Below are 72,089 nucleotides of genomic sequence, written 5' to 3'. Positions count from 1 at the left end.
AAAATATATCACTTAGACTTTACTTTCTCAAGTCGAGAGACAAACGAAATTATGAAACGCTTAATAATTTACTTGCCTCCTTTTGAATAAAATTTTCTCTTTTTTCATTACAATATTTGTTTGACTGAAATGAACTTACGGAAATAAATACCTATAATGTTAAAGAGATATTTTGTGATTACTTTTCCATTGTTTCATTTGTCATAAATACATATTGTCTTTTGTGCTAACGAGCTCCAGTCTCCTCTAAAAATTTAGTTAGATACAGATCTGAAAATAATTTTGTTGGACCACAGAATAATTTAGAATGCTCAAGCATGATGAGTATTTAATGTTGCAAAAGGTTTTGATATTCTCTAGCAATCAGCTCGACCGTCCTATGTACCTTTTTTTTTTCAGATCTGATATGTTTGTAAGCTGAATTTTTAAATACTTAGCAAAACCGTCTTTTCCGTATACACATACGTATGTGTAAATAATTCCGATAATATCTCTCGAAGATGTTGATATTACTTCCGACAACGTTAATCATCATGGATTAACCGAGTTCACGCTTGGCACAAAAGTTTCCGCGGCAAAATTGCATGACGATTTAGCGTCGCGCACCGGCGATTATTGCCGGATGGATGGTCGTGGACGCGTGTTTTGTTTAACCGCAACCACCCGTATGAGTTTCTCGATCTGTCCGACTATTTTCGTTCCAAGATACAGGGGGTAGTCGGCGTTTAAACGCCGCTCGCTCCCGCGCGCTTACCGCATCGAAAGTCTCCTCGCAAACAAAGTATCGAGTGTCATAATGCCTATGCAAACAGAAATGAAACGCTATATCTCGAGCGTTAATGGATTTAATTTATCTCGCCCTCCTGTCGCTTCTGTCTCTCCTCCTCGGGGACGAGGACGGACACCGCGAGAGATGCGTTATGCATACGATGGCAATGTTCGAATTTCGATATGGTCTAACAATTACACGTTCGCATTTGGCGATGTGTTAGGGAGAAATAAATTGTTGATAATCGAGAGAGAACGAGGAAACGTTTGACCTTCCGGAGCTGATGCTTGTTACACACTCCTGCTGGTTATGCATGAATGGGTTACATTTAATTTATCGTAATTAAAAAGGCTAATAATTGTTTGACAGAGATTTATAATTGAATGGATCCCCAATTCATCAGCTTTAGAGACTAAAAATGTAGCAATTGATACAAAAATAATAGACTGCACTGATTACTTAATTTATTCATGCAAGGAAACAGAGAGAAAAACGAAACTTGTATATAAAATTTTAATATATTAAAGTAAATACATTTTACTCAAAACATGTTTTAATAAAAACATTTCATCAAAATTTACAGATGTAAGTATAACATAAAGAAAGTTGAATTGTTTTATATTTATAACATAATTCAGAGTGGATCCAGTAAATCCACCGTCAGCACCGGAGGATTAAAATAATTAACAGTAAATGAAAATCACGATAAAATTAATCATCCCTGTTAAACGTTTAATTAAGAATTCCGATCTACAAAATTGTTATAAGAGAAACTCGAATTTTTTATTCTCTTCTTCTATCTATTATATCATTCTTCAAAATATATAATAAATATCGAATTTCAACTGTATACATTATCTCGCCGATTTCATATTATTTTTTCCGTTTTGTGAGAAAAAGAGAGAGAGAGACGCGATTCTCTTTTCATTAAAGGGATGCGGAACACGACGATAACGAGCTCCGATCGAGTGTGTCTTTTAAATACCGAAGGGTGAACCGTGCGAAATAAAATATCGGAAGCACGTTAATTACGCTTAACTGGGCGTACAGCGAATTGACATTTTTCTTTCACATTTTCCCTACACAATCCACTCAAAGCGCGGAGATAACATGCTCGCGCGTACTAAATTAGTGACGGCCGGCATGAACGGGGCGAGATCCGTGACATTTACATTCGCGAATGATCGCGCAGATTTGACATTTCGGATCGCGTCGTTCGTAGTTTTCTAATATTAAACAGCGAGGAGACTCGTAAAACGATACAAATAATGGCATTGTTGGTTGAAAGAACGTTATTTCATCCGTTATTTTGCCTGAATAATGTAACGAAAAAAAGAGAAATTCAGAGAGAGCGCGTGCTAAGAAATACGTATGATATCGGATAAAAAATTGAAAAGGAAGAGCAAATGATAAATTTATAGGGTTTCAGATTTTACAGGGAAAGAACGGTTTTGCTAAAGTATCTAAAAATTTAGCTAGATACAGATTTAATAATAATTTTAAAATATCTCGAATAATTATGTATATCGAAATAATTATGTATAGGACGTCTTCCTGGAATGTCAGAATTTTTTGTAGTACTGCTCATCATACTTGAGTTTCTTACATACTTATTTTGGCGGAGGGCATCTAAAAGTATAATTTAAAAGTTTTCAAATAAATTTTAGTTCATGATCACATAATGACCTATTTTCAGCAAGTTAAGATTGTTTGAATTTTAAACTTTTGCATTACACAGTTCAATGGAAAAAGTCACTTCTTTTCTCTTCGAAGTCCTATAATATATATCTCAAGGATTTTCTCGCGCTGAACACGACACCGTCGTCTTCTGACTTTGAATTTGTGCAGCACATATAGCAAAATTTCAAGAAAATTATTTTTAGATCTCTATATATGTAACTAAGTTTTTAGATACTTCAAAACGTTCTTTCTTATCCCTACTGTATTAATACTCCATACTATGATTTTTCAGTCCTTTATAGTATTGCGTACGATGGGCTATTCGTGTCTCGGGTTAATTTTCATTATTTTTATATAAATATGCAAAAAAAGTGATTCTTTTTTTACATCTTTAACATTTTTAGAAAGTATTTTTAACGTTGTATGTTTAAAAACGCCGTACGTAAATGTTGTAATTAATTACTTGATGTTTCTAGTATTTCAAAGAAAAGAAATGCGCCCGAATGACTCAATCGTGTGTCTTAAGAACTGAAAGACTAACTGATGCGTTAATACACTAAATATGCTCAATTACTCAATTGCTTTATTTTTTTTTTTTTAATAAATTGTTTTGGTTTATCGAAAAAAGAACTTAATAATAACTATTAAATGTTTAATGAAATAATGTCAATGAAATGTCTGGCTAATCTAACCAAACATGATTTTACCTCTACAAATATTTAGTATTACTCTTGGTAATATCGTTTGATAATATTTACTAAATATTTGTAAAGGTAAAATTATGTTTAGCTACATTAACCAAACATTTAATTGGCACTATTTTACTAACTACATTTGGCAGCTATTATATCAAACTCCTTTTTCAGCATGCAGTAGCTGCTAATAGTTCTCAGTCATCGAATAATCTTATTGAATTGCTGAGAGGAAGAATTTTTGTAAATGAAGATTTACACAAGTATTTTAAGTCCAGTATTTAAAACATTGTGTTCTAAAGTTGATCATAATGAGAATTCGATTAACTGATATAAATTTAAAAATTGACAAAAATTATTGTCAAATTGTACGTTGGCCGAAAACGATCGTCAGCCACTGAACATATTATTTATACATATACATATACAAAGAACTTATTTTTAGAATTAGTCAAAAAATATAATTTTGTAAAATTAAATTTTGCAATTTCCGGGTGCGACTTACCTGTGCAGCCATCACTCGTTGTCGTTCAGCGATCAGGGAACATTTCGGGCACAGGCATTCCCGGTAACGACATTCCCGCTTGTGACCCCGCAGCCACGAAATGAGGCCGTGATTCCTACAACGGGCGCACTTCGGTCTCCGCTGCTTTCCGGTCTCCGTTCCCTCGTTGTTTTCGTTGTTCTCCGACCTGCTCCTGCTCTTGCCGCGGAGCATGGTAGCGTTCCTCACCACAAGAAATCAGTCAATCGTTCCTCTTTTTCTATTTACTCGGCCGCTCACATTGCTCGGCGCGGATCTCGTAGAATCGTGTCGGAAAAAGACGATCCAGCAATTATTTTGTTTATTTACTCGCGCACGTCTTCGCGATCGAGGAGTACTCGAGCAGCAAACGTCCGCGTTGAGATTTTTAATCCTTTCCAAATATATACGTGCATACGATTTCTCTTGGTGAACCGATATTGAAAATTAAAAAATCAAATACCAATTTTATAAAATGTATATTTATTATTAGTAATGTAAAATATATTGATGATATAATTATTATGATATGCTATATGATGAAGCTGACGGTGTTTCTTTTTCAAAGAAATACTGTAAAGTTTCCGAGAGCGAGAATCACAAGACTAGAGATTAAGATTGGCAGTGGCGTGCGCGATTTCTCGGCGATTGTTAATATAGAACTGCGCGAAAAGAGAACCGGAGCAATCTAATCGCCGAAGAGATCTTGTCTCTTCTCTCTTCCGGGTTGACGACGGACCCCCGTTCGATTGGCCGCGGATGTGCGGGTGTACCAGGACGTTTAGGCTCTTCTACGCGATCTACCGTGGCATCTCTCCGGAGCGGAGGAAGGTCGAGAAGGCAAACAGCCGCTGGACCACCCTTCTTCAACGATTGGTTCCGTTGTGTTTACTTTTATCGCCACTCCTACTACGAGACGAGATTCTCGTATCGCATGGTATCACAGTATCCGAGTATCGTGGATACTCGCTGTTGTATGATTTTATCCCATTTTTCCGCGTTACTTCGCAACGAGGATACGCGACGCCGCGAATTAAAAGGGAAATTAATGGGTCGTGTGAATAAAAGCCAAACAAACGTTATCGTCGCAAATACAAGCAATTTTGAAAAAAGTTTCTCGTTTCTCGATATTTTTTTATATTAAGTTTCTCATTTTTTATACGAGATATTTTTATACGAGAGAGAGAGAGAGAGAGAGAGAGAGAGAGAGATTAAATTGGTTGGTTGAATTGTTTATGCGAGATAAATTTTATAAAAAATTAATTTGTTGAGAGAGTAATTTTTTATTACACCATAAGATATGTAATTTCTATTCTCCAAAATAAACTTATTGAGAAAATTAAAAAGTAATTATATATTTTTCGTCTTAAAAAAATAACGACATACAATATAAATGTTTAAAAAGTAAAAAAAATATTTCATTTCTTGATGTATTCTTTTATATAAAATTTCTTAGTCCATTTTTATGAAAAAGAGACCAAATCGATTGGTTGAGTTGTGTGAGATAAATAAAATATTGATTGTTACATAAAGATATTGACTACATCAAGATATTTAATTTTCATTTTTCCAAGAAAATTTTATTAAGCAGAAAATTAAAAACATGTATATATAAATAAATATAAATCTTTTCCTTCTTAAAAGAACATTAATAAGTTTTGAAAGAATACTATAAAAAATGTTTCTATTTCTTGATGTTCTTTTTATATTAAATCCAGCTTATTTTTATGAGAAACATCAAATCAGAGACTGAGATCGAGAAATAAAAATTAATAGGAATAAAGATTGATTAGATACATTAAGGTATTTGATTCTTACCTTTCCAAGCAAAATTTATGTTAAAAAAATTAAAAAAACAATTTCTCTCTTCCTGTTAAAAAAAAATGATAAAAAACTTTTAAAAGATTAGACAAAAAAACTCTTACAAGGGAAGACTTGCGAAAATGAAAACACACTTTTTAAATGCAGTTTATTGTTAAAAATGAGAGACATTGTATCGATTAATCTTAGCAAAATAGATCCCAGAAAAAGGAGGAAAAAGATTAAGTTTGCAATGTACTAGAATCGATTGACTTTTTTCCTGTACATAGGTAATATAAGTATAATCGGGATTAATGTATTTTCATCAGACTGTGTGCAGTAGACAGTACCGTTGTACTTATGGGATCGCATTAATCTGAACTACATTTATACCGTCTATAATATACATCAAATAAAAGTGACCCTGAAATATTGTAATACTTAACTTTCTTCTTCTTTTCCATGAGATCTATTATTCTATTCAAGTTAATCCGAAAGTATCAAAATTTTTATATTTATTATTTATTATATTTTTTTTAAACTAAGAGACGTCTAAAACTATAGTTTGGGGTTCTTAATACGAACATGAAAGATTACCTTTTGCAATAAACTTCATTTCAAAAATGCGTTTTCATTCTTTACTCTTTGTATAAAAACTCATGAAAAGTAATAATAATAAATTATTTAATTTGAATAACAATAAATTTTACTCGATATAGCATTAAAAACTGTAAAAGTGATAAGTTTTTCCATTATACGTATACATTGAAAAAAAAAATCATTATCATAATTTAAGTTTAATTTGAATTTTCGTTGCCATTTTGTATGTTTTGGTATAAATATAATTTTTATACCAAAACCGGGACGAAACACCAAAAATTACGTGATATTCTTCGCAATATATTAGAATAAATTATCAGAGTTATTTAAATTTTTAATTGTAATTTGACTCTTACTTCGCCCTTGTTTAACTTATTGATTATTATTAATAAATATAATTGAGAAGCAAACTTTTAGAATGCGTTTTGCCTAAATTTATTATTATTTATAATTTTCAGAATATGAGAAAAAAAACTACGCTTTACAAAAAATAACAATATGTCAATCAATAGGCCGTAAAATGTTAAACAAAATATCTAAACAACTGCTAAAAATATTAAATAAATGCGTTTTGCTTGTCTCTATTCAAAGGACATACTTAGTGCATAGATCTTTCCTCATACAAAATGAAGATAAAAAATACTTTCTGAACAACTGAGAGTAGCTTAAAGTATAAGTTTTTCAATACTCTAAACATTATGCCATCTCTCAAAAAATATTAATTTATTAATATTATAAAAATAAAATTCCTATAATTATTTTACTATGCAATTATGTAGTTATATAAATTTTAACTTTTCTTTCAAAAGTGTGTACAATATTGAACTTATGAATTTTTTACAGGAGTCAAGCGATAAGGAACGTGAACAGGTCATTTCAGAAAAATGAATAAATTGCCAAGAATCAAGATTATTTAATTCTCACGAGTACAGATTCGTAGCTGATTAACGATTCTTCGGTCGATAATGAATGAGCAAATTTGTCGCAATAACAAGCCTATTATTTACCTCAGCATGTATTGGTCACTTATTTAAATAGATAATTAGACACCCTTTACGCCATTCTCTACGTGCACTCTCGCAATAATTGTGTGAAACGTGTGTATTTAGCATGTATAGAGTGGAAACGCGCGTATTTCTCCTTCACTTTCATTCTCACGTGTCTTTAATGCCTGAAGGAACTTAGCACACCGCTATACCCGGTTTGCCCGTTTTCAGTTCAGTGGCTAAAAACCTTTCGAACTTTTAGATTCTGCTTTCAATGACGTCGCGAAATCGATAAGGATTAAGAGCCATCGGATGGTGAAACTTCCCTTTGGAATAAATCCGACATTTCGAATTTTATAATTAAACATTTCGATCGATAATTGAATACGTTCAAATCATAAATGTCATAAAGATACGAATGTAAACGAAATTTAGCTTCTCCTCATTTTGCGTTATTATACTATAAAAAGTAAAATGTGGACTTTTGAGACATGAGAAAAAATGTTAAAATTAATATTTTGTGTTGTTAACTTTAACTTTTTGACATGTTTCAGGAAGTCTTTATCCACTATACGACTCTCAGAAAGAACATGGACATGATTACAATTCCGGTAAATAAGAGCCTAAGTATTTTTATTTGTCAACGCGATAATTTCCACTTACTATTTATCTCTCACATTTCTCAGGCAGAGTTCAACGATGGAGATTTTCCAAGAAATCGTATACTTAATAAACTAAATTAGAAATTGTTAGCTTCATTTCATTCGCGTCACTCAGCTCAACAGCAGCTTCCAGGTTCGAAAGGCTTCGACTAATCTCTCTGCTAATCATTAAGATTCGTTCCACACGTGACTTTCCTCTCTATTCGCGTTTGTGTCTCCTTTTTATAGATACATCTTGTGTCTATTACTTTTATACATTTGTTCGCACTCGTTTCGGTTTTACATCGGGTTCACAGCAAGCAACTTGCAATAAAGCGTTGTATGCTATTTCGTCACGCGATTAATGAAGATTAAGAAAAGTTACTTTAACAAATCATTAATCACTTACAGCAAGCTTAAGCCTAAGCAAATATGCGTCGAGGCGAATTCGTATCTTTCAAATATCTCTAAACAGCTGTGCAAATTTATACCTTACTTATAAGAGAGACTATGTACTCCGCGATGAAAGTTCAATGTAAAAAAATGCACATATCCTAATTCAAAGATCTGTATCTCCATTGCCTTTATCGAATAATTCTTGAATACGATTTGTATTAAAAACGACAGTTTTGTTCAAAAAAGTTTTGGCGGTTATCTTATAACTATACGAAATATATAGTCGATCAAAATCTGTGAATAATACGAATTTTCCTCAACGAACGTAACGTAAGTTTAGCGGCAAGAACGACCGCTCAAAATCGATGATATTTTTGTACAGAAGGGCTCGTTGCATTTAACCCTTACTAGTCTAACGTTTTTTCGGCACCTTTAATGGTCTAACGTGGGCCATTCGTGTCTCGGCGTTTTTTAGACATGTTAAAGGGCTTTAAAAAATCTGCAAAAATTCATGGACCTTCATTAATTCTTCAATTTCAAGAAAAAAAAATTTGTATGTCGAAAATAATTATTTTTGTATATAATTTTGTATTAAAAATGGTGGTACCGCGTGTAAAATCACTCGATCACTTAAAAAATCATAACTTCAATCCAAATGAAGCTATCGACATAAATCAAAGTGGAAATTAAAGGTGAAGAGTGTACCTTTTAGGGGACTTGAACGACCCACGTTAGACCATTAAGGGTTAAAAGCACATGTCAAAAACTCACCGCTTCACTCGCCTCGGATACACAATCAACGGTATCTTTCTCTTTCCTTCCTATTTCTCTCGTCCTTTTTTTTTTTTTATTTGTTGATATGATTTATTGATATGGTCCGTCGTAAGTTACACTACTTTGTCGTTATTACTTGATTATTTGTGCGAAGAGAATTTAGGAGGAGTCGGCGCTTACAAACGGTGACAAGAAAACGCGCAACGCACTTGTGGAACGACGCTTCGGGCCGGATTTTCTTTTTTCTTTCATTTGGAAGTACGTATTTAACTATCACGTGATAAAATGGGGAGGGATCTTTTGCAATTCGTGGTTGGAATACGCTAAACGCTTGTGTGCCGCGTCAGATCACGATGGATCATACAAATAAAATTGGAGCAAACCTTTTTTTTTCCTTCGATAGATTTGCATTGTCTCTTACAAACAACTTTGAGACATAAAGCAAAATGTGTTTTTATACTAAAACAAAAATGAAAACTCTTCTGCTTTTACTTTCATCATTAGGAGTAATCACTCCGTTTTTATTAATATGAGACCCAATAAATAGTAATTAACATATATTTATATAATATTATTAATAAGTATACATACAACAATTAGAAATTATTATTTAGAAAACAATAATTTTTCATTTTTATTTTACAATAAGACGACGATGTAACGATAATAAAAAGTTGTTGCGAGAACCATAGTAGCTTCTTTCGGCGTTTACAGTATTCAAGCTATCGTACCGCAAAATTCCCCGATAACGCAGCATCAGATTCGATATCGTTAAGATCGCATTGCGTCAACGAATGCGTTTTAATATCACTCGAGATCCTTATACTCTTATACTTCGATTACTATCGCGATGCATTGTGTATTTTGTTTTATCACCTGATGTGTTTATGGAAAGTGTATGTATGTGTGAGTGATATAAAGTTACATCTGCTTTCGGTCACACTTCGTCGTTATTCTCGTCGTAAAAGAATTCCTAATCTCGATGTATGTTAAGTGGCATTTTATAGTGCCTCGATCTTTGATTGCTTCTTGCGTGAAAGAACTTGATTTTCGATTTGGTTACACATAGTTTTATCTTTTGTCTACGAAAAATCTTTCGTATACGAAAAATTGCGAGACGTTCTTTGCAAAAATACGAAAATTTCCAATAGATCGTTAAACGAATTGTCAGGATAAAATCGATTCCATTTCTTCCATGAGGATTTGAAAATGATATTTATATAAATATTAAAATATCTCCGATATTTTACACATATTACATATATATGTATATATATTGGTATATATCGAATACTATATACATATAATGTGGATATTTATATTTGAAAAACTCTTTACTTTAAAAAGTATAATCTAGAATTATAAGGTATACATGCCAAAGTTCTTATTGTTTCTGAAAAACTCAAAAATTTTTTAACAAAATTAAATAATTATCCAATTAACATGATTGATATTGTCAATAAAAGTTTATTCTGTAGCAAGTATAATAGTTGCTTCAGCCGTTATTAAAAAAACTATATAATATAATCTCATCATGTAATGCTGATCTGATGAAATAATAGATTATCAATATATTCACCGATAATAACAATGAAGCAAAAATCCTCCAAATTTGATACACAGCGTTGCTTTTATTTAGTTTAAATCGTTAGTTTCATGAAACTATATACAATAAATACATTATATCGGAACATATAACAATGCATAAATATCACGACATACATCAACGATATATATTTGACGTACATCATTGATATGTATCTTTCGAATCCTGATTTTTTTGTACGTGCTCATACAAATTGATAATTTCACTCGGTGATTCGATCATGAAATCCGCATGGTAGAAATGTAAATAACGATCGTACGTAAGAAAACAAAAAGTCTCGCGAAAAGCCACTCCCGACGTGGACACTATCGAGGACACTCACGTATACACGTTTTCTCCTTCGTAACACCAATTGGCCCCAGAAACTAAGAGGATATATCGTGTTCGTGTTTAAGTATACGTTCATTCGCTCCTCATAAACGTGCAATGCTCTTACCCTCCGTCACTTCTTCCTACCTTTCACCCGACAACTGTCTTCAAAAAGCTCGATTTTATGATATCTCTATTCCATTGTCGACAAGATTCGATTGGAGAGATCTGAATTTATTATAGGTTTGTTTTTTATCGCTGCACTGAAAACTGTACTAAAACAATTCTTTTCTCGCTTTCGCCAAAAAAATTTCAAGTATACATACTCAAAGTACAAAGAATGTAATTAATTCAGCTATAAAAAACAAACCTTATGTGTATCTATCACGCAGAGAGTGTCTCGGACGATTTACGCTGGACTGCGGATACTTCGGCGAGAGTTCGTCGGTCAATTTGTCTTTAAAGAAAGTTCTACCGGCAGCTGCGTCTTTTGGCAATGTTCCATTATCGAAAGTCAACAGCCTGTGTAATTTATTCGACGTATACATTATAGTCCTTTTCTATTCTTTTTTTTTTTTTTTTTTAATGAAATGTACACACCCGATTTTTTCAAGTACACTTTCTATTACTTTCGTCGATCTCGCGTAATTACGTTCAATATGCCGCAACATCTTCGTTGAAGAAGAATAGACCCTACATTAGTCGAGAGTCCAGGGAATCGCGAGAGAGAAAACACTCTACATACACATATATAATCTACCTACTTAGTCGCAAAAATCTACAACGGTCCATTCTATCCCGTTCTGCCCCTCTCCTTGTCTCTCCTTGTAATATTAAAATCGCAAAAAACTGCAAGAAAGTGTTGGAATCGATAAGACAAACGTTTCCCTCAGAGCTACGTACATCTCGAAACAGCGATTAGCCTACGTTTCTCCCCCTTTAAGTGTTCTTTCAGCCAGCAGATAAAACATTTTCAACAGCTAAGCGTAACCGTTAGAAAACGACATCGTTTCTGCACTTTTCCTATTTTAAAGACGATGGTACGTACGTAGACCTTTGTGACGAAGTCTGCGCGATATATGTTGCGTGATTCATGTCAACGTGTATTCCCGTTCGTGTATACGTGTGCGTGTGTGTGTGTGTGTTCCTATTTAATATGTAATATTAAATCCTATTCTACTAACTGGTACTCCCTATAGTTACGGGATAATACTACGTGTGGCTCGTAATCGACCAATCTGATAACAAGTGATTTAAAAAGTAGCGACGAATGCACTCTTCCCTTTTTTTTTTTTTTTCATTGCGCCTCGTGTCGTCGTCGTTGGAATCGAGAGAGCAAACGTCCGCAAAAAATCACCTCCGACTAATAATCCTCTAGTAATAATAATAATAATGATAATAATAATAATCATAATAAGTACGTAAGTGTACACTTTGGTATCGGGATATATCTCTGAATATAGAAAATCTTATATACAATTTACACTTAAGAATTTTCTCTCTCTCAGGCGGATTATTAATGATCATTATTAAACACGTTATACGCTACGTTTAAATATATATATATATATTTATTTATATGTATATACGGTATATTATGATTTAATAAACAAGGTCCTCGTAAAAAAGGGTTGCGCCGAGAGGATTTCGGCGCGAGGGACTGCCGTTCCTTTCTGTCGTCGGGAATGAGGAGATCAAATGCGCTCATATATCCCCCCATTTCCTCGTTGCTCGCACAATAAATTAGAGAGTATTTCGGCAATACCGCGCGTGCCTTCCGAATACGGCAAACGCCTGCAGGCGCCGCGCAATGATAAACGATAAGTGGCCGTTTCTGTCAATCTAGTTTAATTTCACAATCTTGATTTAACTAACTTTCTTCATCTTCGTCTGGTTCGAAGAATGAGAAAAAGCACGAAGAGCAAGTTAAACCGAGATCAAAGTCTAATCTACATTGATATAGAAATGGACCGTGATGATCCCGAGATGGAGGGAATTAACGTTGCTCGCGAGACCGCCAGAACGCGAAGTACCGTTTACCGTGTTCGGTTTAAACGGCGTCGCGCGGAAACATACTTGTCGTACGACAATGACGATAATTACCTAGATGAAGCGAAGTGAAGCACGCCTAACAATCGTAGCGTAGCGAGCGATACACAGCTACGTATATAAGTGGTATACAACGTATACACACGAGGACGACCTCGTTTCTCGCACTCTCTCTCTCTCTCTCTCTCTCTCTCTCTCTCTCTCTCTCTCTCTCAGCGCGTCGCAGTAATATCAATGAGACGTGACAATTCTGGTTTGGTTCGTTAAGCTATCGGTCGACAGAAGGGAATGGGATCCGTCCCTATTAAAGCTGTTTGTGGATTTCTTTTCCCCGGCAGAAAAATGCGGAGCCGGAGAGTCCGGAATGCCGAGCAGCCGGGGCGACAGGATCGGGGAATGAAAATTAAGCGAGTCAAAACGATTACGGCGAGTGTGGAGATTTCGCTTCCAGCTATATCGAGCAGTATGAACTTGAGGGCTCCATCGAGTGATCTTCTTCACGAAGGAATTCGTAATATCACGCGGAACAAATTCCGATTAATTTTGACCTTCGTTCTTACTTTTTTCTTCTTTCCTAGAAGTGAGAACGCAGGGGATGTGTGAATCATATAGGATAGTTTTACGTGTAATTCGTTGGATAATATCCCAAGTCTCTCTTCGACGGATATGTAGAGCAACGAGATGGTGACATTTTCCACTAGGTACGTGGCCGCCATTAGAAATGGCCAGCCAACTGTACTTCGACAGTAGTATCGATTCTTTGAACTTTTATCGGAGTCGACTGCAGTTTTTATTATTTTTCGATGTCATATCTTTTAAAAGTGACTCACAAATTCAGATGCTTTTTCTTGAGAGACAACCGTTCGATCAATTCAAACTTTCTGCAGTGACTACTAAATCATGTTTTCGCATCGCTTCTTTACTTCAAGAGACACAACTCAAACACAACAATATGATTCTGGAATTATTACTATAAGTTAAGTAAATATTACTCCATTATAAATCATCAAAAGAGTAAACTACTTTGAAACTACGGGATCCTAGTTTTTCCTAGTTATTTAGATTTGAAAATCCTTTCCCAGAATTAAAACACACGCATTAAGGGAGGATAAGAAACTTAAGGACGAGAATCTAAGGAAATAAAAGGATTTTAAAGATTAGCTCATACTAAAAATAGCTAACAATATTGTATAATCGTTACGTGCCATTGACACATCACTACATTAAATCTCACTCACTCACGCACGCCACAAATATAGATACATAAATTTTCGTATCGCAATTAGACATCTAAATAACGTCTAAATAATAGTAAATAAATTAAAACTATTAATAGTAAATAAATTAAAATTATTAAAATTATTAAAACAACAATAAGTTATAGTAATCGTAGGGTATTATAGTCGTAGAAAATTGACCAAGTCGAATATGTCGAATATGAGAAGAATACTCGATTATAATTGGTTAATTTTTGACGACTTAAAACCCCACGACTTGTATATTGTAGACTCCGTATGAAGGGATCCTAAAGTCACCTGTATTATCAATAAAACCATATAGTTTTCGTATCGCAAGTATTTCTTTGTTATTTAGTATACACGTGTCTATGAGATAGAATCTATGTTGAAAAACGACAGGAGTTTACATAGGTAAAGTAGTTTACATGAAGAACAGCGTGGAGTTCTTAAAATTGAATTTAGAATTCTCAAAATTGGGGGGGGATGTCTATAATTAAAACGTAATTACAATATGAAAATTGATGTATGTATGGCATGCGTGAATGAAATATTAATGTAGGGATGTATCATTCATATGTAATGGTTTATGTGTGTGCTATTTTCAATATGACTAATATCTTTATGATTCTTTTATTTCCTGATCATAGGTTCCCTATCCTCCTTTAATGCGTATATTTTAATTGTAAAAAAGAATTTTCAAAAAAGAATGACAAAGTACTTACGATACAAAAATTATGGCTTAGTCGGTATATACAGACGTCTTTAGCATCCCCAACTTTAGAAATTGTTAAAATAAAAAGAAGTTTTTTGCGAAACTGACATTTCATGTTAAGAATATCATATCAAAGAGATCACGTTAAGAATATATTCTTTGTGCTGATATTATTTGATTATCAATAATTTTCTGTTAAGTTAAAAAATAATTTTTCCTCTTTTTTGGAAAATTTGCATTTTAAAGTACATTTCAATGTACTTTCCATTTATGGAAATTGCGTAATATAAAGAATAAAATATGAATAAAATTTACATGTATTATATATTTAAATTTATTATTACATATTTTCACTAAAACTGGAAAATAAATTTATTCTTTTTTTAGATTTTTTTTCTTAAAACCTATAATCTCCTTAAGCTTTGATAACGAAAGCTAAATTTTTTTGATATGTTGCCGATAAATTTTTCAAGTGTCTCAATCAAATATTTGTATTGAATTTGTTAAATTTCTGCAGAAATATTCATTCTCTTATTGTTAGTAGCCATTATTACGGATATCGATATCTCTTTCAATCAATACATGATATTTGTCTATTTGCGAAATTTACTTAGAATTTCCCTTTATAATTGTTTTTCAGCCATTTACAACTTTATTGAATATATTTCATAACCGAAAATACGAGAATATATGTATATCTATATCATATCACAATTCCGTATCTCATATATGAAAAATAGAATTGTCAGACATAAAAGCGTACTGAAACTTTTGAATAATAGAGTAATTTTTCGAGTTGTATCATTTATAAAGTAAAGAAGCCATATGTCAAAAACATAATTACAGGAAGTATAACTTAATCTTTCTAATGTTCATGATGAACGACATTAATCAATATCTGTTATAGATAATAATATTCGTTGTTGAATGCCCTTCTCTAAACGGCCATTTCTAACCTCGGCTCGCCTCGATGATTCGCTGTAATTGATGGCATTCACATTGCTAACAACTGACGCTCCGGCCTGGCTACAGAGACGTATTGTCGACTTATTCAAAGGATAATCTTCAATTTCGAGTCAGATCGCTGATAGTTGCCTCGTGTCGCACTATGCGCGTCCGTCGGTTTCGCAGTATCTCTCATAACCGTATTTATAGTGAAATTGTGAGTATAAATTATTCAGACATAATAAGTAAAGCAAATGGAGCACCAATGAGGATTCAATAGGACCTTAATTTTAGTTATTAAAATTAAATGAGAGGAGAACGCGTTGAGAGAGTAACGACAGAAAGAAAGGAATGGGACACGAACACTGAGAATAAAAAATGACTGTAATTGTCATAATAATTCAAATTATTTGCTGTATCCCCAACTATATATTTTTTGACAAAAATAATAATATAATTATTATTTCATCAATTATTACATTATATAGCAGAAGTCCAATTTTGGCTATGAGAGCCAAAACGTAAAATCATAGACACAAAAAAAAAACAATACAGATAAGATTTCGGGGATTGTAAAATGCCGATACGCATCTAAGCGGCATTTATAGTAACATTTTACAGCATTTCACAATCCTCAAAATTTTATTTGAATTTGTTTTTACGTCGATAATTTTGCCTTTTGGCTTCGGAGCTAAAACTGGACACAGGCTTGTTACGTAGCAATAATAAAGCAATATAAAAATGGATCACTTAACCATGTAACAATTTACCATGTAATTATAATCACAAACACGTTTCTCTCAGTGCGATAAGGGGTATTTTTAATAACGAAATTTTTTTTCAACCCTCGAGTCCGGAATATTCCAACTCGAGGTGAGTTTTCGAAGGGATAATATTGCGAGGACGCGATATGTGTGTTAGCTTCGATGGAGCTCGATTTAGGTCCTTGATGAGCGTATGCACATCACTCGATACACACTCGAGACACTACCCATCTCGAGTGTCGACGGGCTATAAATACGGCCCTTCAACACGGAGCCTAGTAGTCGAGACGCGTTCAAGTGCAGGCGGCGGACCATCATCGTCATTATCAACATCATCGTTAGCGCGACGTGTTGTATCGATCGTGTGGACGTCCGGCGGACGCGACGGCGTCGCGACATGGTCCGAGGAACGTGTCGGGCGAGGAAGAAGAGGCTCCCCGGTCTTCTCTAATATATCCGTAAAACGGGATGATAAGGGAAGTTGCGGGAACACGCGTCACGAGGAACACTACGGATAACGTTCAATGATGTGCCCGTAAAAGAGATAGGTGGCAGATGGACAAGAAGGAGTGAGAGGAAGAAAACGGTATAATTACTCCGCTAATTGTCTATATTCGAGTTGTTTCCCGTGGATACGCCTAGAAAACGCCTCGGGACTAATCTTTCCCATTTGGAAAAAACATTAAAAATGCTGCGCCGATATGGAAAACGTGTATCATATGTACGTATAATATCTCGTAATATCTCGCGGTACGCTTGTCAACAAATCTGTGCCTACGTGTACGTGTGAGTGTGTGAGAATTTGCATATCTAATAATATAAATTAATACAACTTGCGTGCGCACGTGTGTGTGTGTGTGTGGCTTGCTGCTCGTTAGTAATCCTAATTAGCTAGCATAGTCATTACAAAATTCTTATAACTATTCAACAAAAACCAATCTCGTAACAACTCTTATCTACTTGTTATTCGTCATCGTTCGCACATACACTTTCACCCTTTGTCCGTCTTTCTTTCCCTCTCTCTTTTTCCCTTCCTTCCTTTCTCTCATTCGATCTCGCACTCTCCCTCTCTTTCGTCACATTCTCACAAAAAACTTTTACGCGCGCGCATTACACCAGTCCCTACAGTCGTCGTGCGGTAGTCTCCGATTGCGGAGCATTGCGGAATTTTCATGGAAGAGTACCAGTCGCGGCTATTATTGATTCAGCACGTTTAGCTAAATTGAGGCGGTCCGCGAAAAAAGGCCACGCTAAATAGCCCTGCGAGTGAATCTTTTTTTAAAGCCCTCGTCATTCAAACTCATATGGCTTTCAAACATATTTTACCGAGACTAGATAGATTCGTTATTGACGAGCTTTGTATTCGATATATTTCACTGGAACTTTTAATTATCATTATTTTTCCACGGATTTTTTTACTTTCTAACGCTTAGCGAGCTGGATTATGTTCTACGGAACTCGCGCATCTTTATAGATCTATTTTAAGCAAAATCATAAGGCCCGTAAGACTTGCAAGAATTTATGCTGGAATGTTTTATTTATTATGCAATATCATAATAAGACAATTATTTATTACCTTTATCGCAGATATTTAGATATTTACGAACGATTGTATATTTTACGGTACGTATAGAATTATTCCAGTCTAGTTCTTACAAGTTTTACAAGAATAAGTTACGAGTCTTACGATCGTGCTTGACCTATTAATATTTTTCACAAGTGATAACAATTTACTGAATTAAAACAACAGTTTTAAGTTAAGAAATCCGAAAAAGAGCTTTTACAGTTGTTTTTTTGCCGCGGATTGTCTCGATCGCGAGCGATAAAATCCCATAAATAAACCGTGCCTTGTTTCTGTCGACCTTCCATGATAATTCGTTGTTTATACGTATGCAAAAGAAACGATTTTGATGTGAGGGATATTTCAGTGAAAACTGAAAAGAAAGCGAGAGTTCCGCGAGAACGATTATACTGATAATATAATCATAATCGATTTATACGACGCTAATTCATCGGGGTCTTTTCGGCACTGCGGACAAGAGATTTCATATTACAGGAATTACTAATTATCCGTTGCTAATATTAGATGGACAGCTAATTACGATAAGAAGCGATTACAATAATCGCGAGAACTCGAATTTTTCTCGCTTTGAGGAATTAATTATAATTAATTACGACTTTTATGTTGTTGCTACTATTATTATTCATTTATATCGTTGCTATTGGAATAAGAACTAGATATGTGATATTTATAGAAAATTTTTTTGTAAAAATATGTAAATATAATCAGATTGTTGACAATAACGTGAAACAAATCTTTCCTATAAAAAGCAATTTTCGCTCTAAAATGAAAACAGTAATGATAAGTTTGCAACGTATTGATGAGCTCAGCTGTATTCAATACGTATAGAAAAAGCAACTTTGCAACTGTTGTAAGCTTCTATTATATAATTGATTCTTGTCTTTAGTTCCGCACTGGATCTAAATGTATAAATCGATCATTATATTAAGAAAACTTATAATAGTCGTAAAGCTTTTTTTGCTAAACGTATAGCTATTATTACAATTAATGCCAGACGTCCCGTATCAACAGCAGCGAAACGCGCGACTGTTCCTGATAATAAAACTGGTATCGTTGCTTTTGCTGATCCTCGTCGCAGATCGAGATTACCGCGGACGATCCCATGACAGAGTCAAAAACAAGAAACGGGAACTCTCAAGTAACTTGCCATATCATCGAGCACGGAGAAATTATACGCGGTCGAACGGCGATCTATTGCGTAAAGTATCGTAACTTAAAAGTAAAAAAGGCTTCACCATCGACGAACAACGCACACATAAATTCGAGTTAATTCCTTCGCGTTCGTCGACTAAAAGTGCCTCCTGCCTTCCTCAGGTCGCACCCTTAATTGACTCATCAAGGCCCAGAAACGTTCTCGGAATTGAAAATTCTAAAAACTGTCTCTTAAGATCCTTAAAAATTATTTTAAAAATTCGAAGTTTCGCAAAGATATTCTCTAGGCCCGCGCGTTTGTACGAACGTAACAAGTAAGTATGACGCGCTGTAAACCTTTTGATGAGATAGAGGCGGAATCCGCCATCAGGGATACAAGTCGCGAACAAGTCGTCCGTCGTTGGCGAAACCGGCTTTGGAATATCATTCGGTGGCGGACAGCGGCGAGGCGTCTCGTCTCGAAGCACGACAGATCCGAGGATACCAACGTTTCCGGAGAGCCTCGCCGTGCCCGGACGATCGCAAGTACCTATCGTCGTCGTTGTAGTCGTCGGACATACGTAGATTGCTCTGAAAGTTTCCGCAAAATTGTACACAATATATATATAATTAATTTCAGAAATTGGCTTTATCGTTTCTCAAAATATTCTCCGTTACAATGAATACACTTTTCCATTCGATAACACCAATCGTCGACGCATTTTGTCCATCTTTCTGGAGGCACCTCATACATTATATTTTCGAACGCCGTCGAATCTGGCGTATTACACCTCAAACCACGTATTTCATCCTTGATGTATGGAAACAGAAAGAAGTCACAAAGTACTAGATCTGGACTATAAGGCGGATGAGTCATCAATTTTACATGGGCAGTGTCCAAAAATTGAATTGTCTCCTCTGCATTGTGCGACGATGCATTGTCTTGATGCAATATGATACGCGATCTTGACCGAATTTGACGAATTTTTTCAAATACAGTCGGCAGGACAATCGTTGTGTACGACGATTTTCAAGCGCGACAGACACAACAAGATCGGGTTTCCTGATGAAACGATGCAATCATTTTCTTCCCAACACTTCTGCCGCGCTTCACTTTTGTTGGATGCGGCTTATCTGGGAACACCCACACACTCGATTGTTGCTTGCTTTCCGGTTCATAGCAATAAATCCACGATTCGTCACCTGTTATGATATCGTACACTACTTTGGACCGACCATGATCACATTTGTTGAGCATTTCTTCGCACCATTTGACACACGCCTCTTTTTGGGCCTCCGTTAAATTGTGCGGTATCCAACGAGCACGCAGTTTTTCTGACGCCAAGATGATCATGGAAGATTGTTTTGATTTGTGTCATACCAATGCCTAGGGATGCCTTTTATTTCTCTGTAAGTCGTGCGATGGTCTTCTTGCAATAAGTTACATCCAGCATCGACGTTCTCTGGAGTGACCCGCGCCGTGACAGGATGACTTTCACGAGATTCGTCAATGAATTCTACTCAACCGCGCTTGAAGTTCGCGTACCATTCATAAATAGTCCTTTGAGATGGTGCTTCATCGCCAAATGTCGAACGAAGACTCGACACATTGTAACGGAATTAGCAACTTCTTAAAATCGTAGAGAATCATCGCGCGAAAGTGTTCTCGTGATAAATTCATTTTCTTTCGAAAGTGTCAACTTCGAACATGTCTCACGACTGAACGAATGAATATTTGCTGATGCGTCAAAGGCAAAAGTGTTATTAATAGATGAAATAAAGTTAGGATATCAACAGTTTTGATGTGACACGACGTCTAATGTCATATCGCGGAAACTTTCAGAGCAACCTACGTATACGCGATGCAGATCGGAGCGTGGATTTTTACATAACGGCACATTTCTCCTTAAGTCTTATCGCGTTGTTGCTCTGCACCGGCTGTAACGAGACCGAGCGGTTCTTCTCGAGGGTGAGCAGGTCCCGAAACAGGGCGTCCACGTTGTGATTCGTCTTGGCCGAGGTCTCCAGAAAGCCACAGCCCCAGTTGGCCGCCTCGGCCGCGCCCTCGCTCATCGACACCTCACGCACTGATGGACTCTCATCGCACTTATTCCCAACCTGGACGATGAATCAACGATGGAACCGCTGAGTTGCGCAAGAAAAACAATACCGACAAAGAAACTCAAGTAAGAGGGTTTCATGCAGAAATAGAAATCCCCTCTTTTTGATGACGAAACCAAATCAAATCGCAAGTCAATTGAATTTCAAGAAGCAATGCAAATTTGTAACGTTAACAATTTCTTCAAATTTTTGTCCACGAAAATTGTTGGATAATGGTAAATTTTCAAAGCTACTGTTTTTTAAATCTTGAATTCAAATACGACATCAAAATGCATTTAAAAAAAAACTATTGTATTAAGAATGTCGAATACTGCGAATGACTGTACAGTAAAATTTAATGCAGACACATTGCGACAGCTGAGACTATATAGATATTTCGATATAAAAGAAAAAATGCGTCCCTCAATAACAAAAAATTCTTTTACATAAAAATTTCATGTGAAAATATAATAAAATATATTATAATTAATGATATTTAACTCTCTCCGTTAGCTATGTGAAATTTTGCACTTTTTGTCAGCAATCTGGTTTTTTTATTTTTAGTGCAAATTTTTATATTGTTCTGAATTGTATAAAAATCTGAAAAAAATCTTGCCTTTGAAAAAGTTTAAACAATTTTTTTTATTACAGAGAAATCAAATTATATTTTAATTGATTTTACATTTAAATTTATCTATCAAATACATAATAATCAAAATATCGACTGTGTCTTCACAGTCCAATTTGACAACGGAGGGTTAATATATTAATATTAATTCAATAAGAGATAATCAAATATACAAATTACGTGCACATGTATGTTACAAACAAAACATAATTACTAAAATTATAGTCAAATCAGGAATATGTGCGTGTGATATATTTTACATTTATATTATTAATTCTTGTAAAAATTTATTATGGAAAAAAATAAAATAGAACAATTTAAGGTCTAAGAGCCAGTTATATAACTTTACATAACTGGCCCTTCAGTTGTTCTATTTTGTTTTATTCTTACAGAGCCTTATTATTATTTATTATCATTATAGAAACTTTTTTCATTTGAAGTAATATTTTTCACATGCTTCAATAGTAATGAAGTCAAATATTTTTCATCAAAATTTATATCTTTACATATATATATATTTAATTTTTATTTAATATAAAACGAGCGCAGGTCAATAATAACGGGCAATTATATTAGCAGCAAATAAATAAAAATTATATAGAAAAAATTTATAATATTATTTTTGTGCCCATTTAAATTAAAAAAAAAAAAAAAAATGTTTTGTTCGCTACATCCTAGAATCAGCCGGTTTGTACATCGCGGTTCGTATCATCTAAACTTTTATCTCGACGAACATCTTTTATCAAGTTGACAACGTACGCACGAAATAATATCGCTCTAACGTTTTTTTATGATTATTTGAGTTGCGGAAAGTTGCAAAGTCGTGAGATAAGCAGGACGACATATTTATTAAAGACGAGAAACGCGGAAGTGTATTTACTGTCCGTTCGTATTTACTGTCGGCTTCGGCATCGGGAAAAAAAACTGAAACTGAAAACTGAAACAAATGGAGAAGATTGCGGCGAGTCCTTACCAACATAATGGGTATCTGCGAGATATCTTGGCCTTTGAGCTCCCTTATCACGGCCCAGATTGGACGTAGCTCCTCGAGACTTTGCCGTGAGCACACCGAGTACACCAAGATGAAGGCGTGACCTTTGCTTATAGAGAGCCGCTGCATAGCGGGAAACTGATGGGACCCCGTTGTATCCGTAATTTGAAGTGTGCATATGTTTTTGTCGCAACTTATCACCTGAAATATCGTAATGCGGTCCGTTGACTTTGGTCGCATGACTCTTGGCTCTGATCCGATCGGCTCGAGGTCGTGATTTCCGATTTGACTTGACTCGAGGTTATGCACCGAGTCAAATCAAAGCAGACTGGTACTGGATCGAGTCGAGCCGACAATCGGAAACGCCTGTACGACTTCATTAGTGACACTTCTCGTCGCGCACACAGCGAGAGTCCCACCAGCATCATCATTGTGTCTTTACGTACAAATATATACACACATAGACATGCACTTCTGTTAAAATCTTACGGACATATGTATGTGCGGCTGCATATATATTCCTATGTATCAATCAATAGTTATACAAAATCGTTTACGAAACCATTGTATGTATTCGTAAATATGCGACGGATGACCGATATTATCTCAGTTCAATTTACTTTTTATTTTCCTTTAATTCTTACAAAAAGATACACAGAAGTGTTTTCCTCCAAATTTGATGAGCTTTTAATATGTTATTTAGATCTTAAAAAAAAAAAAGAATTACAACGCGTATTTTTTTATACATGCATAAGTATTTTTAAACTTTATTTTAAGAAACATTTTTTTGATAAAAATTAATTAGTTTCGTTTAAAGCAAATATTATCGAAAATGTAAGACACAGAAAACAATTTTTTATGATCGACTATTTACCAAAGATTGATAAAAACGGAGGCAGTACACGTTTTACCAAGATGGATCATATTTGTTACAAAAAATTGTAACAAATCTCCATCATTACAGTACAAGTATATATTCTTATCAACTTTTGATTACAGACTTCTTATTGACCAAGCTGGCTTATAATTACTCTGTAAGTAAATATGAATTTCTATATTAGTAAATAAAAGCATTTTTGGTCAACATGTAATAATTACGGTTATTTTTACATCACCCTTCTTTCACGTTAAAATTTTTGGGATATAAATCTAGAAACTGCAGGGTAGCTCATGGCTCCGTATAATGAAAGTGGTCGACTATTATATGCAGTTGACAGGTTTCAAAATTGAATCCAACCGTTTTTCAATAAATGATTGTAAAATATATAATTTTAAAGCAAATTTACATATACATATCTTCAAAATTACTTTCTGATACACGATAAAAATGTCGAATTTCCAGTATTTAAAACGGAAAAACAAAGCAACAGATGGTTAAAATGGTGTTCAAATTAAAACATTTAAGAGTAAAAGATATTTATATCGCAGTATTTATATGTGCGACATTTATGATTGTTTTTTTTGTCATGTATTTGCATACAATACTCGTATTTTTTCATCGCGTCTCGAGACAGTAATGTAATGGAAATGTAAATATGACAAATAGTAATCAGACAGCTATAAATATCGCGATATAAATATCGCGCTCACCCTTAAATTTTTTAATTTAAACACCATTTTAAGTTAAACATTACATTATTATGCATTTAATATTTTAAATAACAGTGGATTTTAAGTACTATATAGTAACAATAAAAAATATATTAACTTTTTATTTTTTATAAAAAAAAATTTATGATTGAGAGTATTTTATTCAAAAGTATTTTATAATACTCTTGAAATCCTTCAATTTTTATTAAAAAACTTTTTTCCATCTTTTCTATTTGACAATAACCGCTTAGAAAATAAATAAACGCTAATAAATTTTTGTTTCGTCCTGTAAAACAACGTATACGCACATATAAAGAAAAATACTTATTTCTTATTTGGTTTACTCAACAACATATTAATCCATTAATTCCCGATTTCTTTTCATTGATTTTTAATGACATTTTTAAATATTAGAGAGCCAAAATTAAATATTTTAATGTCCAAGGCAAAAGAAAAAATCGTTTCCACAATAGCAAAACTGTCAATCAATTTAACCAAAATTTATATCCTTACATACTTCATTTTCATTTATTGTAATATACACGAGCGCTCAACGGCAGATAAATATAGTCACTGTTAAATAAAATATATATAATATTCTCATTTTTGCACACCTTCACAATTTTAATTTAAATGAGGCAAGTGTCCCGTTTGTCATATCTTAGTCCAGGCTCTGTAAATATAGTTGATAATATAACAAAAAAGATGGAAAAAATTATCCTGATAACAGAACCACAAGTAGCGAAATCAGTTCTTTCTATAAGTAGGACGTTAAGATATAATAACACATGAACTTTATAATTGTGAATATTAAAGGGTATAGCAAGATCAGGAGGTAATTTTGGGCCCCTGCACGTAATCGATTGACACAGGGAACAAAATTAACATTCTAACAAAAGAATATTTTGTAGATACAAAATTTCATCCCAAAAGAGCCACACCGAGATATCGAACAAAAAATGTGTAATTTTCATTAGTATCTTTTTTCTCCGTTAAATCTAAATGAATTTTTACAAAAAAAGTCATGGATATAAACAGTATCAAAAAGATTAGAGTAAGAATTTTTTTTGCCATTCTTGGCTCAAAACTCTGTTTTAAAAAATTCAGGACTTTTTAAAATCACATTTTTTAACCCGTGTTAAAACTCCCCAATATTAAAAAATCGATTTTTTAATATTGGGGGGCCAGCTTCACACGGGTTAAAAAATGTGATTTTAAAAAGTCCTGAATTTTTTAAAACAGAATTTTGAGCCAAGAATGGCAAAACAAATTCTTACTCTAATCTTTTTGATACTGTTTATATCCATGACTTTTTTTGTAAAAATTCATTTAGATTTAACGGAGAAAAAAGATACTAATGAAAATTACACATTTTTTGTTCGATATCTCGGTGTGGCTCTTTTGGGATGAAACTTTGTATAAAATATTCTTTCTTTAGAGTGTTAATTTTGCGCTCTGTGGCAATCAATGATATGCAAGTGCCTACAATCACCTCTTATCCTGCTGTACTCTTTTATTATTGAAAAATGCAAGAGATCCTAATTCATGCAGTAAGTAGCATCATTTTAGGTAAATATTTTTGTGACAAAATAATTTATTTCTACGAGTCTAATTGTAAATGAGGTAAAGCATCTTTATATAATGACGTCATCAGTGTCATCACTCATTACAGATTAATTCAGGTATTAAAGTGTACAACCTAAGCATATCCAAGGCCGATTTTCATAATTCGTTTTTATTTCAAGGTCATTTTAATTAAGCAATATCTTAACATGTTAATATGACTCTGTGATTGGTTTGTATTTTAAAACTGTACTTAAGACGGTTCTAAATATAAGAACCAATTGAATATCGACCCCAAAAAATGGAAAGATATTCTATAAATAAAACGGTAGAAACAATTGAGTAAAAAGCTCAATAAACTCGGAGATGGATACTTTAAAGTGTGTATTTTCTTGTTAAGAATATAGAAAAAGATAAAAGTAAGATAAACTGAGGTTAAAGTAAATCTTCACTTACAATTAGTAGAAACGGACATAGTTTAAGATCGTTAAGTATATACATACAACAACAATATGTAATTTACGCGGGTAAGGGAATCATCGCACGGAGATTTTGGTTTCTCATAAAACGGCAAGCGCGTTACAGTAAAACTGATTTATACGAGCTGTTATTCTTCCTGATTATGTGCCGTTACGTAATGAATTGTAGCACGTAATTAACTTGGCGTGTACGCGACGTTCTTTTTGCGGCAAACAAAATCTAACAAGCGGCGTCCACATAGTACATAATTTGAATATCCTGAGGACGTCCTAAGGATGTATCGAATAAAGTGTGTTATTAGAGAATAATCACGATATATGTCTTTGGAATGTCTTTTTCTGATTAGCGGTATTATTAAATATAAAGTATTATAAATAAATTAAGGCCCGGAGTTTTAATAGAAAGTTAATAAAAAAAGATCCAACGCACAAAAAGTAAATACAAAATTTATTTGTATACATAGTATACATAAATGTGTAAACGTTTAGACCACATTTTTTGTCTTCCTCGGTACAAACATAAAATTAAACAAATACAATTAATATTTGTATACAGAAAAAATGTTACGGTTGCCACAACCGGAAATAGTGATCATTTTTGTCCATTAATATATTTGACTATAATAACTATTAGCTTGACTTCATCTAAGTATTTTCGTTACAATTTAATTTGACTATTTTTTACATTTTGTTAAAACCCGATTGATGCTGAACTGAAATTGTCAGTCGCGTGTTGATAATTTATCTGTCTGCTTATGTCTGTAAGAACATTTAAAGAATTTCATTCGTCTTTCAGTTAGCTGTAGCTATAATTTATATTTGGTCTGTCTCAATGTTAAGGATCCAACATTATTACTGCAAGAAATACATATCTTTTCACGATGATTTTAACATATACCTATTAATTTCTTAATACAGATATTAATTGTAACATTTTCTTGTTCGTGCATGTTTGTTTGCCTTTGTTTAACCCTTATAATACCATGCTCAATTCGGTGCCCCATATATATACTAACGTGAAACACTAGAACTCGATCATATATTTACCTATTTAAAATAGTTCAAAAAATCTCTAAAAAATTCACGAACATATATTCGACTTTCTAGGATAAATGTTTAAACTTTATTTTGGAAAATAACAAAATGTAGTATAAATTATAATCGAGAGACTCATAAGTTGGGAAAAAGTAAGGAATTGTTTAGTCACTACTATGTGACCCACGATAGGAGATAAAGATTAATTTTACATTTGTTGGAAAACCAAAAGAAGTGATCGAAATGTTTACACACTTATTTTTTGCAAACTAATATCCGCGTTAGCTCATTATGGTATATTATTAATATTGTACTAATTCCGCTATCAGTGTATCAACGCAAACTGTCAGATATTCTCGATGTTGTAACAGCAATTCGCTTGCAAATTTAATGTTTTTGCTAGCGCATATGTCACTTCCGTATTATCGGACGGATGCACGACAGTGCGGGGATACTGAATTCGTAAATAGCGGGAGTTATCGCGATCCTGGTGGACGCGCGCGGAGACACGGGAACGTCCGATTAATCGCTAAATCTCGACTCTCGCGGAAATTGCTATCTACGTGGCGCATCCGATGTGCCAAGTGCATAAAGTCCGTTTTTGCACGATCTATAATTAACGACATAGAAATCTGATCTGTCAATTTCGATGCGGTAAACGTGCGCGAGCGAAGGCACTTCTAATTTTTCCGTGAGTCGAAATCGATAAGCAGACAGCACGGCACCGAGCGTGTCATGTTGCTGCAGTTTCACGAAACGTTAACTAGAGTCAATTACGAGCGCGCGATAATACCGCGAGCGTGATTTTATTTCTATAAATATTAATATTGTATACATCGTGTGAGACGAAGATCCACCTTGTTCAAATACTCTTTTCACGTATTTGTGTACTATTTCTATACTGTTTATATATACAGTAAAAAAAAATTAATTCTCTCATAGAAATTCAAAGCAAAAAACACGGGATTACTTCGGTTGAATCAATTAGTTCTTCTAATTAGTTCTTGGTCTCATTTACATTCAGAGAGAAACATAGCGACAATAATTATAAAGGTGATAACTATACAAGTTTTATATGTAGAATTAAATGTACTAGTTAAATGTGTAATATATTTGAATGAACTAATGTGTTAGAAAAATCGAAGCACCATAAAATACAAAAATTTAAACTTTAAAAAATATTTTTAAATATAAGATTTGGTATTTCAGTTTTATAAAGAATTAAAGAATTATGGATATTTTAAAAAATTTATTGAATATATTTAATAAATATTGATTGGTTTTAAGAAAGAAATACAAACACATTTTTTTTTTCTTTCGAGAAATGACCCGAAATATTCCATACTTGAGACTCTACATAAGCAAATGTAAGTTTATTTAAGAAATTATGATAAAAGATGAAAAGGAATTTTAATTAATTTATACACGTTTAGCACAGCCACTGACTGTAATAATGAACATAAGTACAGCTAATAAAGAACTACAACAAGGATAAAGAATCCATAAATAAAACTATGCGAAATAGCTATCTATTGATATAGAATACAAAACTATAAAAGTAAAATACAATTAATTGCTTAATTTATAAACTGTCCTTCTAACGCATACACTATTTTATATTGTTACATTTTATGAATATTGAATATATGACCCATGGTGTCAAAAACGGTGAAAATTACTAAAAAGTAAATGATAAACGATTATATCTGTAGTGTAGATGAAAGATATGTATAAACTTCTATCCTATCTTCAATACGTGTATCTTTTACAACAAAAACAATATTAGAACATTTCTAAATGATTAAAAAATTACTTTTATATCACGAAAATTATTAACACGAAGCAACAGAGTCACCTAATATGGGTGATTACACAAAGTAACAAAGTAATGAGCAACAGCCACATACTAGTTGCATCACTGACTGCGAAAAACGGCTTCATAAAATTCTTCAGTATACAATTGATTTATACATTTAGATCTATAAGAAACCAAAAGCAAGAACCAATCATATTAAAGAATTTTACAACATTTGCAAAACTGTCTTTTTCTGTCGAACGCGGTCAATTCAAACACTTGATGCTCCACGATACTCCTGTGATGACTTATGTTACAGATGTTTCACTCTTTTCTACATAGTTGAATAACTATTTTATAGTTGTTCAACATAAAATAGTTTCTTCAACCATGTATATTAATTCTACATATAAAACTTGTATAGCTATCATCATGTCTAATTTCTCTGAGTGCATAAAGAAGAGAGAGACTGAGAGAAAATCAGCTAAATTTCAGTTAATGTTTTTTCACCGGCAAGCACGCGCGCGATCGTTATCTCCGGTAAATTGACAAAAAATCAATCACCTAATAACACACGTGTTACGGGTGAAAAGGAACGTGCGATCGGTCTCTAAGGCGACCATGAATATACCGTCCGCTCGTGAAAAAGTAAAATCGTGGAATCGCGTATGTCAAAGAAGGTTGTGTACCGCTCGCTTACCTGCCTGTAGGTGTCCTCGATGGTCGGGATGTAGGACTCGCGGAAGGACCCCTTCACGAAGCGCAGCACAAGGGAGCTTTTTCCAACGCCGCCCGCCCCGAAGACGACCACACGATAGTCGTTACTCTGCTCCGGCATCCTGACATCTGCCGTCCCGACGACTTAAACCCCCGGCACTCGGGGTCCGCGTAGAGAGGACGATGTAGGGGATGAGATGAAATGAAAGGGAGTAGGGAGTGAGCGTGCGTGCGCGTGCGTGCGTATATGCGAGACGATCACCCTCCTCAAACCCCCGATCACACCACCCGACCTGCTGGACGACACACAAGTTATATCGGGTGTTCCGAAACCATTGTAACTATAAGTTCTTTGTCGCTGCACTGGATACTAAGGATGCAGTCACGATAGAAGGAATAAGAAATTTCAACCTATATATATATATAAGAAATCGGATACATATAGCTTCTAATAGGCTGAAATTTCTTATTCCTTATTCCTCTAATTCTTTATTCCTTCTATTGTGGCTGCATCCTAAAACTTTCCCCCTCGAATATCAAACATATATGTATACAAGGACGTACAAAGGGTTTTTGGAACCCTTGCGAAAGTGCAAAAGTAAAGATTCATAAATTATGTATTAAAAAAGCTTTGAGAAGTTTAGACGATATAACGAAACAGTATAAATAAAATTGTACCAGATCACAAGCCGCTAATTGTATATCTCTGTTAGAAAGTTAAATATATATAGCTATTTGGTTAAAAAAATCGCATCATCTCGATTACATATTTCATCAAATTTAAATTATTATCTACTTTTATTTGAAGAGTATAAACAAAATATAAATGAATATCATTTGTATGTGCAAATTAAATTGAATAATTAATAATAACTAATGTAGTTATGAATAAGTAAAAAAGTGATTGATTTAGAGAGAAACAATAGATATAAAATGGATACGTCAAATAAAACTCTGGAGTCCTTAGCATTAGAGACTATAGAGAGACTCTGGTTCAACGTTCCCGCTGTGCACCCCACTGATACACATTTAGCCCCCGACACCATGGAGAATCATTCCCACTCCCTTGTTTCTCTCGCTTCGGCGTGCCGAGAGAGCGAAAGAGATAGCGAGAGTCTCGTATGGGGCAAAGTGATAGGGATGATTCTCCGTGGTGCCGGGTAGTGATGTACATTCGGCCCCCAACACCACGGAGAATCATCCCCATCCCTTTGTCTCTCTCGCTTCAGCGCGCCGAGAGCAAACGAGATAGCGAGAGAGAGTCTCGTATGGGACAAAGTGGTGGGGATGATTCTCCGTGGTGTCGGGGGCTAAAGGCATCACTGACCCCCACCACTTTTCTTCTCGCGAGATAGCAAAAGAGTCTTTTGGTGGGGATAATTCTCTGTATCGGCAAGGACCAAATGAGCATCACTGGTGCACTTCCTCTTTGTACAATCCTGTTTATATATGTATATATATATATTTTTCTTATTTTCAAGTACAAGTGTATAAATACACAAGAAGAACAATTTTGCGGAAGTATGTAAAAATTTAGGTAGAAACAGATCTGAAAATATAATTTTGTTAGACAATCAAAGTAACTTATTGATTCAAGCATGATGAGAGTAATAAGACTGACAAGCAGAAAGTTTCGACATTCTTTTGTTTACATATTATTATCAAAATGATTTTCAGACCTGTATCTAGCTGCGAATTTTTAAATACTTCGAGAAACAATTCTTCTCCTTGCGGCGCGAAAAAGTATATTTGATGGTAACGGAACACCTCGTGTATGAACGCGCACACGACGCGACGGCCTCCGCTCCGCGCTTCGCCCACGCGGTGAATAATCTGAACCCACGAAAGGTTACGTTCTTCCGCGCATATCTCGTGACGTATACTTCTCCGATGACGACACCCACGAAACCGCATCCGACCGTGTGCACCCCCCCGTGTCCCTTCCGCCTCTTCGCGTGGTCTTTTATGCGGGTCTGTTTCTGTTCGTGTCTCTCCTTCCTCCTACACTTTCCCGTACCTAATTGTCGAATGTTATGTATATTTCACTTGCGTGTACGAACGTATTTCTGTTTTATTTCGATAATCTGGGGGAAAAATTTCGTTGAAATTAATTCACGTTTTGGAACGCTTTTCAGCAAAATTTCAGTATATCAGCTAGAAAAATTCACTTTCACTGAAATTTCAACAAATTTTCACCTACTTCACCTACCGAAATGTTCCAAAACGTGGAATCATTACAGCGAAATCTTTTCACCAGTATAAAAATGTAAACAACAAAACATAAACAGTAAGAGTTTAACTCATCAAAATTGAGAATCTTGAGAACGTAAACCTACAATTTTTAAATTCTCGGATGTGAATGATTGATTCACTTACTGTTTAAATCTTGCTGCTTACATCATTATGCATGTCAAGACGGATCATCTTTAACCGGTGCGACCGACTGCGAAAAATCTGTTCTTTCCATTTGTATCATCTTGCAGTCCTCTTTTCCTTTTTTCTCCGCTCAATCCGAATATGCTTGTTTCGTCTCAAATGTACTTTTCCCAAAATTAAGAAAAACAGATTTGGAGAGAAAGACAGAGAAAAGAGAAATGAAAGTAGGTCCATTTAGATGCACGTTTAATTTTTAACTTAGTATATTTGAGATTAAACAACGGAAAGGAGAAAAGAAAGCGTGAAAGTCGACCTAATTTTTTTCTCTCGAAAATTTAATTTAAAAAATCAGGATTTTGTTGACAAGAACGAGGAAGAAAAAGAAAGAGAGAGAGAGATAAAATATTATCTCATTCGTATACTGTTTTAAACCTAAAGTGTCAAATTTAATTTAGGTCACCGCTGCTTCTACTCTCTTTATTGTTTTTTCTACTGAAACAATGAATGTGACACTATATAGTGTCAAATTTTATCCATTGTCTTAATAAGAGTATCAAGTTTATCCATTGTTTAATACAGAAAAAAATGACACGTTGAGTAGGAGCAGTGGCGATTTAAATTAAATTTGACACCATAGCTTCAACAATGTAATATTCCCGTAAACAAAACACCAACATAATTGTAATTAAAAAAGCAAACTGACATGTAGCTATTATAAAATTACATATAACGCACGTTAATAAGAGAAAGTCTAAATTTTATCATTTTAAATAAAAAAAGAAAGTCGTGCACTAACAAACATCAGAATAATTTTTCAGACTTTTTTGCGCAATTTCGACTTTCAATTTACACGCTGGGGGGGGGGGGGGGTGCACGAAAAGTTATATTTAACCCATCATAGTCACATTTTAAAGAAGTCACACGATGGTTACTCTGCTTTTAAATGACCTGAACCATTTTTAAAGTGCTACTAAATCGATAGTATTAATTCCATTTTGACTTCGAAAACTTACAGCACATAATTTCATCCTTCAAGAAAATGGAACAATGGTGTTGCAATGAAAAATTTAATTTGAACACTAAAAGAATTATGTAAAACTTACATCCTGCTCGGATCATTTTGACGCACGCGGTGATCTGACCGTGAAGGGTTGATGTCACTTTACTCGCAAATCGTCGTATTTGCAAATCGGCGGAAATCAAAGGAACGGGTCTCGTGCGACGTCGGAATATTCAGGACACGAAAATTCACCGAAATTACGGGAGCAATCAAGCCGCCAGAAATATAACTCCGCGATCGTTACGGCGTGACGTTATACTCTCGAATCACTCGTTTCTGATTCTGCTGGAATACCGTGAAGATAGGCACGGAAAGCGAGTACCTCTGTCATTCGTGGAAAATTGCGTTGCAGTCGTTCTACTCTCTCCTTCTTCCTCAAATGCATATCACAGTAGTTCGATTTGACTTCGCCGGATTCCAGTTTCCACACATCGTCCGCGAATTCGTACGTAATAAGTTACACGATATATCACGTTTCGCCGGCGGGCCGTATTTTGATCCGTCATTCATCGCACATTTTCGCCGGGCGAGACGTCTTTCATCGTACAGCGGTCCTCTGCGCGACGAGGATTGCACGCGGATCGTTTCTCTGAATATAGTGACCGACGGCCGTCGGAACGCGCGACATTTTGCGGCGTGTCGAGATTCGGTCTCTCCACGACGCTCGGATTTCGCGGACTGAAAATCCGCTCTGGAAACGCAACGAGCTCCGAAAATTGGAAAACTCGGGTGTGTGAACGAAAAACAGTAATTTGCCCAAGTAGCAAGTTATTATACGTCTTTAACGTCAACTTTGTGACGAATAACATCAGTTATCTATATATACAAGTACACGAAAAAATGATTCTCAAACAGCAATGTCGCGAAAGGTTCAGACACTCTAGCAACCAATTTGCGTGTCGTACATAATTATTTTGATGATCGAACAAGATTTTTTCAGATCTGTACCTAACTTCGTTCTTCTCGTAATGTAATCTCGCGATAAACGCGCGATAATTTCACCGTGCGAATCTGCTTTCGTGCACTTTTTCAAATCGGAGCACGTTACGGACCTCTTAATTACAGAGAAGGGGGTAAACGCGAAACACGGTTTCACGGGGAGAAACGGACGCAGCGAAGCGGCACCAACCCCGGAAATCGTGTGGCCATCGTCGCGTTAGTATATCGACGATAAGCGGCGACGTTCAGCGCGTTCGACAACGTCACGGACGTCGTGTCGCCCTCGAGACTTGGATCGAGTGTCGCGAACTGCGAATCGTCGAAGGGCGAAGGGCGGACGGAGATGAATTGCGACAAGATGGGAAAACAACTTGCCGTTGTATGGTCGAGCGACAGCGAAGGATCTTCTCGCGGCTTCTCTCTTCGGTTCCGCAGACGGGCCACGCTCTCGGCCGCGGTCGACGATGCTCCTCGCGCGGCTGTCACACTCCGCAGTTTTTAACCCACGCCGGAGCGTGATCCGCGTGCACTCGTGCTGCGTACGCGCGTGCGAGGGCGTACGGTGCGTGCGCGGGGCTTCACCAAAACGCGCGTTTCGACCAGAGGACGGCGCTTTTCTTGTTTCTTTACGTCGGGGTTACGTGCGGTTTAACGTTTACACCCGTTACGGAATCGCGGCGAAGCAACGCGACGACGCGGCGAACTAGGCGGCCTAGGTGCTGCGCGGCGGCCACCCGTCCGAACGTCAACCCCCCCCTGAACTCCGTGTCCTAGTCGCGCGCGGCGGCCACGGCCACCTTCGTGCATATAAGTGGCGAACGAGCGCGCGGGAGGGCGACCCGCACAATTTCAACGGTTATCGGGCCACGTCGTCGTGTCTCCTTTGTTTTATGCACCGATCGACGACCGAGGTCGCCGTCTCGCGATCGACACACGACGTGCGTTTTCACCCCGCTTCTTTCCCTTCCCGTCCCTTCCGTGGATCCCGCCAACTTGAATGATCTCGCGCCGACGAAAACGAAGTGCGCGCGCTTCGCATACGTGGTGGTGGTGTGGATGATGCGCGTGGGGTGTGCGCACCGCCGCGCGAAAAATCAATAGCGCTTTCGTGCACATGTGAATGAGCGAGAGCGCGCGCGCGTTTCTTATGTATGCGCGCGCGTGTGTGAATCAAGATCTATCCAGATAAACTTGCATAGCTGCAGAAATACGTATTAAAATTCCATAGTCAGTCCCATTTCCATCATAAGGTCGCACATGAAATGCAACTGAATAATTTTCTCTACGCATACATTTATGCAGCTATGCAAGTTCGTCTGTATAATAAGCCCTCACGATTTCACGAGTCACAGAGAACGGTTGCAATTTCAGCCAATTTGAATTCTGACAAAACTATGATGATTTTCATTCTATATGTGAGACAGTCGCTCTTTTAGTTAAAAAAAAATTTAAATAAATAGTCTTTTCACATAATATAAAATTATCAAATTAATAATATGTGACACATAATGTGAAACATTATTCTCAATTTAGAGAATAAGCTTATAATTGATATGCAGGCATTCCTAAAGTTTCTTCAAATTTTTTGCGACTGTATAGGTTTTTTAAAATAATTTCGTAAACACACACTAGCTGAAGCCTTATGAGGATTTTAAGTAATTTAATTGTAAACAAAATTAATAAAGAATGTGGGGGGTGAAATTTTATATTTTTAATTTGAGAATGTTTAAACAACATTTTGGAATTAAAAAGTAAAATTTTCTTGCTTCTCGTATAATTGTACAAAAATACATATCTTTTTATCTACAAGTAATACTAAGAATTTATTTAATCTACTTTCCTTTATTATGTAAATACAATTTATACAAGAATAATAATAAAAATTTGATAATTCTCTTGAAGGTTTTTATGTACAAATACTTACACAGATACACATTTGCGTGTTTTACATTCATACTTTATTTTAACACCAGTGGATTTTTGATCACAGGATCGGTCCCTTCGCAATGAATGCTGTCGTAGGTCCATTTGCGATTGTTCCTAATAAAGTTACGAGTCGAATACATTACTTTGCAATAAAACAAATCAGACGTTTCGTTAGATACGTAGATGCTCCGAAAGTTTCCACAAAATCGTATACGAACGTATAATTAATTTCTGAAACTGGTTTTAATGTTCTCAAAATAATCTCCGTTACAGAGAATACATTTTTCCATTCGATAAAACCAATCGTCGAAACATTTTGCCTATCTTTCTCGAGGCACCTCATACATTACATTTTTAAACGCCTCCACCACTGCATCTGGTGTATTAAACTTCAAATCGCGCATTTTATCCTTAATGGAAACAGAAAGAAGTTACAAGGTCAGATTAGGACTATAATGATGAGTCATCAATTTTACATGAGCAGTGGCCCAAAAATTGAATTGTTTCCTCTGCATTATGCGGCGATGCATTGTCTTGATGCAATATGATACGTGTTTTTGGCAGACTTTGACAAATTTTTTCAAATACAGTCGGCAGGAAAATTGTTGTGTATGACGATTTTCAAGCACGACAGACACAACAGGACCGGTTTTCCTAAAGAATGACGATGCAATCATTTTCTTCCCAACATTTAATTCTGCCGCGCTTCACTTTTGTTGAATGCAGCTCATCTGGGAACACCCACACACTCGACTGTGTTTGCTTTCCGGTTCATAGCAATAAATCCATGATTCGTCACCTATTATGATGTCATACACTGCTCAGAACAGACCATGATTATATTTTTTGAGCATTTCTTTGCACCATTCTTTGCCTCACGCGCCTTTTCTTTGAGGGCCTCCGTTAAATCGTGTGATATCCAACGCGCACACAGTTTTCTGACGCCAAGATGATCATGTAAGATTGTTTTGATTTGTGTCATACCAATGTCTAGGGATGCTTTTATTTCTCTGTAAGTCGTGCGATAATTTTCCTGTAATAAGTTACATACAGCATTGATGTTCTCTGGAGTGCCCCGCGTCGTGACAGGACGACTTTCACGAGATTCGTCAATGAGTTCTACTCAACCGCGTTTGAAGTTCGCATACCACTCATAGACAGTCCTTTGAGTTGGTGCTTTATCGTCAAATGCCGAACGAAGACTCTTGACATTGTAGCGGAGTTAGCAATTTTTTAAGATCATAGAAAATCATCACACAAAAATGTTCTCGTGATAAATTAATTTTCTTTCGAAAGTGTCAACTTTGAATATGTCTCACGATTGAACGAATGAATTAATATCTTGTGGAAACTCTCAGAGCAACTTACATACCAAAAAATTTCGTAAAATAACCTGCAATCATGGGCACATTTTGAAGAAGTACATTTGGAACATGGAAAATGACATCCTGGACAATCCAAGCTCAAGCAGTCGCAGAGATCATCCGATGTCCGTATAAAAATACCGTCTTCGTTGTATAGGTGCTTCCTGTAGCTCTGATTTAATCGACGATATAACTTACGCTTCTCTCGTTCGCTATGTTCTGGATCAAAGTTTTTCAAAAACTTTTGGCTCAAATTATCCACGGCTTTCTGTCTCGAGCCTCGAGTATTCTTCTGTAAACAGAGTGGCAATGATTAACTATCTTCCTTTTCCCTAGTAATTAATTGAGTGACCAATATGCAAAAGTAGTTGTATACAAAAATATATCAATAAATTATATATTATATTAGTATCCCCGAATTCTTCAGCTCTTTGGTTATGAATTGAATGTTTTAAAAACGTACTGAAACAGTTAGACCCTATAAAATTAAAGGAAAAAGGCAGATTAAATTGATAAAAAAATTAAATAAAAGAAATTAAGTCTCTATTGTTGTGTAAGGTAAAAAGTATGAAAGAAGTTGTCATATTCCTATTATTAAAAATGTAGCTATGTCTATTAGTCATATTTAATAAAAATGGCAAATATTTCATTCCAAAAATAGCTAAAGTTCTTTATACAGCAAGTGCATTACATTTGAACTAATTTAATATTCCACACAAGAGTAATTATGTTATAAAGCAAATCATGCGAGAAATGGAAGATTTAAGTAAATGAAACACTCACTCTCTCGCCACGCATAAGCACTGGATTGCTCGATGAACTTTCGCCGGAACTCTCCATTCTTTGACTGTCGATTGATTGCACATAAACACACAAAAGCTTCTAAGGAAAATTCAAAAACATTGTCGCCTTTGTCCTTAAAAATGCCTGAACTTATGATAAAGAATTCTAGAGATTTTTACTAAAAAGAAAATATATTGATTAATCTTCAGCATATATACAAGCCAGAAAGAAGACTTGGTTTACAATTATATATACCCTTAAACCATTTACTCTCATCCTTACCTTATCCGCGTGCGGTTTTCGCTAAAAAGAATTTCTAGCTTGTCCAAGAGAATACAACTGAATATTATACTTTGACATTCGTTAAATAATTAGATGATTATGAAAGAGGTGAGCTTACTAAAACCAATTATTTGACACGGTTTTGTATAAATCGAAAAAAAATCAGAAAAAATATTGTTGTGCCCCGCAAATCGAGATATTAATCATTAAAGTTGACGACACTATTTAGGTTATTTTATTTCCCTATGTCCATGATTATCGATCCGTTAGACAGACAAAGACAGACAATCAATCGATACTAGCGTTCATTTTTGTGATATGGGAACTAGATACCCAGAAGCATGGCGAAACTGTCGATAAAATTATAGTGTCAAATAAGAATGTGATGCGTGTCTGTGCTAACGAGAGAAGCCTGCGAAGACACGAACCAAACAATCGTGGACATTACCGACACGATCGTAGACATTAGCTACATAGTTCAATGTCAACGACATAAGAGGCGCTTCAAAATAAAGTACAGCTTAAAAATCTCGGGCATGGCCGCTCTCAAGTTTCGTTGAACCACCCGACCGGTGCGGACGCGTTTCGGTTCGGGTGTTCGTTTTTTGTATATTTTTGAGAAAGTGTTGCCGACTTTGACCGTGCCTCGAATTTCCTTACTGATGTGTGTCCGCGTTTGGCTCGGCTCGTTCGTCCGTCCGGACGCGCGTTAAAGTGGCGTGACGACGTTGCAATCGCAGGCGCCCGGTGTTCGTTCGGGTTTCGCCATTTTTCGCGGGCATTGCATCATTCTTCGTTTACATATTACGACTTTGTTTCGTTTACACATTACGATTTTTCGTTACTGGCCTTGACGATTGCCGTTGGATCGGCTACCCGGCCAATTATAATCGACAAGAAGAAGAAGATGTCCGCTCTCAACTTGAAAGTGCTTTGTCAACTTGAAAGTAGTACTATTATGTTTTCGGCTTAATAATTGCATTTTGACACTTCGTGATGTTCTCTTGCTTGAGACTCTGAGTTATAACGTTCAGTTCAGTCTAGTTCAGTCGTTTAACTATGTTCGATTCCATTTGACAGTCGAGATCGAGGTTGAACGATAAAAGTGTGAGCTTAAAAGCCAGATGGTAAAGGAATAACCCTTTAACTTTAATTGACAGTTGCGATTTATTATTAACGACGCCGTTCCATCCGAAGGTGCTTGACTTTATAGTCTTCATACGCGAATCAACGCAAACAAGGAGTAGGCCTTGAACGCTTTGAACATTCGTCCACGTAACAATAGTAACAGAATCTAATTGTAAGTAACTCGAAGAAGATCATTGATATGGCTGGCAGGCAATCTTACAGCATCGTGGAATATTACGCGGAACACGAGGGGTATCGATGCGGCTACTGCAAAAAATCCAATACGAACTTCAGTCACGGTAAGCACAAAACTTTGCTTCACGGAACCTCTGGTATTCTCACGTCGTTTTGTTAAACAAGCTATGTTCTTTCTTCAAAAACTGTAAAAAGGCAAACCAAAACACTCTGGAATAAATTTAAGTTTTATTTTGATAAGTCGTTTATTGTACAGGTATGTGGGCGCATTCATTAACAGTGCATGATTACCAAAGTTTGATAGATAGAGGATGGAGGCGGAGCGGCTGCTATTGTTATAAACCCATGATGAACCAGACCTGTTGTCCACAATATACCATTAAGTAAGTAATATTTCTTAAGGAGGTTCTTGCATTTGATAAAATATAAGACAATTGAATAATATTTATATACAATAATACAAATAATGCAAAAGTTAATAATATCAATAATATCTAGAAAAAATGTCATTGACTTTTACCGTACCATTTTAAAGATATTTAATTCTAAATTTATAGAATATTATATTACAAGTTATAACAAAGTATAATCATATTCTGTAATTATTTTCTTTCAAAATGAGACACTTGCGTATATAAGAGATTAATTTAAAAATCATTATAATTATGAAGTAAATGCCTAAATTTGTTCTTGTAAAATTTCATTTAAATTGATCTACCAGTTTCAAAGAAATTTATATTTTTTAATAAAAAAAAAATGAGAATATATATCAAATGGACGATGCATGTACATCAAATAAGTATTTTTTAACTTTTATTTTGTCATTTTAAAAATATTTTGTAACATAAAATCAACAATAATTATGTATAACGGTATAAAATATTGTTGATCATTTTTTATTCTATTTTAATTGTTTTATATACATGTTTATGTAATAAGAATAAACTGACTATAGGAAGAGAACTTCCTAAGTTTTAAAAGAGAGACAATTTTGCTTAACTATAAACAATAGAAAATTCAATCATTTATATTAAAAAAAATTTATATTAAAACTAAATTTGTGGTGTGTATTAAAAGTTGCTATATTTGAAATTAGGAAAATCAAATGTAAAAGTATATAAGAGTATTTCAAATAACCAAGTACTTAACAATAAATATTATGTAACAATATATATATATATATTATTTTATTATTAAAGTTGATTATATAAAGTTTATTTGCATCATATGTACTTATATGCTTTAATATGCTCCAATCATAGCTTCTACTCCCTCAAACACACTTGGAGTAGGAGCTATGGTAGGAGTATGTTGGAGTATACAACGGGAACAAACCTAGAAATTTATTGTATTAGATACTTTAGCTATGTTCTAAAATTCACTGTCAATATTGAAAATCTATAACATATGTATTATTATATATAAACATACAGCTTTTATATAAAGCAATCTTTAATATAATATTAAATAATTCAGTGTAGTATAGTATAAGTGACCTTTATCACTTCTAAATTTAAAGAAGAAATGATTTTTGCATAATTATGAATAAAACAAAAGTTTGACATATTAAATATAATATGATTAACATGAATGATGATTTTTAGATGCGAGGCTCTAGACTTTAAAATATCAAAGTCTCAGAAAAAGATTTTAAAACGGATGACCAAATTTTTGAAGAATGAATTAACGAAGGATAATGTTCGAGGTACAGACGAAGATCAACAAGATAATATAGGTAAACCTTTTAGAATATTTTGATCTGTGTATAATAGTGACTGCATTCAATAGCAAAAACAACTTTGTAATTATAAGATTTTTAATTCTTCGTGTGATCACACTTCTTAAAAGTTCTGTAACGTCACACCGGAGTTAAAATGATTCAAGAGTGCATTTAACTGATTGCCACATTCAGTTTTTGTTCTATGAAGTAAAAAAAATTACAAATTAAATGCATTCTGAGGTTGTTTTGATTTCAGTGTGATACAAAAAATTAAATCTACTTCATACATTTAAATCCAGTAAGGAACTGAGAATAAAAACCAGTCATTACAGGATCTTAAAATAAGTGCTTTTCTGCTAAATGTGGCCAGTGATGTTTGTGAATAGCTCATTAATTTTATAATATTTATAGATATAAGCAACGAAGAAGCATTAAATTATTCTAAGCATCTGAAGAGAGCGCAGAAAGACGAATCTCAAATCAATATTTTGTCTGTTGATGATAAAGTCGATGAAAGACTGTCTGTCAATCTAGTGAAAACAGAAACTCAAAAGAATCCTACTTCTGTATCGAATAGCAGTCAAGCACAGCTAACAACTGCTAATAGCAAAAATAGCCTGCACGTTAGAAATGAAATTGTCAATGTAGTACCTTGCAAAAAGGCAAAGCTCTTACGCATAGAACGTAAGAAAAATAAATTGCTGGCTCAAGGTAAATCGCAGAGCGAAATTGAGAGTATCATGAGAGACAAGAAGCAACAGAATTGTATTAGGACTGTGGAGGAATTATTCGAAGAAGTGTACACTGGATTGAAGAAGTTAGAGGTAATATAATGTCAATGATTAAACTCTAAAATCATTACTCATTTTGTCAGATGTTTCCTATTTCTTTATTATTTGTGGAATAAGATTCTTTCTTACTCATATGTATCTCAGTATGGTCCTCTTTTCTCCAATTTTTATGAAACAAAGATAATAAAATAAATCAAAAACTCGATAATAATAAATATTTGCTAAATAATGCTGTTTTAATGCTGGCTCTATATTGAAAGTTCAACGTATTTAAAAATTACATTGCGAAATTGATCTATATCATTTTTTCATACTCGTTTTTTTCGATTTGTTTATAAACTAATTGCAGTAATTTATTAGTTTACATGTGTTTTATAGAGATAATTATTTGCTCCCTTGTTCAGATAGAGTTTTATGTTAAGTTATTTACACTTTAAGTTGAGACTGGTTCGAACTGCACCAATGAGCTCTGAATATCGAAAGACTTCTAAAGAATCTTACGAGCTTTATAAAAAATATCAGAACACAATACACGGAGTACCGCCTGAGAAGCTCACAGAGCAACATTACATGAGATTTCTCGTGAAGTCGCCTCTACAGGTAATTTGTAGATTTAAATTGAAATAAATCTGAGTTTGTTATGCGATAAATTGCACAGAAAGTTATGAGAGTAAATAAAAAAAGTGAATTTATTTATTCTTCATGTGCAATACATATTTACAAAATATACATATTATTTTTTAATATAATCACCGAGCTTTGCTATACATTTTGCATAACAGTCCTCAAGTCGTCTAATTCCATTGGTGAGGAAGATTTTTAGCTGTCCTTAAAGCTGAGGACAATCAAAGGCAACTGAATTTTGTCACTGGTGTATCATTGAACATGCAGGATTTCTTTTAATAATCCAAACAAATAGGAACCGGAAATAAAATCTGAGTACCTATCATGGAACAAAGTCGGAATGGATTCCGATCGGAATTATTCCGTTTTCCCTAAAAGACATAATAGAAATCTAGGAAATAATTGAACAATTCCGATCGGATTCCATTCCGACTTTGTTCCATGATAGGTACCCAGGGGACTGTAGAATACAGGAGAAGTTCAAGTTTCAGTTGTCTTGGAATTTAGGAATGGTGCATACATGGCTTTGAGACAAATAAAAAATTTCTTTGTAAATGGAATAAGAACTGTAAATGGAAAAAGAACTTATTAACCGTTATATAAAGGATCTGTTTTTTGTTCCTGCACTGTCTAAACTAGTACACATGGTGCAATAAGTTGAAGTGAAACAAATATATGTTTATTTCATTTTAACTTATTGCACCACGTGCACTAGTTCAAACAGTGTAGAAACAAAAAACATACCTCAGATGTGTTGCGGTTAAGTGATTATACTGAGAAATAATGTTTTATATATATTATATATATATATATATATCATATATATATATTTTGTAATGTACGTGAGGGATAAATACATTTATTTTTCTTTCTGATTTTCTCTCATATAATAGATAGAAGCTTTGCGATTCAATTCTTATTTTCTATCTACTGTTATACCATGTTTGATTAATTTTATTTATATAACTATGTTGCGATATATTAATAGGAAGTCACACAACGCTAATTTTCACGATAGTTAAACAAATGCTATATGGAGACGGCTGTATCATGATTGGAGCAAAGTGGACCTTGCCTCTTAATTAAATAATTAATTAAATATGGAACTCATGATTGCATTATCACTCCTTGATGACAATAGTAATTTTTATATCAGATATTACCTTATTTATTGGCAAAACATTGAAAATTTCACGTTTATAAATTTGTTAGATGAAATTGGTGAGAGTAATGTCGGACGAGTTCCTGAACACTCTTGAAACGAGCGCGAATCTTTATAAAAAGTATCAAATGACGATTCATGGCGATACACCAGAACAATGCGATCAAAAGGCTTTCTACAACTTCCTTGTGAAGAGTCCCTTGCAGGTACACTTTGTATCTAATCTCTTTATATTTATTATTTATTATTTATACATATTATCATTGGGGTACATGTTCCATTGCTCACTGTTTCTCTTAATTTCATTTTACATTGGTCTGCCAAACAGTTAATGTTGTGTTTAATAACTTTCATTTAAATTTCATGTAAATGAACTAAATTTTGATATCAATTATTACTTATAATAACTTCATATTAATTTATTCAAAATTTCGATACACAGTAAACTGAACAGTCTAATGGAATCTGTACAACAACTATACAAAAATCGTCAAATAATCATGACAATCATGTAAGCCAATTTTATCATATTTTTTAAGAATTTACGTTAAAAATTAAAAATCTTTAATTTTTTTTTGGTTTCTTCTTTTCAACATTTTTAGTAAATTTAACAATTTAATGAATAAGATTTGACTTTAAATCGAACCACCACAATATTTTAACCTCACACTTATAAAAATCAAAAACTGCTGAAATCAAATACTATTTCATCAGTATAAAGGATATAATAATTGAAATAATTATGCAAAAAATTTCAGAATTTTATCTTTTACACAAGAAATATAATATTAATCAAAAAATGAAACGGTCAATAATCTAAATAATATAAATGCTCGGTACTTCTAGTGTGTACTGAATCATTCAGAATTTTAACACTAAAAGTACTGAGTAGTTGTTATTGACCGTTTCTATTTTTTAGATAAATATTATTAATATTATTAATATTACAAAGAATTGTGAATTTTTTTTATTTTAATAATTGTGCTTTTTATACTGATAAAATATTTGATTTTATATACACACATACACACACAACTTTATTTTCATAGTAATTTATTTGGTCGATTCTTTTAGTGAATAAAAATCATTGAGATTTCTAGTATTAATTACTAGTTTAAAATAATTATTATAAAAGGCCTATTCTTTTTAGCTAAACTTTTTGCACAGTTCATCTTTTCTTACTTTTTTTTATATTGAAGAGAAAAAGAGAAAAGAAGAATTACACAAGCAGTTTAACTGAAAAGAACGGACATAATAATAAAGCAAAATATGGTCTAAAATAATGTAATATTTTAATTCAATTGCTTTCTTTTAAGCAATGGATACCCGATAATGGACCATCTCATGGATACGGCTCTTTTCACGAGCAATATTGGTTGGATAACGAATTGGTAGCAGTAGGAGTAATAGACATTCTGCCGTCGTGCATTTCGAGCGTATACTTTTTTTATGATCCAACATATAGTCAACTATCTCTCGGAACTTTCAGGTTTGTCCTTCTCAAAATTCAGTATTTTACATTAAATTGTGATATACGTGATAAAATTCATAAATCAGTTACAATTCTGAATAAATGTGTTATTTCCAGTTCGCTTCGAGAGATTTATCTAACGAGACAGCTCAACAAGGTCGCAAGCAATCTGGAATACTATTACATGGGCTATTATATTCATTCGTGTCAGAAGATGCGATATAAAGCCAGAATGCAGCCATCGAAACTTCTATGCCCGGAGACATATGTGTGGTGCAACATTGAACCCTGTCTAGCCAAACTAAACAACGAAAAATATTGTCGTTTGAATGATGAAATTAATGCCATTGACGAAAATGGTGTAGTCGATATTAATGAGGTACTTTTCAAGATGATTTTATAAGCAATTATCACACTTTTATTACAAACAATTACATTTTCATAGTTTTCGATATTTAGTATGTTAGAATGTTTATTATCTAGGAAAACCTGAAAAATGTGGAATTTTTTGGGAATTAATATTTTTATCATTGAAAATCAGGTTTTCATGAAATTTTATTAGGACTTGGAAAAATTTTTGGAAATTTATTTTTAAATTTAAATTGTTTTTTTAAAACTTCGTTTAAAAAAAATCCGAAAATTCTTAGAGAATTTTTTTCAAGATTTCAATAAACACCTTTGTATTATTCTAGTAAAATTTAAATTTATAATTAAATTTTATTAGTGTTAAAATTTTTCTTATTGCACTTACTCTGAAACATGTTCTTTAGGTATTGATATTATACAAGAATATTGCGATGCCATATGAGAAATATAAAACATTGCGGAAAACGTGCCACACAACGCAAGAAGAAAGACGTGAAGTGGAGGAATATGCCAAATTCATTGGGATGCCATGTGCGCGAAGAATGCTGTTGTATCGCTATTCTAGAGAGTGATTATTTAAAACCGACGAACGGTATTATATTGTGGAAGAACTTGGATGGCTACTTCAGAAATCAATTGCTGGCTGATATTTATGTACATACAAAGAAATAATCGAATTTGTTATTCTTAGAAGATTATTGATTGTGTTGTGGCGTAAAACAATCTGTGATGCAAGCAAGCTTAAATACTATAATCAGATAATGTAAAAAGCGCGGAATAAATTATGTGCATTACTCTTCACCGTCCATAAACAACTTTGTTGATAAACGCTTAGAAAAAATTATTTTAGTTTCGTAATAATCATTATCTTAACTTAAAGTGTAATTAATATAACTTTGTTCACAGATCCTTATTCTTCTCCTTTTTTTCCTTGATACAGCATTCAATAATGGATCGTTAAATTATATATAGATACAAAAAGTTCAGATAAAAATTTATTATATACATTTTTGTTATTTTAATATTTTGCATATACATGAAATATCTCAATTCCAAAACATATGATATTTGCACATCAGTTGATTGAAATATTAAAATGAAATAAAAGAGAATAACAATTCTTTATTCAATAATGTAGAGATGTATAAATATGTAAATTTAATGAAATTTGACATTGTCAAATATGGAAGTACATAAATAACAAACGAAATTATACAAAGGAGTGACATACGGTATGAATTATATCACACATACACACACACACGCACACACACACACACACATATATATATGTGTGTATTTCTTTAAGTAGCTTGACTATTTTAGATATTTGTTAAATACATATTTTTATTTCAGGTATTTCTTTTAAATCTAATTTCAAATATCTTTTAAAAGTTTTGATTCCTGAAATAATCTTCAATTTAATTTTTTTAAATCTTCCTCAAGAATTTCCTAATTTTTCAGTCTTTTTCGAATGTATCCTACACTCTATTTAGGAACATTCTTGTCAATGATTAAACTTGTCTATCGTGACTTTTCATTGTTAAACACAGATTAACCCTTAAAATTTTCGATTAAGTCCGCGCGGTACTGTCAATTGGCTCCATTTTGGTTTGCCCAGCCTCTACATTTTCTTTTAGATTATCAAGCGGCCGAAGTTCGTTCCATTTCTGTATATTACCGCTACCTCCGAAGAGGAACACGATCATACTTCCAATACATACCCCGGCGCCGATCCAGAAGAGTATCTGCCATCTGTCAATCGGATTCTAGTATACAAAGGAAAAGATGGATTTATATTAAAGTTTTCATATAAAAAGATTGCAAATGCAAAGAATAAGCAACATTTCATTGAAAGAGGACGAACGGATTAAAACAAATTTGTGTGTAAAAAATTAAAGAGGAAACAATTCTTTTGTCGCGGCAATCGGAAACTTCCAGCGTAAACGTGGTTTCCGGTTGTGTAACATTGCATGCATCCGCTGTCCTTCTTCCTCTTCCATTCGAAGACTCGTCCCGTCGAGAATCGCGCTCAAACCGTATAATCAAGATTACCGTGGTTAAAGAGACATTAATGTATATTTCAGATGTAGATAAAAGAGCCATTCGTTTGGCCGTTTATATCATGTTGTCATTATGTAATGTCACACAAATAAGGAGTGACACAATTCGTGATATACTGAGGATCTTGACAATCACGATAATCGTGCGATTATGTGTTATACATGTTATATTGTAAATGAGTAATTTATACAAATCGAAATAATAGAATAAATCTAATGAATGACAATATCACAAGTGATTATTAAGACAAGAGTTATGAAGGAAAAAATTTGAGGTGATAATTTGAAAAATAACATGTATATCAAATCAACAGATTATGATAATAATAACTTTTTCCATTCAATAGAGAAAAATTAGTTACACTTTTCATTAAAATAATTGATTTAGAGAAGACTTACCCCAAATTTGCCGGCTATCTCTTCGACTACCGGTGGAATGATCATGCCAGAAGTGCTACCAACTGTATTCATGATACCGTAAAGGAAGCCAGCAAAATTTGGCGCGAGATCCTGATTGTTCGACAGATTAGAAATAAGGGCAGCACCATTGAAGCCCAATGCGAAGAACAGAAAAATGTTCGCGAGCACGAAGTCACATCCGACATAGCCGACCAATATCAGAAAAATGCCCGGTATAAAATGTGCTGAAAGAACGAAATTCTGATTACTCAAACGTTAACTCAAATTCTAAATATGCTTTACAGAGTGACAAAGGAGTTTGGCCACGAGAAATTGTGTTTATCAAATCATAGCATATCGTATATTTATAAAAAAAAAAAAAAAAAAATCTGAAGTGTTGTATATATATTTTTTATGAAAGATCAAATATAATAATTAATAATTAAATAATAATAAAATTTTGGTGCTCTGTGCAGGGCAAAACTTTATGATCAAACTTTTTGTTAGCTTGTATTTTCGTATCCGAAATTTTCGAGATGTTAACACAATTATGGCAGATTGAAAACCTCGTGTGATATGCTTACAGAATATAGTCGCGAGTTTACGCAAGAGGGTGACGCTAATAATCTTCCTTCTCTTGATAGTGTCACCCGCCCAACTGAAGAAGAATCCAAATAGCATCCTGGCACCCCACGGCGCGCCGGCCGCCGCGCCACCTTTCGTCAATTGAAATCCCAGCGCCTTGGTCAAATATAGCATGAGCGAGTTTTGGTAGAAGAATAGCAAGAAGAGATTCCCGAAATGGCATATGGTTAGACTGATAAATGGTACCGACGATAATATCTGCAGCATCGGAGTCTGTTTCCATCGGGGTTTCTCGGGACGCACCGTTCCTGCTTGACCACTATACAAGAATCACGTTAATTGTTAAACCGATTTCGTTGCAAAGGAATCACGTCCGTTTCTATCAGTGTAGATTAATCTTGATTTAATTTACTTTTTATTTTTCTTCAGTTTTAAAAATTAGAAAAAAAAATTAATGAAATTCATAGTGTCTTTAATCATAATTGGTTTGAACCGATCTGGGTTCAATGGGATTAATGATGTTACACGCTCTACTATCGATATAAAAGCATTAACGTTAACCCTTAGTAGAGCATTAATTAATCCAACCCAAGTTGCTTGTATTATATCCGCTATGGAAAGTACTGAGACTTTAGGCCAAGTTTCATACCTTATGGTTAATTAACTCTTGGGCCTAGTTTCACAACTTACAGTAAATTCTTAACCGAGATTTAGTTTATTCCTCATTTCTTTCTAATTCTAAAGTTGAAAAGAGATGAAGAATAAATTGAACCTCGGTTAAAAGTGAACTGTAAATTATGAAACTTTTTTAATCACGGGTTTTAATCACCTTGTTCCCTTCTGTGTAATTCTAGAATTGGAAACAGATGAGAAATAAGTTGAACCTTGGTTAAGAGTTAACCGTGAGTCACGAAACTGGATCTAATCAGTAAATTAAACCGAGATCATTCTATCTTGATAGAAATGGCATCAATAGATCTCGTTTGACTATTACGTTAAAATGTAGTCCTTCTCTTCGGTACTGATGCCCGGGTGTTCTGATGGCGAGTCGTAAGCGACCAATGCCCACACCACTGTCCACACAAGCATCAGCAGGGATGGTATGTACCAGCCGGATTCCCAGTTCATAGTCTCCGCGATACCGGCTATCATCGGATAGGTCAATATCGTGCCAAACGTTCCACCCAGTAAAGACCAAATCATGCGCGCCCGTTCATTCGGATGCGACCACTTTGCCACCATGGTATGACACGCGGGGAAGGTGACACCACCAGTGACGCCGATGATGATCCTGGAGAACAATAGCAGACCCCAATGACATTGTGCCAGGAACGGACTAATCAGTGAGATTAACGCGGCTAGGATCGACGTCCAGAGAATCGCGCGACGCGGTCCGTATCTCAGCGATAACCAGCCGCCGATGAAGTTGCCGGGCACGACGCCGTAGCTGTAACTGGCCAGAAGTTGGCCTCGCACTGTCGGGGTCCAGTCGAATGGTAGGCCGCTAAAAAGTGCGAAGGGCGCATCCGGCGGCCGTGCATTGACTGGTTGTACTTCGCGACGTTCCAGTGAATGTAGTAAATTCCTATCCCGTTCTTCCTGAACAAGATCTAGAACGTATTGATCCAAGTAGCTGACAGGATCAAGGGGATTAACGATAACATCACGACGTCGTCGAGATTCGTCGAACACGCATGCACCGCCGTTCGTGTAATTGACTACCGGCTCCGTGATCATCGGCACCACCAGAATTGGCATTTGCAAACGGCATGAGTAGCTCGTCCAGCAAGCGGTGAACATCATTACACAGATCCAAATGCGTATTGGGAGCCATCCTGTAAAAAAGAAGAATTTTTAATGATATTCTTCTTGCTCAGCAAAGTCGATCTACGATCGGATGCGATTGAAATAGAGAATAATTTGATATTCTCTTAATTAGGAATTTTTTTAAATGATTCTGCATTGATTTTGAATTAGAAAAAATATCGAAAACATGAATATTTTAATATATTATAGTTATTAAATATTAATATCTTATATGTTAAATATTAATACATTATAGTTATTAAATATTAGATAATATCTAAATAGGCAGAAGTATACTGAAGTAGATGGAGATTATTTTGATTAGTAAAGCAAGTTTATTTAATAAAGATCTAAATTCAAAAACAACTATATTTTATTTGCACACGTCAAAAATATATTTGTCCTAATCGTCTTTTTTTTGAAGGAGGAGATGGTTTTCACTTCTAAGAACAATAGAAAAATTTTAGTATAACGTTCTTTTTTTGCAACTCTCACAGTGATTGAACATTTTCTGTAATCATATTGTTTTCCTCATATATTCCCTCGAAATGCATATGTGGAAAACATGAAATTGTGTGTGGAATTTGGTTTCAAAATAAAATAGAATAAAATTTGATTCAAAAAATAATAGAAAATATCATCTGTTTTATCCATTATTTGATATAGAAGAGGAATATTTTATAAAAAATGAAATGTTTCTCTTAAGATTACGATAAAAAGGACTAAAAAAGACCAAAATTTATGGGATTCTTAATTTATAACTTATATAGAGATTTACTGATTTTTCGATTTTCACTGAAAAATAATGCGATTCATCAAAAAATAATTCACCATAATTTTGAATAATTCACTCAGCATATAACCTTTCTACGTGATTCTACATTCTAAATACTAAAAAACTACATGAGCCAAATTGGCGACGGTCCAATGAATATACTGTTAGTGGTGAAAAGACTATCAATTCCGAATGAAACGGAAAAAGTTAATAGATAAATCGAAAGCAAATATGCTTCTAATGATATTATTAACATTAATTCCAGTTTTGCGGGATACATGATGGAAAAAAAACAATTTGTGAAATAGGACGTTAAAAAAACCATTTGCACAGACACGAATAAATATATTATCAAAATAGAAATATTTTTTATTTCTTCTTAATGTGTATTGTGACGTTTTTTTTTTACTTCTCAATATACTTCAGATTAGAAATATATTAGTTTTACTGGAATACGTTTACCTTGAAAAAAAAAGAGCAAGAAGTAGAGAATAACCTACTTTAGTCTAATCACAATTGCCTATATTTCTCGTAACATTTCGTCGTGATTACCTCTGTCGAACGATCCGTACTTACGTAAAAATTTCCAGAAAGTTTCCGGAGTGCGAATCCGCGACACGTTTTCGCGTAATGCCTGCATTTAGGAATGTTTAAAAATGTTGACAAAAAGTTGCAGATTGACAGAATGCGCTGCATTACCATGTCTACTAGATTCGTGTAGACACATATTAGTTTCTCGATCTATTGCAAATGTCGAACATTGATTCGAAATAGTTGAAAATATAATATGCTTATAACAGAAAAATAAAAAGGTTAAATAATTTTCTAAATGGCTCTTAAATTTTGTGAGACTTTAAAAAATAATTTATATTATCATTTTCAGAAGATATGTAACATTAATTATGCATATTTTTTAAATAAAAATAATATGATAATGAATAACTAAAAAGTTTTGCTAGGTTTTATGCTAAAATTGTTTGAAAGTATCAGTCAGCATCAATTTTGCAGAATGAAATGCGCACACTTGGATATATTCGCCGCATTATTGTAGTATATAGTGTTATATAGATACAACAATATCTTTAAAAATGTACTTCAAAAAGTACGAAAAAGTTTAAAGAATTAAATTATTATTAAAAAATATTCTCTGTGATATAACATCGTAACGTTTTCATATTTATCTACATTTTCAAAATTAGTCTTACTTCTTTTTAGAATTAAAAAAATTTAAATTTTATGTCGCAAATCTTGATTTGCATTTATAATTCTATACATGTGTTTAGTTTGTTGAAACCGCAATCATATCATTTACATATTCTCGTGCACGTGAAGATTTTGCGAGATTTTAATTACACAGTTGTTTTAAGCTCTCTTTATTAGCGCGAAAATATGCAAAGTATTTGCTCGACCTATTTTAAATATCATATTTTATCACGTTCACATCTGGTTTATGATTCATGATGAAATTGATACAAAATTTTGGAGGCATTCGTGAATATTATATTACTTACTATTTTAAAAGAAGGAGATTGAAAGTCATTAGATTTCGTTTGATTTCGAAAATCGTTAGTATGCACGGCAGTTTTAACTATTGTCTTTCTATTATAGACATTGCAACAGCAGCCTTGTTGGCACTTCACTGTTTACGTGCATCATTATTTCTTTTTTATTTCTTCACGTTTTATTTCTTCAATGACAAAATTTAATAGTGTATTCTTTATAGGATTATTAAACACCATATTTTAAATATATTTTAAACATGTTTTTATAATATTGTTTAAAGCACACACACATGTTTGAAATATTAAAAATATGTTTAAAAAGTAACACAATGTTTTATTCTTAAAGAAGAAACATTGGTTTTTTCAACCTCTGTTCTTTGTATTGTTAATAACTTACGCGCTTATGCAAAGAAAATTGCGAATGTTCGAATGGAATGAATAAATTATAATTGTAATTATAATTTGAAAAAAATAAATTTATAAAATTTTTGTAAAATTAAAATTTAATAAAATTAATTTTATTATTAATTCCAATAATAAAATTATAATTTGTATAAGTTATACATTTTTGTAATAAAATTAACACAAACGAGTATAAAATAAAGGAAACTATGTCAATTTTGCGATTTTTACACAAAACTTTATTGTAATATTTTTAAATTTAATTTATGCAACAGCAAGGATACTTGAGATGTAAGTAATTGTTAAAGTATAAATCGCCTGTTAATTTTAATTTTGAGTTTGCAATTAAAATAGCACTAAGTCTTTTAATTCTATAAAATTTTGCAATGTGGAATAAATTTTTTAGTAAGATAAATAGAAAAATATTTAACTCACGTGATAATAAGTGACTGAGCCACAGCCGAAAATTTTGAAACTTCATGTTGCGTTTTTAATTTAAGAATTCAAGACACTTTCCCTCGCGTGATATTTTCAATGATCTTTCGGAATTTCGTACGTCGGTCATCACCGTTTGAATGTTGTTCATCGTCTAGTTTCGCAAAACAGTTATTGATCATGAAGCTTATTTGTACCCCCACGCAGGTAGCAAGAGAACTCTAAGTGAGGGAAGGGATTTGAGAGAAGAAGGAGAAGAATAATTTGTTATTAAAATTCAATTGATCTACAAATCTTTTACGAGAATTTCTTTTCGCAAGGAGCTTTTTACGGAACTAATAGTAACAATTTTGATATTAAATTCTTTTATTAAAAGATATGGAAGTTCTATTAGATGTAACATTCTCAAATTTGCATGTTGTGAAAAATTGTAACAACTCTCAAAGTTATTTTTATTAAAGTATTGATTGTGGACTTCGATGTTTAGTGAACCGAATATATACAATAGTATTACAAAAACAAAATAATAAAAATACAATTATACAAAGGCTTTAATACATGTAATATAATATGATCGACACACAAAATAAAAATTGTTGTATAATCTGTAAATAGATATAAAAATGAGTTTTATATATATAATAGAATTTCTAAAGTATCTGAAATTGTGTTTTTTAACAATAAATAATGTAACTATAAAAAAAATAGTTTGAGGACAAAGAACAATTTTAACACGTTTTAGTGTTATCGACCGACTATGTAACGTAAATCGTGTATGCGACATTAAGCTTTTATTATGTGAGGATAACAGCTAGACCAATTTACGTGCATTCGCTATTGTAGATTTTACGTATAGTGTGATGATTCAAACCTAACAATAAGCACAGACCTTGACTTAACAGTCAATTTTTTATTTCAACAAAAGCTAGTACTGATAGTAAAAATCCTGTTGTATTTGATAGATAAGTACTATATAAATTTGTATTTTAATTAAAGGTTGTATCTTACAAAAAGAGAGTTATAATAGGCGAATTTTGGTGTGCCTCTGGTATATAGTAACCAAAAGTACCCGCGACTAAGGCTATCTTCGTTTTCAGGTATCAGAAGACAAAGATATGCTCAACTACGGTATTAGGAGACGTGGTAGTGTCTCCGGCCATGTTCAAATATTCCATGTTCCAATATATTTCTGCTTCTCTCTCTCTCAACAAAAAAATATTATATAATTTAATTATATTGATATATTGATATAATTATAAGTACTGTTCATATAATATATATGTGTATATGTGTACATAAATTTTTATTATATATTTTATGTTCTGATAAAGTAATTTTTTAACAATAAGTGTATTGTAGATACAAGACTTATTTTTGCGAATTAAAAAAGAAAGAAAGAGGGCACGCGGTTAAAAAGATGTAGTAAGTATATAAATTCACACGGAGAATTACACAAGCACCCAAAATTTAATTAGATTTATTAGGCTGTTATATTTTTTATTGATTGTGTTTCTCATGGTTTTATATGAGAGTTAAGGATACAAAAATATCAAATAAAAATAAATATAATTTATATATAATATTTTATAATATACATCTAATAATTATATATATAATTATTTATATATAATTCTCTACTGTAAAACACATTTTCAAAAATAACTTTTTAATGGGTAATGAGCGATGGCTAAAACCTCTTCAAGGTCACTCAGGATCATGACCTTGATAACATATGTCGAGGTCAAGGCCATCGGGAATTGTTAGTATAGCAATAGAGAGAGAGAGAAAGAGAGATAACTTATTGTAACTTAGATAATTTTTAATTATCTAAGCACAACACTGTCTGCAAGAGATTACACACGTCAGAAAGGATTTCCCAAGTAGAACACATAATAAGACAATATTATATAATAGAGAGAGAACAGAAAATCATGATTGCATCAAAAATACTCTAAAATAATGGTTAAAAGTTACTTTTCGATCAATATCATGATTTCGATTATTCATTTTACTGTCATTTTAATTTTATCGTAACTTGTTGTTCTATTTGAGTTCTGCATCCGAAAGGTTGATGAGCCATTTGTCATCGATGACTCGTGTAGAAGTTTGGTCGTTTTATGAGCAAAAGTCACAGGATCGACATTTATAGCTGCGTTTAGAAAACATTAATGTGTCAGTTTGTCTTTATAATTCACTCCCCGAATGCAGTCTATATTGAAGTGCTTGGCGAACATTTTTAAAAAATGTTTTCAGATATTTTTCAAAACCTTTTATATTTTTTAATTGGAACACTTTTTAGATTTTTTCTCAGAATTTTTATATAATTCTTCAGAATTTCTATATGAATGTTATAACAATGTAAAAGTAATAATATTTTCAAAATCAACAAAACAAAATAAGATAGATCAATGAGAGTACAATATAGGTCGCAACACGTAATAAATTTAACAAATTATAAATTATAAAATTGATACATACATTCTAAATGTAAACTTTTTCGTGTCGACTCACTTTGAAGTCATCCTTAACGAACATGAGATATTTAAATAATTAATCACATTCCTCATAAAACAGTCATTCCAGGATTACACAATGATCCAAAATGAAATCTGCTTAGCTAATTTCGATGACAAATATCTTAAAAATCAATATATGGATTAGATAACTCAGATAACTGTAAATAAAATAAGTAATAAATGAGTGATTCATCAAACTGCATGAGGAACATGTCATGCAGTTTGAAAGTTAATAAAAGAAAGAAATTATAAATAAAATTCGACGATTGTAATCCGCCATCTGATCAAATGTAACGTAAAAATTATGTTGACGAAAAGCATTAAAGATGTGTATTATTGTCAATTCAATGTTTAAAATGTGTCTGTTCTTACATGAAAGTCAAGGTGTACATACTTATTTAATTTAATAATAAGTAAGCACCAGTTAAATTGAAAAATCAAACGCCAAGTCAATTAAAAACAAAAGAAAAGAAAGACATTAAAACGTAAAAAAATTTTATTGGCCATAATTTATTTAAAATTGAAATGTATCCATGACGTAAGAAAATTAACTGATTTTATCTGTTTCTCTTTTCATCAATATCTCAATTGTGCAAAATCAATATCTAAATTGTGCAAAAGATATTGAGTAATAACTTTTTAATTTGTTTTTCCAAGTACGACAATTTTAATCAGTATCTATTGATTTTCTTGAAAAAGTTATATTCATGAATTTTATAAATATTTTTTACCGACATATTGTACATTTGAAACAAATTTTTAAAAATAGTTATTAATTAATAAATTTTTATCTTTTTTTTTCATAATCATTAATTGAGATATTAATAAGAAGAAGAAATATGCACATACAGTAAGTAATTATTGTTTTTGTAATCAAAAATAATACTAAAATTATTTAATACACATTTTAACTATTCGAAAACAAATTATATTTTAGATGCATGCTGTGCACTATAAACATTGGTCTAAAAACATAAGTTTTTATATGACCATAGATTAACATACCTATACTGTCACTAATAAATAATCACAAATGACGTTCATCAACTTTTTGGATAAAAAATCATTTTCCCAATATCTGTAATCTATTAGAACTACAGGTTTCTGTCTTCCATTCCATTATCGTTAGGTACGTTTTAAAATATAGAGATGAGATAGACAACATTTTATTTTTTGTCTTTTCGTTGAAGATAACCTTAAGTGTTGGTCAAAACGTTTGAATTGAAGAAAATTGTTAAGCAAGTCAAATTTTATTCTCATATATATTTATAACGTTTGTGCAATTTAAGTACCACACCGTACTTTCATTTACCTGACCTTCTTGTATTATTTTTAATTTCGAGAGTCATTAATAAAAATTTATTTGTTAAAATAAAATTATTTTTATTGGATATTTTTTTATTGCTCGTCTGTGTGGCTCATATTCTTTCTTGTAACTATTTTTTAAATAAAATAATGCATTAAATTGTTTATTATTTACGCTTCGTTTCTATAGCTTTATAGTAATAAGTTACAAATAGTTTTGCAGGAAATTTTTTAGCTTGTTTTGACTTTTAAAATTTTTAAGATAAAGATAAAACCTTTACTTCCGAAAATAAGGCATATCTAATCATAACTGATAAAAACGCGCAAGGTCTGCAGTTTTAAAATAAATATTTTTTTCTAAGGAAGATCCTGTATCAATTATTGTAATTTAATCTATTGCTTATAGAGTGATAAAAATATACGACAATAATAGTAAAATATACGATTTTTGTCTTTATTATAAAAGCACAGTCACAAAAAATAAATAAAATTTTGATAAATTAAACTTGGATGGCCTTGAAATTAATTTTTATTTATTTAACAATCGATCAAGCATATTTTACACAAATTTTTTTATGCATTTGGATACAATATTACAATATGATCAATATTTAATTATTTTATTTTAATATATAAAATACGCCTACGATTGAGAATATAAACCAAGAAAATGACTATAAAAAAAACAAGAACAGAAAAAGAAAAATTAATGGATTGTCAAAGATTTTTTGGATTAAAATTTCTCTTTGCTTTCTTTGTTTTGTATACGTATATAATTAACATCACATATCCATATTTATAGTATATGTATATTATATATGTATATTATCTCGTCATTTTATTAATTTCATAATAACGACTGGTAGCGCGCGACATTCGTATTGTGAGCCATTTCCTTTTTTGTTTTCTATACTCGTTGGCTAACATTACTTCGTCGATTCACAATTTATTGTTATGTCGAGATTTTCCATAAGAGTTAAAAATGCATATCTTTTAAATTATCAAGGAATAAATTTTAGCGATATTGCGTTTTAATAAGTAACAGATTAACAAAAAGAAAAGTCTTTTTGATCAATATATGTATGTTGTAAACATTTGGCTTTTTTAAATTCTTTTATTAAAAAGTAAGTTGAAAAAGGTTGCATTTATATTGAAGTAATTTAGTAAAAATCAGTCATATAAATTTGTAAGTAAGCATGTCCAGAGAGCTTGTTGCTTGTCACAAAACATATAAGATCTGTTCTTTTTGCTACACTTCTGACACGATTCATCTTTCTTCCTCTTCTCTCCACATTAGAGAAAAAAAGAGGAAAATGAATGTATAATAAAGTTTAGCTAAAGGGGACAGACCTAAGACTATACCAACACTAATCTCTTACTTCGTATTTATTAAATATGTGAATTATTTCTTTATTAATACTACTGTATATGTCATTTTATTAGAAACAATCTCAACAACAAAGTTTGTGTCCAAATTTGGATGTACTTTTTGTAAATAAAATTTAATTAAATAAAACAAAAAAATATTAATGTATCATGGCTAGAATGACTGTAATAAATTTTGTAGTTTATTTGACATAAAGGACTGAAATCTGCATGTACAAAAGTTAATTTTTATACATTTATTCATAATATAGACATAAATAAACAAAATTGTCGGTTATTCATTAGTTATCTACAAATACAATTTAAGACATTCAAAAAAATGTATAGAATGCAAAATTTCCAATTTTTTGTTTTGAGAATCACCTATATTTTATTTAGTACATTTTATCTTAATGTTAGATAACTATTTATTATTATGAATATTATGTTTTACACAATACATGGTTGGATATTCAATTCATATTTCTTACATAATAATAATAATTCGAAACATTAATAGCAAAGAATAATGGATAGGGAAACAAACAAGTAAAGATATTAAAAATTAGTAAAAATACAATTTATTCATATATCAATAAACATGAAAAATAAAAAAGAATGCTTTGTACTCATAAATAAGTTTTTTCAGTAAATATATAGAATTATAAAGTATTTGATATCTCTTAAAGTCTCTCTCTCCTCTCACTTCTCTCTTAAAGTATCTTAAAACAAAAAATTCCTTGAAAAGTTTTTCAATTTATAAATCTGTTTTTCAATACGTGATGACATCGAATAACGCGGTCATATATGATATCTGCGTATCAGCGTCTTGAAACTTGACAGTCATTATCGGAATAACTACGGGTACAACAGTCACGACGATTATATAGTTTCAACTTGCAAACGAACGTAGAGCATTCACGTATTCGACGAACGACAACAGTACATTAATCCCGTCTAAAATTTGTTAAGGATCGAGTGAGCGTGTCAGAATGAAGAACGGCAATCTAATCGTAGCAGAAGCCCTGAAAGAACAGGTACGGAGCCAGTATATTTGCCGACAATGACTGTCACTATTTAGTAATCCAAATGTATCCTCAAATCATTGCACTTTTAAGGAAATTTCTGAATATAAAAGTCTCTCGTGAGAGAGATCGCCAGTTCTAAGATTTCGAATCTTGATTCAAATACTATACTTTGTCACGAAACAAATGCATGTCGATTTGTAGGTTATGATCATTGGTATACACGTGATCACGTGATCAAATTTTATATATTTTTTTTATTTAATGCAATACTTGTTTGCGTTGTTTGAAATATATCTGCACTAAAATTTTGCACTTAATACAAGATAAATGTATAATATTCGGACTTTGAAAAGAGAGAAAGTGAAGATTCTAAAAGTGTAAAAAGTGCAAGCAATGCATATATTATAGATCTGTAAGAGTTCAGCCGAGAAAAAATGTAGAACGCTCGAACGCGAAGCCGGGACTAAAACCGAAGCCTCGAAGTAGTTTGGATTAGAAAGCCACCATCTTTGTCGCGGAGCCACACAGCCCGACAAGGAAAATCTTAATTAATTTTTTACAGATCTACGATTTCGCTCTTGTGGTCAAAGTCTTACATGGATATGGGTGTCTTCTATTTAAATTGCTCGTTCTACCAATATAAATTTTAATCTCGATTCAACTTACAGTTTATCTTTTTCTCTAGCGCTCTAAACATTAATTAGATAAAAAGATAAAGAATAAGTTGAACCGGTTCTCTTTCTCTCTCGTAGGTATTTGATCGAGCAAGTACACTGGATAAAAAAATCACTATTTTAAAATGTATTTCGCGCATGAAAGGTTTTGAAGCGTAATTGAAAAGGTTTGTTAGTCATTCATCAGTTAATTGTATTAATTAATTACAATTAACTGAATGACTCACAAACCTTTTTTAAATTGCGCTTCGAAACTTTTTATACGCGCGAAATACAAACGTTTTTAAATAGTAGTTCTTTCAACCGATGTGTTTGTTCAGCCTTCAATATAATTGTGTATAATTAGGTCTATTTGTGTTGCTTAAAATGTTCGTAAATTTTTGAACTTAAAATGAAATAGATTATATATTTACGCGTTCACAAAAAAGAGGAAGCGAAGATGATGAGCGAATAAACCTATTTTCATCTTTAGATAGTATATCAACAAAACCATTTTCATATTTAGTAATATTTTAAGAATTTATTATATTTTAAATTTATAAAGATTTCTGAAAAAACATTAAAAAAAAATTTTTTTAGATTTCATAAATTTTCTTCGACAAATATAATAGAATAAAAAAAATAAAATAAAAAATCTTAGAATATTTCAGAATGCTCATTTCTTACATCGACACAAATAAAAAAACAAAGTTTTCCAAAAAATGAAATCAAATATTTTAAATTATTAAAATTTTGTAATTTTAATTTTGAAATACAATTTTGATGTAATAATAACTGATAGGGATTTAAAAGTATATGTGCTCTTGAAATATATATTTCTTCTTTTCTTTTGTTTCTATTCTTTTGTACAAGTTTTAAATCATGTTATTGTTGTAATAAATGAGCAATGTGAAGAATTATTATAAAAAGAGGTATAAACTTCTCCATCTTTCTGAAAAATGTTCTAATTTGCATTAAAAAATTTGAGGAATTCCTTAAAAAATTATATAAGATTATATAGAGAAACTTTGAAAAATTGTAAAATTTACATATAAATTTTAAAAAAATATATGTAGAATTCTGAGAAACAATATCAATTCTTATTGAACCACTTAATTTCAAATCGAATGAGATAATGTTACAGCAGTCTAAGCTGGATCAAGGGTGTTTCTAAACAATTCCGTGTGAATTAGTGTGATACGTATGTAATTCTTCGATTGCGCGCCGAAACTTTTTCAAACTTGAAACGCAACACTAATAAACTACCGTAGTAATATTACGAGTTAAATTATCTAACACTTCAACGATTATTTTGATGCTGTTCATACATCTTGAATATTGAAAACTGTAAATAATTAATTTTTCATTGCGAAGAACATTACCTCGGCCGGTTGAACCCGGATCTCTGGCATTCCGTGCGAGAGTCCTAAGCTTTGACTACCGAGGCAATTCTAAGAAAAATTTATTGAAAATGACTTTTTTTTCCTATTATCTTGTTCCTGATAAATAGAAGTCAGTTGAATATACCTCCGATGATAATTGCAGCAAAAATTAATCGAGTATGTACATAATAATAATACACAAGGTAGTAGCGATAACACTTAGTAACATTTTCAAGCTGCTGTAGATACGTAATATACTGCAGAGTGAATAATAATTTAAGTTTCTTGCACACAAGTAAGAAATTTGATACGCTCGAAAAGTTGAAATAATGATACGATTTGATGTAACAATCGTTGACAGCGGATGTCCGAGTAAGTCGAGGATAAGACTAATTTTACAGAACACTTACTGCAACTTGTGTTCTTATATCCATGGCATAATATAAGCGATCGTGCGACTTGCGCGAGCGCGCACTTATCACAAATCAAATTCATTTCGGCACGAATAAGAATCGACTCTTATCGCAATCGTATAATTAACACTTACTCTTTTTTGGCGGTGCAATTAACGGTGTATGCTCGTTGTGCTCTTGATGCATGCTGAAAACCGCTTTACTGATTTATTTACTGCATACGGATCGTCGAAGCTGCTGAGTTACTATGGCTTCTTCGGATGAAATGCGAAGAGTCTATGCCTTATTTTCATTTCGTGCGAGTTCATCGGGGGCCGTACATTATCAACATTCTGATAAATATATACTGTTTATAAATACTGTACGTCACATCATATATTAGACTGCTCTTTCCATTTCTGCGTTTTTGTGGTCACTTTTTTTAAGCCTATTGGTTGGCTGTAAGATAGAAAGATCCGAGGACCTCTCTGTTCTGCACATATTTGTTCTACAACAAAAACACAAATGTGAAATAGAAATAGCACTACTTAGACGGATCTCTCGTTTAGTATTCTTTTAGAGAAAATGTGTATATATAGATACGGGAGAAAGAAGAGAAGAGAGAAAGATTATAATAGAGAGAACAATTAAATGAGAGTTAATGGAAATTTCCTAACTTAATTAAAATAAATTTAAATTTACTTTCAAAGCAAGTTCATTTACGCGCTTTTATCGATTCTGTCAATGTTTGTTTATAAGCGCAATTTTAATGAGTTTTCTTAAAATTCCTTACATAGTTTTTCAAAATTTCTTAGATTTCTCGTTAAAACGTACTTTTTAAAAATGCTGAGAGAGAGAGAGAGAGAGAGTTTTTTTTTTCAGAATCTAGAAACTTTTTTCCAGAATTATTCATATGTGCTGAAATATTGTTTTTTTTGTTCTATAATTTCTGAAGAAAATTTAAAAAATTTGAAAAATTTAAGGTATCAGAAATTTTTATTTTAAAAATGTGAAAAATTCTTAAAACGACATTGATTTTATTTTTAAGATTTTTTTACATTTTAAATTTACAAAGATTTTTAAGAAAATATCCTTAAACTTTAGATTTTAGTGTGAATTTTTGTCACTAGGGAGGAAACGTGGAAAGAAAGAAATCTATATATGTATTATAATGTTTAATTATGAACATTTATTCATTTATACCCAACTTATTCCGAAACATTTTCTCACACTATGTTATACATTGTGAACAGGGCTTGACTTATGTTTTCGGCATTATGGGACATCCTGTGATTGATTTGGCTTTAACAATGCAATCTGTCGGTATGCAGTATCTAGGTTTTAGAAACGAGCAGGCCGCCTGCTATGCCGCGCAAGCTTACGGATATTTAACGAGTAAGTAGAAATTTTTCACATAGATCACATGTGTTTCAGTGTTAATATATATGCACTTGTAAATGTATTTGTAAGTTAACATTGATAAAAGACAAGGATATCTTCTATGATAATAAAGCATTTCTCTGACAAAACGTTTTACACTCGTAACAATCGTGTAATTCTGTCGCTTGATTGTAATTACTGTTTCATAATTAAAGTAAGTGAGTTGATACAATAGAAAATTAAATAAGATGAAAAAAATGATTATGATATGAAATTATAGACTGATCAGAATAAATCTATGTTAATTAAGTAAAAGAAATCTTATGTTCTGCAAACTGAGCGTATATTATAGAAGTCTTTTTCAGTTTTGAAATGCAATCATGAACAGAAATAGAGTAGCAGTATTACATATTAAATTGACAAGCAATTTAATAATATGATACTAATAAGCATTTCATATAAGAATATTAATAATTCGATGTTAATAAGTATCTTAAAAACTACGAATAATTTATTGCGAAAAATATTATCTCTCAGTCGGAATTTAAACCCGGATCTTACCGAACTCCGCCATTCCAATTCGACTTCTCTTATTTAATGAAAAAATATATATAATGAGCTTATATAAAATATTTAATTAATTTTCATCTAGGAAAACCTGCAGTGGTGTTATGTGTCTCTGGTCCGGGGTTGCTGCATGTTATTGGTGGTATGGCAAATGCGCAAGTAAATTGTTGGTAAGCAATGACCCGCGATTTCTATATGTATACACTATCATCTTAATAATTTACCGATATCACATATTGAATGAGGTATGTTATTTGTAATAATCGTGAGAGTAAGATATCACGAAGTATGAAATATCAAAGCACACTCGTATATGTATAATACATGAGGATACGTAATAAATGTAGAATCTCGCAACGGAAATGGATTAATTAATTATTTTTCGTATCTTACGGAATGATCGACACGTGCGGCAATTCTCGAAGTAATTTTGTTTATTACGTGGAAAATGTTCATCTAACTGCCGTCTGACTTATGATAGTTGTGATTATAATCTTATTGCATAGAAATCACGGCGATGCATCGAAGCATTACATCATTCTTCTGGTCTGTGGATTTTTCCTTATGAAAACATCGGGCTCAGGCATGAATTTTTTGCTATCTATAAAAATTATATGAAATCGTTGATTTGACCTCGCTTTGTAAAATTTATAACTTAGATTTTCTAGCTCACACACACATAGAGAAAAATGATTAAGTAATCTTTACCTTGCCGGACTAGTAAAAATATTCTGGCTATTTTTCTCGAACTTATAACAAACTTTAATTGCTTGAAAGTAGAAATATCGGAGATGTAAAGTAAAAAACACATTGCTACAATTATAGTAAATCCATTCAAGTAATTATTACCTTATAATAAAGTAAATTACTATTTTTAAAATTGTAAGCACGAATGTCGAACAACTTACTTTACTCAAAATTTACTTCGTGAAACGTAAAAAATACCTTACAGTATGACTATCTATCTAATACGACGATCTATTTCCAGACGCGCTATCTGGCTGTTAGCAAAAAAGTAAAGTAAATTTTACATTAGTTAGACGCCTGTCCCTATATATATGGACCTGCCAATTCCATAAAATTTATAATTCTATATATCATTTTACATTTTTCTCCATGTAGGAAATAATTATAATAAATGTTTGAAATCATTCTGATTCAACACCTACATATTTTGGCAGGCCTGTTCTCGTACTAGGAGGCTCTTGTCCAGAGGATCATGAGGGTATCGGTGGCTTTCAGGAATGGCCACAGGTCGAGGCAAGTAGACCATACTGCAAATACGCGGCAAGGCCACCATCAGCCGCGCTTATTCCGTTGCATGTTGAAAAGGCTGTACGACTCGCTACTTATGGTAGACCAGGTAAAAAGTGCCAGGCTTCTTCTGCAATGTTTTCGGATTAACTTAGAGTAGCATTAACATTCAATGGATTCTAAATATCAACCGAAAAAGACGATTTCAAAGACAGTTTATAAAAAATTTAACATCACACACGTGTACTTAAAAAATTTGGATTAATAATTTATAATATTTTGTGATCTAACATTTTAAGACTTCAAAAAGTTCATTTGTGCGAATTATTATATAGTACAAAATCTTTATATTCTTCAGCATTGCAAAGCCAAAAAGGAGACTTGAGATTTACACTGTTTCTTATCTTCACACATCTATTCATCCATACTATTTTTAAATATAAACCCTAACGTATTTTAATCTCAAATGTATATAATATTACTTGTTATGTCTATTTTATCTTTTTCAATTTATCTTTACTTATTTTTTCCGTACCTCTTTTTATCTCAAATTTTCCTTCCTTTTTACAATTTTAAATCTCTTCTCTCTATCAACTTCTAATTTTTATTTATACCTATACCTCTTGGTTAAATTCCTAATTGTTATCTCCGCGCAATTTTAAATTTTCGTCTATTTTTCTTTTACTGTTTATACTCAATTACATCTTTGAGTGGATATCTCTGAGTGTAGTCGTAAGGAAGAAACCTATTGGGAGGAGGGGGGGGGGAAGAAATTTTGATAAGAAATTAGATAACTGTTTTGGATTCAAACAGAAAAAGGATAAGAATCTAGCGCGATAATTGGCGCAATATAAACAATTTTTATTTTTAATTTATAAATCAATATAATATATTTTTAATCTTACATCTTCGCATCGTATTATTCATTGTTTGCAGGTGCTGCTTATCTCGATTTGTCCGCTACATTACTGACTCAAAATGTGGACGAAAGTAAGATTGCTAAGGTTTTATGCTGTCCACCGCCACCACTAATGTATCCCGATACGAAATTAATCGAGCAGGCAGCGAATTTATTGATAAAGGCAAACAAGCCTTTGGTGATAGTCGGCAAGGGTAAACGAACGGATTTACAAAAAATTTTTATTATTCTGATTATTTTTTCTCTTTCCAATCTCTTTTACATTTATCGAAATTAAATGTAAAAGAATTATATACAGGATGTATTCTGAAGTAATAAGGAGTCAAGTATTTTAAAAAAGTTCAAATGACGATTCCTTATGGTTGATTCAAGACAAATCAATTAGAAAATAAAAAAAACTTTATAAACAAAATACAAAAGCATAAAAAAGAGACGGAAGTTTGTAATAAATAATTACAAATCATTTAAATAATAAGTAATATTTAAAAAATAATTAATATTTAACAATAAGTAATATTATAAAAAATAATTAATAAATAATTACAATTATTGATATCATTTTTTTTATCAGTATTAATCTAAAGCTCCGTAGATCGATTTGTGTGCTGAAGAATTACATAATTCTGTACTATCTGCCGTCGCTATTCAATCAGACATTGCACCCGCAACAGAATATCTGTCAAATGCATTGAGGAGTCGAAAATGGTGCATTGACCAAAATAATCATCCTTGGTGGAAGGAACTCGCAGCGAAAGCCGAACAGAATAAGCAATCAGTTCACGTGAGTCCTTCTTAATTATAAATTGAATAAAGAGAGAGATTTTTTCTTTGTATGATCAATTTGCACACTTTCTTTTATTAACTCTCATTTATAGCGGATGTCGATGGATACTAGTGTGCCACTAAATTATTACACTGTATTTAAGCACATTCAAGATGTTATTCCAAAAGGTGAACGTTTTCTTGAATATATCATTTAGATATATCATATAATACGTTTATTAAGATTTTGTAGAGGTTTTTGTTTTTTATCGTAGAAAATATACTGCAAGCACGTATTTTATTTTATATTAACAATTAACAATTAGAAGAAAGAATTAATAATAAAAATTTCTTTCTTATGTATCGATTTGCAATATTAATTCAAAAAAAGTTGCATATGCTTTAATGTTATATTATGTGTTTGTGTATAATATAATATATAAAAAAATATATATAATTGTCTACAATTGTATAATTCTATAATTATAATACTTTTTTATACATGCAGATTGCATTATTTGTTCCGAGGGAGCTAATACAATGGACATCGGACGAACCATTCTCTTAAACAATTTACCTCGTCATAGACTAGACGCCGGTACGTTTGGCACTATGGGTGTAGGGCTTGGATTTGCGATCGCAGCTGCTCTTTATTGCAAAGATAACGCACCGAAAAAAAGAGTAATTTGTGTGGAAGGAGACAGCGCTTTTGGATTTTCCGGCATGGAAATTGAAACCATGTTTCGGTAATGTAATCTCGATAGAATTACTAAGATAAGAAAAGTCATCGTTTCACGAGCGAAGAATATAATCGTATCTATTTTTCTTTCCTTTCAGTTACAAACTACCAGTGATTATGATAATCATAAATAATAATGGCATATATGGCGGTTTCGATAATGAAACCTTCAAACAGATACAGGCGTCCGGAGAGCCTACGCAAGTGTACGCATCTCTCTACATAATCGTAACTCTAGGCACTCTAACTATACACATATACTGGGGTCGCAGAAATCTTAATATATGCAAAATCAAGATTTTTTCGCGTTACTAAAATTTTCTTTTTCTTTGAACCTATATATCTCAAAGCTCCTTAATTCTATCGACTTTTATACATCATGGACTTGTTCTTTAATCAATTCTCTATCAATTGAAAATAAAATAATTGAAATATGTCCATTTTTATGGTAACAAATATGGATTGAATCTTAGGGACTCGAGTGTGTATATGAAGGGTAAAAAAACAGGGTGTATATTGATTGCTTGCAAATCCAGATACTTTTATATTGATTATTAAAATTACATTTTTAGGACACCTCCGTATTCATTAACATCTGAAACTCATTATGAGAAATTGATGGAAATGTTTGGCAAAAAAGGATATTTTTGCACTACTGTGGAAGACATTCAGCAGGCATTGAAATTATCTCTCAAGGTAAGATTGTTATTTTTTAAGACTAATATCATTATTCCTTTAAAAATTGAAAAGAAATGCATAAATTATAAAATATCGTTTCAGGTTGTGGACAGTCCCAGTTTAATAAACATTATGATTAACCCGCAAGCAGATCGAAAGAAGCAACAATTCAATTGGCTAACAGAATCAAAATTATAGATATGGCATAATCAAAACGCTTTATGAAAGCATCTATGATTTTCTCTAATATTTTGTTTTCAGAGAACTATTTTTTTACAAATTCTTAATTAACTTTATGTTATTCATATGGTTTTTAAAAAATGTAATTATTCGCGTGTTTGTGACATATCTCAATTTTTATTGTTCTCTTTGATAATTTTCAAAATTTAAAAAAGTTGATATTTTATTATATTCTTTAGATAAAGATAAATATAATTTTTTTTAAATTGTAAAAACTTGTGCTAAATATTGTATAATAATGTGTACAAGTAACACCTATATACATCTAGCAAAAAAAACAAGAGAGAGAATGGGATATTCTGAACAATCCACGCAAGTAATGATTAGCATAATTACATTAAACAAAGTATCTTTTAAGACCATAATGTGAATACACAACTGAAAAACGAAAGTCTTACACTTTCTGATTATTAATTGATGTCTGATTATTAACTGGTTATAACTTAAGTGCTTAAATAATTCAGTGTTTATACAATGTATATGCATACACACACACACACACACACACACACACACACACAAGCACGCATATATTATATATATATATACACATAATCTACAAAATCAATTTTCAACTTTAAAACATAAACAGCAAAAACATCAAGCAAATACAAATAGAAGTAGTAATATCACAAATTAAGCAATTTCCTAAAATTATATTGATGCTAATAGGTGTTTTAAAAGGATAATCTGATGATAATAAGCATCTTAAAAATTGTAAATAATTGTATTATAAGAAATATGTATATATTACTTCAGCCGTGATTCAAATCCGGATTACTCAAATTCCATGGGTTTCAAAAGATATTTTGTTTAATATTGTTTATATACACCGCATATTAATACATAATCTTTTTATACATATTGATTGAAATATTTTTCATAATAAAATTATGTACACATTATCTTTAAGTATCCTTCTAAGATGTTTATTAATAAAAAAATATTCTGACATGCAGTTTATAGAACTGGATACGTATATATAAATCCACTCTAAAATATTTAAGTACTATATATATAATATATAAGATCCATTTTGACTAAAAATAAGTTTATTTCTTTTAATATAGGTTGATAATAATGGACTAAATGACCAAATACAAGCAAATTCAGTTAAATATATTTAAAATAGCATTTAATAATTTAATAAGATCATATACATATGTTTCAGTTCACAGTGCCTTCTTCAGTTTAACAGTATGCAAAATAGTAGACAAGTTAACATTAATTTCTTAACCCTAATCTATATAATCTACAAATGTATAGTAATAATAAGAGTCAGTCGGTAGTCAACCAGATAATTAAAATCTTGTCAAATTAAGAAATGATGATTTATGAAAAAACAATTTTTCATATTTAACAGTGAAAGTGAATAGTAAAGTGTCAAATTGTAAACTCCAAGATAACAAATTCATTAGAAGACCACAATTATGTTATATCAATATTTAGAAGTCCAATTTAGATAAAAAAATTTTTTTAAGTAGAAATGTGAAATATATGACATTGAGAATAAATTTATATATGTTTATTTATTTTACTTGGTTTCCTATTGTTGGAAAGTCACAAGGATAACTCAATAAAAATCTAAGTTATAGAAAAAAAAATTTATTTTTATATATAATGTTCCACTAGATCAACAGATTCCCTTTGTTTCTGAGATATACGGTATCTATCGTACAACTTTCTAGCTATTACACAGAGTTTATAAAAACAGTAAATAAACTAAATATGAATCATCAAGATATAAAACATTATAAAGATATATAGTGTACGATAAATAAAATGTACTAAAAATTATATTATGAAACGCCATAATTACGTGATATTCTTCGCAATACATTGCATTAATTTAACAAGATTTTTAACATAATTTATTGGCTCATTGCCCTGTTTCTCTATATTAGTTATTAAAAACATATTGAGCCTTATTACAAACATTTTAAAAATTATATGTTTCAGGAATTTATTTGGTCCAAGTACTCTGCAACATTTGTGGACGTGATGTCCGGTAAGATCGATTCTAACCTATTACGTTTGCTCTCATTGATAATCTCTGTCACATTCATTCCCATATTTTGAACTTGCATGGACAATGTTTCATTTGTCGTGCTGACTACTGTACATAAGTGTCCATTTTCCTTCACAAGTTCCTTGATTATATTCAGCTCTTTCTTTCTGAAAGTTAAAAACTCATCTACAATTCAACCGTCATCGCGACGGATTATCATCAGTTTCACAGAATTATAAAAATGTTACATTTTCCGGCTCATATTATCGATGGAAATTAATGTATTCTGGATTTGTATCTCGATAGATGGACTTGTATCACTTTCCTCAGTGTTAGATCTCATTGCTGTTTACACACAGAAGTTATTTATCTACTCACATCTGTAATGAGAATTGTTATTCCGTTAATTAATCATATTGCGAATCAACTACGAACCGTGTTATTCCCATCTGTGGTTATTCCACGTATATTCGGTAAAATTGATCTCAATCGGCGCGCCGTAAAGTTTCAAAACTACTTACATATATTAAACAATGAATCTACACTGCTCAAAAAATTCAAAGACGAATCGCTTGGATTTGATTGGACGTGATGTTGATTCTGCTTGATTCACGCATAAGGCCTGTTCTTTTTACTGAACTGGTGCACAGAG

The 72,089-nt window shown here is 32.6% G+C and overlaps 7 protein-coding genes across 11 annotated transcripts in view; 2 read left to right on the top strand and 5 right to left on the bottom strand.

Annotated features, from left to right (window-relative positions):
* LOC108776109 (doublesex- and mab-3-related transcription factor A2) overlaps positions 1-3,859 on the bottom strand; it is a 7,858-nt gene extending 3,999 nt beyond the window's left edge. The window contains exon 1 of the mRNA XM_018542622.1: positions 3,647-3,859. Coding sequence (XP_018398124.1) covers positions 3,647-3,859 — 213 coding nt within the window. The remainder of the gene's footprint in view (positions 1-3,646) is intronic.
* Positions 3,860-21,081: 17,222 nt separating this feature from the next.
* On the bottom strand, positions 21,082-30,231 carry LOC108776141 (GTP-binding protein Di-Ras2). The gene is made up of 3 exons (XM_018542669.1): positions 30,079-30,231; positions 22,899-23,117; positions 21,082-21,315 (listed from the first exon to the last, which is right to left on the bottom strand). Exons 1-3 carry the CDS (start codon positions 30,214-30,216, stop codon positions 21,082-21,084), a joined length of 591 nt encoding a protein of 196 aa, XP_018398171.1. The 5' UTR covers positions 30,217-30,231.
* Positions 30,232-36,368: 6,137 nt separating this feature from the next.
* On the bottom strand, positions 36,369-38,901 carry LOC108776140 (ARL14 effector protein-like). Its single transcript, XM_018542668.1, has 4 exons — positions 38,826-38,901; positions 38,544-38,721; positions 37,790-38,052; positions 36,369-36,510 (listed from the first exon to the last, which is right to left on the bottom strand). The coding sequence occupies exons 2-4, from the start codon at positions 38,598-38,600 to the stop codon at positions 36,429-36,431; spliced, it is 402 nt and encodes a 133-aa protein (XP_018398170.1). The 5' UTR covers positions 38,601-38,721; positions 38,826-38,901; the 3' UTR covers positions 36,369-36,428.
* Positions 38,902-39,749: 848 nt separating this feature from the next.
* Positions 39,750-47,106, top strand: Ate1 (arginyltransferase 1). 4 transcript variants are annotated; one of them, XM_018542639.1, is made up of 10 exons: positions 39,750-39,952; positions 40,023-40,252; positions 40,405-40,531; positions 41,753-41,883; positions 42,280-42,692; positions 43,098-43,259; positions 44,496-44,651; positions 45,762-45,934; positions 46,034-46,295; positions 46,687-47,106. In XM_018542639.1, the coding sequence occupies exons 2-10, from the start codon at positions 40,153-40,155 to the stop codon at positions 46,852-46,854; spliced, it is 1,692 nt and encodes a 563-aa protein (XP_018398141.1). In that variant the 5' UTR covers positions 39,750-39,952; positions 40,023-40,152; the 3' UTR covers positions 46,855-47,106. The 4 variants fall into 4 exon arrangements, with proteins under 4 accessions (XP_018398141.1, XP_018398140.1, XP_018398138.1 ...); XM_018542638.1 differs by lacking the exon at positions 43,098-43,259; XM_018542636.1 differs by lacking the exon at positions 44,496-44,651 and having other exon boundaries at positions 46,687-46,854.
* A 634-nt stretch (positions 47,107-47,740) lies between these two features.
* On the bottom strand, positions 47,741-54,314 carry LOC108776131 (uncharacterized transporter slc-17.2). Its single transcript, XM_018542653.1, has 5 exons — positions 54,250-54,314; positions 50,324-51,164; positions 49,329-49,648; positions 48,745-48,989; positions 47,741-48,051 (listed from the first exon to the last, which is right to left on the bottom strand). Exons 1-5 carry the CDS (start codon positions 54,293-54,295, stop codon positions 47,857-47,859), a joined length of 1,647 nt encoding a protein of 548 aa, XP_018398155.1. The 5' UTR covers positions 54,296-54,314; the 3' UTR covers positions 47,741-47,856.
* A 5,834-nt stretch (positions 54,315-60,148) lies between these two features.
* Positions 60,149-69,449, top strand: Hacl (2-hydroxyacyl-CoA lyase). Its single transcript, XM_018542645.1, is given in 11 exon segments — positions 60,149-60,472; positions 64,144-64,285; positions 64,923-65,007; positions 66,019-66,200; positions 67,028-67,311; positions 67,441-67,791; positions 67,886-67,961; positions 68,281-68,518; positions 68,610-68,717; positions 69,084-69,207; positions 69,292-69,449. Coding segments are annotated over 11 exon segments (1,731 nt in total). The 5' UTR covers positions 60,149-60,427; the 3' UTR covers positions 69,388-69,449.
* A 1,871-nt stretch (positions 69,450-71,320) lies between these two features.
* Positions 71,321-72,083, bottom strand: LOC108776142 (uncharacterized). 2 transcript variants are annotated; one of them, XM_018542670.1, is made up of 3 exons: positions 71,959-72,083; positions 71,686-71,817; positions 71,321-71,604 (listed from the first exon to the last, which is right to left on the bottom strand). In XM_018542670.1, exons 2-3 carry the CDS (start codon positions 71,778-71,780, stop codon positions 71,385-71,387), a joined length of 315 nt encoding a protein of 104 aa, XP_018398172.1. In that variant the 5' UTR covers positions 71,781-71,817; positions 71,959-72,083; the 3' UTR covers positions 71,321-71,384. The 2 variants fall into 2 exon arrangements, with proteins under 2 accessions (XP_018398172.1, XP_018398173.1); XM_018542671.1 differs by lacking the exon at positions 71,959-72,083 and adding an exon at positions 71,873-71,930.
* Positions 72,084-72,089: the final 6 nt, after the last annotated feature.

This window comes from Cyphomyrmex costatus, unplaced genomic scaffold (genome assembly GCF_001594065.2).
Source record: "Cyphomyrmex costatus isolate MS0001 unplaced genomic scaffold, Ccosl1.0 scaffold340, whole genome shotgun sequence".
NCBI lineage: Eukaryota > Metazoa > Arthropoda > Insecta > Hymenoptera > Formicidae > Cyphomyrmex > Cyphomyrmex costatus.
The sequence above is the reverse complement of the archived record's forward strand: the minus strand, read 5'-3'. Positions and strand labels throughout refer to the sequence as shown.

Coding starts and splice junctions, on each gene's coding strand:
- LOC108776141 (XM_018542669.1), bottom strand. CDS start 30,216: ATGCCGGAGCAGAGTAACGACTATCGTGTGGTCGTCTTCGGGGCGGGC. Junction 23,118..30,078: donor TCGAGGACACCTACAGGCAG/GTAAGCGAGCGG, acceptor ACGATATTTCAG/GTGATAAGTTGCGACAAAAA. Junction 21,316..22,898: donor CGCAGATACCCATTATGTTG/GTAAGGACTCGC, acceptor TTCATCGTCCAG/GTTGGGAATAAGTGCGATGA.
- LOC108776140 (XM_018542668.1), bottom strand. CDS start 38,600: ATGGAGAGTTCCGGCGAAAGTTCATCGAGCAATCCAGTGCTTATGCGT. Junction 38,053..38,543: donor TGCTTATGCGTGGCGAGAGA/GTGAGTGTTTCA, acceptor CTCTGTTTACAG/AAGAATACTCGAGGCTCGAG. Junction 36,511..37,789: donor AAATGTGCCCATGATTGCAG/GTTATTTTACGA, acceptor TAACTTTATTAG/GAACAATCGCAAATGGACCT.
- Ate1 (XM_018542639.1), top strand. CDS start 40,153: ATGGCTGGCAGGCAATCTTACAGCATCGTGGAATATTACGCGGAACAC. Junction 40,253..40,404: donor CAATACGAACTTCAGTCACG/GTAAGCACAAAA, acceptor TTTATTGTACAG/GTATGTGGGCGCATTCATTA. Junction 40,532..41,752: donor TGTCCACAATATACCATTAA/GTAAGTAATATT, acceptor GATGATTTTTAG/ATGCGAGGCTCTAGACTTTA.
- LOC108776131 (XM_018542653.1), bottom strand. CDS start 54,295: ATGAAGTTTCAAAATTTTCGGCTGTGGCTCAGTCACTTATTATCAC. Junction 51,165..54,249: donor GCTCAGTCACTTATTATCAC/GTGAGTTAAATA, acceptor TCTTTTTTACAG/GATGGCTCCCAATACGCATT. Junction 48,990..49,328: donor TAAACTCGCGACTATATTCT/GTAAGCATATCA, acceptor TCGTTCTTTCAG/CACATTTTATACCGGGCATT.
- LOC108776142 (XM_018542670.1), bottom strand. CDS start 71,780: ATGAGATCTAACACTGAGGAAAGTGATACAAGTCCATCTATCGAGATA. Junction 71,605..71,685: donor GATAATATGAGCCGGAAAAT/GTAACATTTTTA, acceptor TTTAACTTTCAG/AAAGAAAGAGCTGAATATAA.